The sequence below is a fragment of the Callorhinus ursinus genome, unplaced genomic scaffold (assembly GCF_003265705.2).
Source record: "Callorhinus ursinus isolate GAN/ISIS: 27379988/994484 unplaced genomic scaffold, GSC_fseal_2.0 scaffold24, whole genome shotgun sequence".
Taxonomy (NCBI): domain Eukaryota; kingdom Metazoa; phylum Chordata; class Mammalia; order Carnivora; family Otariidae; genus Callorhinus; species Callorhinus ursinus.
In genome coordinates, this window is record NW_027397086.1 from 29,734,947 (window position 1) to 29,806,873 (window position 71,927).

At 41.3% G+C, this 71,927-nt stretch overlaps 2 protein-coding genes across 13 annotated transcripts; both read left to right on the forward strand.

Moving 5' to 3' along the window:
- The first annotated feature begins 16,448 nt into the window (after positions 1-16,448).
- HEMGN (hemogen) lies at positions 16,449-35,600 on the forward strand. Of its 9 annotated transcripts, none has more exons than XM_073876680.1 (7): positions 16,449-16,645; positions 17,036-17,051; positions 17,641-17,716; positions 24,605-24,730; positions 26,474-26,567; positions 31,225-32,411; positions 35,444-35,600. In XM_073876680.1, the coding sequence occupies exons 4-7, from the start codon at positions 24,652-24,654 to the stop codon at positions 35,548-35,550; spliced, it is 1,467 nt and encodes a 488-aa protein (XP_073732781.1). In that variant the 5' UTR covers positions 16,449-16,645; positions 17,036-17,051; positions 17,641-17,716; positions 24,605-24,651; the 3' UTR covers positions 35,551-35,600. The 9 variants fall into 9 exon arrangements, with proteins under 9 accessions (XP_073732781.1, XP_025744523.1, XP_025744522.1 ...); XM_025888738.2 differs by lacking the exon at positions 17,036-17,051 and adding an exon at positions 22,948-23,028; XM_073876683.1 differs by lacking the exon at positions 16,449-16,645 and adding an exon at positions 22,948-23,028 and having other exon boundaries at positions 16,829-17,051; positions 26,474-26,572; positions 31,229-32,411.
- A 4,750-nt stretch (positions 35,601-40,350) lies between these two features.
- Positions 40,351-55,108, forward strand: TRMO (tRNA methyltransferase O). Of its 4 annotated transcripts, none has more exons than XM_025888603.2 (5): positions 40,351-40,486; positions 44,899-45,073; positions 47,625-47,782; positions 51,317-51,982; positions 54,656-55,108. In XM_025888603.2, the coding sequence occupies exons 1-5, from the start codon at positions 40,411-40,413 to the stop codon at positions 54,913-54,915; spliced, it is 1,335 nt and encodes a 444-aa protein (XP_025744388.1). In that variant the 5' UTR covers positions 40,351-40,410; the 3' UTR covers positions 54,916-55,108. The 4 variants fall into 4 exon arrangements, with proteins under 4 accessions (XP_025744388.1, XP_025744389.1, XP_073732786.1 ...); XM_025888605.2 differs by lacking the exon at positions 40,351-40,486 and adding an exon at positions 40,796-41,058; XM_025888604.2 differs by lacking the exon at positions 44,899-45,073 and having other exon boundaries at positions 40,366-40,486.
- Positions 55,109-71,927: the final 16,819 nt, after the last annotated feature.

Below are 71,927 nucleotides of genomic sequence, written 5' to 3' on the forward strand. Positions count from 1 at the left end.
AGTCAGGCTCCCTGCTCCGTGGGGAGCCTACTTCTCCCTCTGCCCCTCCCTCTGTCCCTCCCCCTGCTCGTGTTTTCTCTCCCTTTCTCAAATAAATAAAAATCTTAAAAGAAGTTTAATAAAAAAATAGTTAATGGTAACAGTTAATGTCTCAAATTTTAAAAAAAGCTAAAGAGTACTATAACCATATTAGTTATGTAAAAGGAGGCAAACACCTCAGAGGCAAGAGCTAAAAGAACCGGAATCACTGTCTGGGGAGAAGGGGGGGTGAGGTGGGAAGGGTGGCATAAGCCCCTGTCTGGGTAAGAGCTCTGTAGTCCTATCTGGCGTTAAAAACTTTGTTCATCGAACCATGAGAGACTATGGACGCTGAGAAACAAACTGAGGTTTCCGGGGGGTGGAGGGATGAGTTAGCCCGGTGATGGGTATTAAGGAGGGCACGTACTGCATGGAGCACTGGGTGTTATATGCAAACAATGCATCATGGAACACTACATCCAAAACTAATGATGTAATGTATGGTGATTAACATCACATAGTAAAATAAAATTAAAAAAAAAACCTCTGTCCATGTATTGTATTAACTCTGAAACAAATGAAAGTTAAATTAAACAGCAAGCGAGCTGGCAGAGGAGGTTCCTGGCAGTAGCTGTGGATGCTGAGCAAAGGTGTTTGGGCTGCCTCAGATCTGTTCCCAAAGGACTGGATGTCCCCCGAGTGACAGAGAGAGGACAGGTGGTGTGGGAGGGGTGAAGGGGCTTCATACCTTTTCTCAGGCATCTGCTCAGGCAATGGAAGTGGTAGGATACAAGCTCAGATTGCGTCAGATTTTCTTAATCCAGCTGCAACATGCACTTTAAAAGAGAAGAGATGATGCCAAGACTCTCGCATTGCATTCCTGTCAGATTTTGCATGGTGTTGGGAGATTCCTAATTTCCCCTGTTCTTCAGATGTTCTTTAGTGAGAAGCTGAGAGAGGGCTGGGGCCTCCTAGGAAGCCACTGTTTTTCACCGGACGTCCGGGTTCTTCTTTCCACAACAGCCTGAGCAGGTGGGTTTGTCTCGCTTGCTCGCTTAAGTTGAGAAATAATTACATACAGTAAAATGTGCAGATGTTAAGCATACAGTTGGTGAGTTTTGACAATGGTATACATGTGTATAACTGATAGCCCAATCAAGTTAAAAAGTACAGCTGTCATGTTCCCCTGTACCCCTTCCAGTACCCTATCAGAGAAAACCCTTATCCCAAATTATATTCCCAAGAGAGGATTTTGTCTGTTCTTGAACTTCATATGGATGAAATCATACCACAGGTACTCTCTTGTGTCTGACTTCTTTCACTCAACGTGGTAGTTTTGAGATTTATCTGGGTTGCTGGCTGCTCACTTCTTTTTATTAATGAGTTGTATACTAGTGTATAAATAAATATAATGCAACTTGTTTATCCATTTTCTGAGCAAGCTTCTTCTTTCTGGTGACTGGCCTTGTTCCTGAGCTGGAGCAAGTCTTTGTGTGGCACTTATTTTTCCACTACGCGGAGTTGAAGGGTAAATAGCTAGGCTTTTAAAAAGGCCAGCATAATTTACACACAAGCTATAAATGAAAACCAGGTGTCATACATGTTCATTTAAGTTACGGCTATTTCTATGCCCAGAGGAGGTCATTTAAAAGCCTGTGACAATAAACTCTGCGTGAGGTAACTCAAATCCGGATCCAGTTTTTGTTTTTTTTTTTTTTTTTTTTTTTTGCTGTGAGGGGACAGAGGGAGGGACCGGCAGGAGACATATTTCACAGGAAGATTCAGCCGGGCTTTGTGTCAGGTGAGATGTGTGGCATGGAGGAGCAGGATGAGACAAGTCCTATTTCAAGGTGGTCATCGGCCCATTGAGTCCCTCTTCTCTTTACAGCTTGGGCCAGCCGGTCCCTCTGCGGGCTCTGCCCTGTTAGGGAATTTAAGGAGCCCTGGTTCAGTGGCTCAGGCTACCCTCCAGGCCAAACATACCTTTCATCCTGCTCCTTGGGGCTAAGTTCTTACCACGAACCGTGGTATTTTTCAAGGCATAGTGAGATTGTGAAAAGAACACTGAATTTGGAACCATGTGAACATAATACTTTTAAAACAAGTCACCCCTAATCAAAGAAACTATCTCTATAAATGGTTTGGTACTCTAGGCTGCTAAAAGGAATGGGTGCCAGAGACTGGCTACCTCCTAGAACCTTGAAGTCCATTAGCCCACAAGTCCTGTCACTCTGGGATAGCTGGATGATAGGGAACTATTTCAGCCTAACGACAAAAAATAGGCTGCTTGGGTTGCAGTGGGAAGAACTCTGCTCTGAGGGTAAAGAGATCTGGATCCTGGTCCTGTCTTTACTGTGTAAGGTAGGTTCTTTCCCCTCTCCGTGTCTTCTGTTGAATGAAGGGGCAGGACGGCATGATCTTTGAGATGCTTCTGGCTCTGACATGCTAGAATATAATGCTAATTTCTAAGCAACAGAGGTTATCATGATGTGATATCTACAAAGGATTTGCTAGGGGCATCTTTGTATCTAAGACAAGATACCTTTTCCCCTTTGATACTTAAGTAGATAACCAGAAGTGATGAGTCAAGTGGAGTGTATCCCAGGAAAAGGAAACTGAGTCATGTTTCAGTAGTACTACTGGTGTAATCCCAATGCTGTTTGCTGTTAAAATCAGAATAAGGGTGTATCAGTGATATTTTGTGAAGACAGGGCACTTTATATGGATATCAATGAACAAGATCTCAAAGATCATACAGTTCAAATTCTAAGAAGACTCAAACATGAAGCTTGGTGCTAAGGAACTCACTGCCTCCTGAGATGCTTCATTCCATTTTTACATTGCTCAATTCATTAGGAAACTGTTTGCTAGGTTGAGCTAAAATCTTCTTTTCACATAGCTATCAGACCGAGCTTTGCTCTCTCGAGCTACAAACTATACCTGCGTTCTTTCTGGCTAAGGTGGCAAACTGCTGAAATGTGGGCCAGTATTGGACCAAGTCTTGATGGCTCTTCATGGCATTTAAAAATATCTCAATTAGGGGTGCCTGGGTGGCTCAGACATTAAGTGTCTGCCTTCGGCTCAGGTCTTGATCCCAGGGTCCTGGGATCGAGCCCCACATCGGGCTCTATGCTTGGCGGGAAGCCTGCTTCTCCCTCTCCCACTCCCCCTGCTTGTGTTCCCTCTCTCGCTGTCTGTCTCTGTCAAATAAATAAATAAAATCTTTAAAAAAAAAAAAAATCTCAATTAGGGGCGCCTGGGTGGCTCAGATGGTTAAGCGTCTACCTTTAGCCCAGGTCATGATCTCAGGGTCCTAGGATCGAGCCTAGCGTACGGCCTCCCTGCTCAGCCGGAAGCCCTGTTTTTCTCTCCTCACTCCTGCTCTCTCTCTCAAATAAATAAATAAAATCTTTAAAAAAATAAACTTAGAAAAAAATTAAAATATCTCAATTAGTTTCCAATGTGAAAACATCATGAGATTTTTTTTTTTTTTTAAGATTTTATTTATTTGACAGAGAGACAGCGAGAGAGGGAACACAAGCAGGGGGAGTGGGAGAGGGAGAAGCAGGCTTCCCGCGGAGCAGGGAACCCGATGTGGGACTCAATCCCAGGACCCTGGGACCATGACCTGAGCCGAAGGCAGACGCCTAATGACTGAGCCACCCAGGAGCCCCGGGATTTTTTTTTTTTTTTTTACATAAACTGCTTCTGGCTCTCTTGAAAGATCAAAAAAAAATCTGTATTGTTTCCTCCCCAATATGATTCTTCCCTTTTTTATTTATTTTATCTTATTTTAAGATTTTATTTATTTATTTGAGAAAGAGAGAGAGAGAAACAGCATGAGAGGGGAGGAGGGTCAGAGGGAGAAGCAGGCTCCACGCTGAGCGGGGAGCCTGATGTGGGACTTGATCCCAGGACTATGACCCAAGCCGAAGGCAGTCGCTTGACCAACTGAGCCACCCAGGTGCCCCTCTTCCTTTTCTTATTAACAATTCAAAGTTTTGTTCCAGTCCCCATCTTTCCTGCCTCAGCCCCATGTGCTTTGGGAGAGGCTGATCCGACCCCTGGTCCCGTAACAGGGCATGCAAATTAGTCCCAATTCATCAGCATAGTCGAACCTCTTGTCACCTTTGTTGATTCAGAAGCAAGCACTGTCTTAGATTGGGTTCCCTGGAAATGGAATCCTCGATGGAGAGTAGCATGCACAAGGTTTATTGAACAGTGTTCTTAGGACATACACCTGTGGGGCCTTGAAGACAACAGGGAGGACATGGACAGAGTGGATCAGCTAACTGCAATGTAGTTGCAACCAAGGCCTCAGCAGATCCCACCAGGGGCTTGAGAATGGGGATGGCCCTTCAGACTCGTCCAAATTGAAGTGCAGGGCCCAGGCTCCTCAGCCAGTTGCTAGCTTCAGGCTGCACCCTGGGGGAGGGTGGGGTGTAAAACCTTGGGGGAAGTGGTTTCCTGAAACCTGAGACTGACTGCAAGAATATTCCCAGGATCTGAGAGTTGGCTATATCCACCCTGAAGAGGGGAACTGAGCAGAGCTTCACAGTATCCACTACAGGCGCACGACCCAATCTAGACTAACAGAGGTTTGCTGAGGCCACTGAGAAGGAGGCTTCCAGAAATGACCCTTCACTGTCTGGATATGGGTGAGGACCCCGGGGACTGTTGGCGGCCATCTCACATGGAAATCAGCATTGATGACACAGGTGTTCTGCTAAATCAAACCAACCCTGAAGCTTGACTTACCCTGGACTGTTAGTGTGAGCTTCATGGTTAAGTCTATTTTTCAGCTGTGTTTTGGTGACTTACAAATAAACATACTTTGACACATCCTGCCAACCTGGAGCTGCATTCCTGGCGGTAACCTGCTAAGTAGCAGCTGTCTCCCTTTCAAATGGATCACTCAGTTTCCAGTTTACTCGTGCACACCCAGTTTTTCGGGGAGGTAGCAGAGAACTAAATCCTCATCTTCTAATAGTAGGAACTCAATATGTAATGTCTAAAGTGGAAAAATCAAGAAATAGCAACAGAAACATGTGTTTATAAATATGGAGGTAAACCTCAGAAGCTAAAAGAGTTGGCAGTAGCTGCCTCTGGGAAGATCTATCAGGGTGGTGTGGGACACGGGATACAGCTGGTTTTTGTGGAAAGCCTTGACATGTTCTTTGATTTGAGACTTTGTAACCCCTGGGGAGCATGCATGCTCTGGGGCATCTTGCACTGCTCAATGGCTCTCCCATGCCTTAGTTCTCCTGCCTTCCTCCTGCCTTCCTCCTGGGTAGGGGGTTTCCTTAGTGCTGGTTGAATAATCGTCTTAAGCTACCCTCTCTCTCTCTCCCTCTCTCTCTCTCTCAACTTACTCACTCTCTTCACTTCTGGGAGACCTCTTTCCTTGCTCCTGATCTCTCCCCTTAAGCCAGGGCCATGTCTCTTCCACAGGACCGCCTGGCAGCTTCCCTGTCCTATCTCTAACTTGCCTGGGGAGATAGCCAAGGTCCCTCCCAGCTCTAGCACTGTGAAGTCTAAAAGATATATGTAAACATTTAACAAGTCATAAGAATGGGACTCTTATTTACCCAATATTATTAGCCATTTCTTCTTTTGTCAGAACAGGCATTTATCGAGCACCAACCGTGTGCCAAGTTTGATAGCAGATGCTATCCTGTGGTTTTACTGTCACATGGCTTTGATGGTTTTTTTTTTTTTTTTAAGATTTTATTTGACAGAGAGAGAGCACAAACAAGGGCAGGCAGAGAGAGAGGGAGAAGCAGCCCTTGCAAAGAGGAAAACTTTCATGATGAGAAAGCTCTCAAGCTTCAAAATTCTGGATAGGAAGAATTTCTCTTGTGGTACAATGGACAAACTTCATTCTCCCTCTCTTTTTTCTTTTTGTCTTTTAAAAAAATTGTGGTAAAATTCACATAACATAAAGTTCACCATTTTAACTATTTTCAGTGACATTTAGGACATTCACCACCACCACCACTACCTATTTCCAGAACATTTTCCTCGCCCCCAAAGGAAACCCTGTACCCATTAGGCTCTCCCTTCTGACCTCCCCTGGTCTCTGGCAACTGCTTATCTGTGTTCTGTCTCTAGAGATTTGCCTGTTTGGGACATTTTATATAAATTGAATCATATAGTATATAGTTGTTCCATAGTGTGAAAAAGACAAATAACATCTTAATATTATTATACAAATAATTTGGTCTTACGGACCCCCTGAAAGAGTAGCAGGATCCCAGAGAGGTCTGCAGACCAGACTCTGAGAACTGCCCTTTTACGTTGTCCAAGACATGGGGTACTGGGTCATCATTACAGCTTCTATTCTATTCTTTTTTAAAGATTTTATTTATTCATTTGTCAGAGAGAGAAAGCGCAAGCAGGGGGGAGCGGCAGGCAGAGGGAGAAGCAGGCTCCCTGCTGAGCAAGGAGCCCGATGTGGGGTTGGATCCCAGGATCCTGGGATCATGACGTGCGCTAATGGCAGTAGCTTAACTGAGCCACCCAGGCGCCCCTTCAGCTTCTTCTATTCTAGCACAAGGTGGTTATCATGGCCCCATGTCCCACCCGAGGCCTCCCCCTCCCAGCTCCTCATCTCCCTTGTAAACTCTGCCAGCCATTTTCTGCACAGTTGAGATGAGCAGTATAGTAATGGGTTCACATCTAAACTGCTCAAAGGAACCAAACAACCAAATAGGGACACATTTTTATTAGTAATAAATCTGAATGTGGTAAACAACAACAGCAACTATACCACATGCTTCCTTCCAATAAAATTCCGATCACTTCCTGCCACCTCATTATAGTTTATAATCACAGTCATTACCTTTTACCTGTGATGAGAGCCGTCATGTATTTTTGAATATCAAGCAGCAGCCATGCTATAAATTGCTAGCCCCTTCCTCCTCTAATGATCACAGCTTATTTCATTCTTCAAGTATTCTTCTCAGAGTAATTAGCACACTTATTATACAGCTTATTCGAATGTTAATGTGCACGCTGCACTGCTGCTATTGTGAGACCCATTTTGCTCAGGAGCTAAAATTATGTTGCCATTCTGCTTGGTGCTAGAGGTTCTGTGCCTGAAACCTGTTTTCCACATGCAAGGAGCCAAGGTTATTTAATTAGAATGCTGAGCTAGACTGAGAAGAGTCTGACACTTAATATAGAACCTGCAAGCTAAACGGGGTCAGCAAGTATAGGGCCTACACATTTGAATGAGCCATCCATCACTGTAGAGACAATCAATATTTGAGCAGACTGGCTTTGGGGCATGTTTAACATCGTTCCTCCAGGGGCTCTACCAAATTCTGCCTCTGCAGGTTAAAACGCCAAAAAATCACAGTTCAATTGGGAACATTCTCCTCACACAGAGCTGAAGTTGGCTTGAATTTTCACTCTTTGTTTTTTGCTCTGCCCTCTGGAGCCCCTTAGAGCGTGTCTGCTCTCTGTTCTCTGACTGCCCTGCAGAGATAAGGACAGTGACCCTGTCCCCATGGTCTGTTCTTCCAAGGCTCAGGTGGCCCAGTTCTTATATGATAGGTTACCAATCCCTTTACCACTATGGCTAGTTAATCAATGTCCCCCCCCCCAACCTTTTTTTTAAAGTGCGATGCTCAGAACCTGAAACAATGATCCAGGTGTGGCCTGATGGGTGCGGAAATGCACAGACCTCTCTTGGATATGATTCTATAGTGCTTTCCCAGAGTATATTACCTTTCTTGTTATCCACCACTTAGTTGTTTCCTCGTGCACACCCAGCAAAACCACCAAGCTTTCTAAACCATGTATTGGCACATAGGCAATTAGCCATTTAGATCCAAATACAGGATCTGAGATTTGTCATCATTACATTTCGTCATGTTAAATTTGGCAATGCTTTGGCCTATCAAGAACATTTTCTTGAAAAAACTTTTAAGATTTTATTTATTTATTTGACAGGGAGGGATTGTGAGACAGAGAGCACAAGCAGGGGGAGCAGCAGGGAGAGGGAGAAGCAGGCTCCCCACTGAGCAAGGAACCCGACTTGGGGCTCGATCCCAGGACCCTGGGATCATGACCTGAGCCAAAGGCAGAGGCTTTAACCGACTGAGCCACCCATGCGCCCGAGCCTTCTTTTGAATTGATCCTGAATCTATCCCTTTCATCCACAAATGTAAACAATTTATCAATATTGCTATCTTTACACAAAACAAAGTTAAAAACAACTGACAGAGAAGGTCTCGGGACGGAGCCCTTCACCTGCTACCAGAGACCTCGGATCAAAGTATTCATTCAACCTGTTACAACCCTCCCTCCCCACCCTCCTTTTCTTTCAACTGTCCCATCCTCTAACGCAGGTTGTCAAGGAGGGAAAACCTCAAAGAATATTCCATGTCACTCACTGGCTGGTTAAAGTGACCTAGAAAAGAAACCAAGGAAAAGGAGTGAATAAGACCTGTTGAAGGGCCTGATGTGGCAGGAGAGGATTCTCTGAATCCTTCTTTAGGCAGGTCCACACACTGGGACAAACTGGGGAGGTATTAAGGCCTGGGTCAAATGGAAGATAGTCCAGGGTTCTGTTATGATGAGAGAGAGAGGAAATCAATAACGAGGAAACAGAACCAGTGTTGGAGGCTGGAAGACAGCCAACTGGTAATCAAACTGGAAGGACCAGGCAGAAGAGAATAGGGACAGAGGAGGGTCACGAGGAGAATGAAGCAAAGAATGAACATTTGAAACAGAATCTGGGCCTGCTAAATGCACTCCAGAGCTGTGCTATCCAATGTGGTAGCCACTAGCTACAGGTAATGATTTACATTTAAAGTAGTAAAAATTAAACTAAAAATTCACTTCCTTAGTCACATTAGTCACATTTCAAGGGTTCAGTAGCCACATGCTACCATATTGGATGTTACAGAAGAGCATTTCCATCGCTGAAGAAAGTTCTATTGGACAGTTCATCCCTAGAGCACTCTAGATGTCAAACCAGGAAAGATACCATTTTAGGGCATTTGTTTTTCCTTTGCTTTCCTTCAAGACCCAGCTCAAATATCAATTCTTCTGGAAATTCACCCCATGCTTGGTCTGTGACTGTATACTATAGGCAGCAGAGCATTCTGAGCTATGCGGTTCTTGGTGATAATGCATAGGTCTAGATGGGACTTAGCATGGAGATCCTAGCACGGGAATTTGCCAATCCTTAACCAAATGTGGCTTTTTTTCTTTTTGGGGAAGGCATCCTCCTTGACAAAGCAACTAGTTTTGGGACTAAGACGCGTGGAGCAGGAGAGAAGAAGGAAGGGAATACTGGCCCAGTTAGCCAGATCTGCTGAATGCACCTCTGCAGCTATTAAAAATCATTTGTAAAAAAGCTTTTGACCTCCTGTCCACAAACATTACATAAGCCATCTTGGCTAGGCAGTCAAGAAGTTGAAGTCAAGTTGATGCAAGATATCTTGTCATCTTACCTGTGGGCCCTCACTAAATTTTCAGTCTGCCTTCTTTCTTTTTTAATTTCCTGTGCCAGAATCTCTTAGACTTTCGCATAATCAGGTCTATCAATTCTACCTCCTAAATCTCTCTAGGATCTGTCCCTTCCTTCAATACTCTCAGTTAATTTATCTTCTCTCTCCTTTCCCACCCAGCCCCCACACTGCCACCTAAATGCTCTAAGAACCTTATCTGACCATGGCATTCTCCTCCCTAAAATCCTTCAGTGGCTCCCATGACATCATAAAGGCCTGCTCCTTGGGCCCCCACTACCCTTCTGGTTTCAGGTCTTTCCACTTCCTGCCGTGTAGCACACACTCTAGCCTCCTTGTTACCCAGAACCAAGGTGTCCCCCCAACAGCTGTGTGCCTTTGTACTTGCAGCTCCCCCTGTCCGAAATGCCCCCCTTTCCCCTGGGGAATTTCTATACCCCTGTTAAGTTTCCATTTAAATCTCATCTCCTCTAGGAAGTCGAACCAGAGCCCTCAGACAAACTCCCATCAGCTATGCCCAAACACTGTTTGGACTTTGGTCATAACGCATCCTGTGTATGACACTCATGAGTCTGTTTCTCCCACTAAACTGTGAGGTCTCAGGGGAAGGCAGCACGTCTGACTCATCTCTCATCCCCAGTGGCAAGCACAGGGCCTGACGCATCACAAACACTGACTAACCTGTTAAAGTGAACAACAGTCAGTGCCATTGGGAGGCTCCACTGTGACTGAAAACCGAGGACTAGGCGGATCCTCCGTGTGGGCTGCTACTGCTGGGCTCCTCAGGGTTCAAAAGAGGCCTGTGCACAGGTGGCCCTGGTAGTTGAGGATGTGGGGAGGAGCAAGAAGACCCAGCAGATGGGGCGCCTGTGTGGCTCAGTCAGTTGGGCATCTGAAAGCCTCCCTGCACACTGGCCCGCCCCCACCCCCACCCCACCCCAGGTGCCTGCGCTGTGACCTGCACGAATCCATTCCTTGTTTTTCATGCAAAAGCCCAGGATCCCTCGATGAATGCTCTTGTAGGGACCCATCTGTGGATAACTCTACAAAAAGAATGAGGGGCAAGGGTGAGAAGCCTCTTCATGGAAGGGGGAGGGATGGAACACTGCTCCTCTTGCCCAGCATGGAGGATGTCACTGGTGAGGGAATAGCAACCCTTGTCATGTTGTCAAAAGTGCACCATACCTTATGGTTACCAAGACACTTCTACTGCTACCATCTTCTTTAGCCTGTTCTCCATGCTGAGGGGCAGGCAAGAGAGATCTGGGGCGGTTATTTATAGATGCTGAAACGAATAGCCAGAGAGGTCACAATTTTGAGCAGAGACCCCTAAAAATGAAATGACTCTCCCAGGGTCATGAAGTTACAATGAGAGCTCTAACAAATGGGGGTTACTTAAAAAGTGTCTGCTGGGTTTCTTTTTTAAAAATTTTTAAGTTTTATTTATTATTTATTTTTTTTTAAGATTTTATTTATTTATTTGAGAGAGAAAGAATGAGAGAGAAAGCACATGAGAGGGGGGAGGGTCAGAGGGAGAAGCAGACTCCCTGCTGAGCAGGGAGCCCGATGTGGGACTCGATCCAGGGACTCCAGGATCATGACCCGAGCTGAAGGCAGTCGCTTAACCAACTGAGCCACCCAGGTACCCTAAGATTTTTTTTTAAGATTTTATTTATTTATTTGACAGAGGGAGAGAGGGAGAGAGAGCACAAGCAGGGGGAGGGGCAGAGGGAGAGGGAGAAGCAGGCTCCCCGCTGAGCAGGGAACCTGATGTGGGCTCTTGATCCCAGGACCCTGAGATCATGACCTGAGCCGAAGGAGATGCCCAACTGATTGAGCCACAGAGGCATCCCATCTGCTGGGTTTCTTTAACAAAATGCTTAAAATCAGAAACATTTTCTAGTAAACTGAGTCTGTAGAGGGCTTTCAGGCATCTCTTGGGAAATGGGACCAGATGACATTAAAGATTTCTTCCAGCTATGAGATTCTGTGAAATTTAGTGCTTACTGTGTCCCAGGTTCATGTAACTCCACTAAGTACAATTCTGAGCTCCCTCGTAATTCCCAAAATACATAGCTCTCCTTCCCAGCCTGGCATCCCTGTCTGACTTACTGAGAAGTCTCACACCCAGTACTTACTTATTTCATCACCTGGCCATCAATCTCTTCTCTTCTTTCCACTCCTACTCCTTACAACATAGCAACTCTATTACTTGATCAATGGTTCACTTCCTCTGTCAGAGATAACTACGATTTAGCGCTAGAGGCATAATTTCTATATAAGACTAGAAAGCAGAACTGTCATCATGTATTATTGAGATCTTAATTTAATTCCCATTAAAGGGGAATTAAATTGCCTGGATTAGTGTAGGTCCACTCTATTCTTTCCTCTCAGAGAGATGACTAAATCCATTTCGGTGCCATATTTGGTAGTGGGCTATGGGAATGGAGGTTTCTATAAGTCAGACTAGGTGTGTGGTTTCTAGAAAGGAAAGTCTGCCTTCATTGGATGGACAGATGAAGTTATTTACATTCTGTCTGAGAAGGTTCTCCCCAGTCTGCTTGCATGAGAACGAAGTATTGCACACCCATCTGGACTGGGTGAAAACAGAAGCTAATAGCAGTTCTGTGGAAATAGATACGCTATTTATCTTCTGATCCAAGAGTCCAGGCTCTACCCACTGCACCACATGCTGTTCAGGGTGGTAGTTTTCCTTTGAGTTAATGTTTCCTGAGAAGTAAGGTGCAATGTCTAACTTTAATGATAAAGGCTCTATCAATAATAACACATGACTCCTATTTCAGATAGAAGAATTATGGGCAATTCTGGGTGTTGCTGGCAGTCTTGGAGGATGGCTATTCTGTCTGGGTTTGTTTTAATGTCTTTCTTGATGACCAAGAACATTCTGCCTCTTACATGTAAGAATAAGATGTGCTTCTTGCTGACGGGGGTGGTTGGAGGGCTCACTACCATGGGCTGGGCCAGGCCTGTCACCCTCTTTTCCAGTGGAGTGTCACTGTTATGTGACTCCCACACAGGGGAGTCATCTCATTTCCTTAAAATGAGATGAGACTACTAACAATGAAGGGTGACAAGACAACACATAAAGAAGCACAAAGGAAGTCTTCATCCTCACGATGAACTTGCCCAGGATATGTGCTGATAAAATCAGAGCTGAGCATATCCTGAACTCCATCTGTTAAAGGCGCTCACAGCCACTTAAGAGAATGCCAGGCAAGAAAGACCTGGCAATACATTTTCTGCCTGCCAGAGTAACTCCTTCTCTTCCTTCCCCAACCTGGCTAAAAATACAACCAACGTGTCACTGAACACACACACACACACACACACACACACACACACACACACACAAAACAAAAAAGCCTAACATTTGTTGAGCAGATTGTGACAGAATATCAATTAGCTACGTGTTTGGTATGCAAACATCCCCAGTGCTAACTCACCCAGAGGAGGGGGCTTGGGGAGAGGAGGAACAGAGTGTCAGAAAATGAGGGAGCAAGGCACGCTGCCTCCAAGAGAAAGCGCTAGAGCCAAAGCTCTTAGTTGGCGGGTGAGAACGGTGCAATTGCCATATATGTCCACCTAGTGGCAGCAGTTCTAGCCAGAGCCACCTCTACCTCAATTGGTGCCGGTGATGTCTATTTACTGAAAGCCCGTTGGTGCAGGGCCTTCACGTAGGGTGGGGTGGGTGGTGGTGGTGTGTGCTGAACCATTCTGAAGGTTGCAATTTGTCAGCAGTGGTCCCTTTTGGGCAGGGACTGATCTAGGTTACTTGAACTCTAAATTCCAAGTCCAGGGGATAGAATCTGCTGGAAGCAGGGGTTGAAATTTCCAAATAAACGGAACCAAGGCATCATGTTAGTTTCTGTATATATTCTATGCCAGAATAGCTAAAACTCCAGGAGATGAAATAGCAAAAACAGGAGAGGCCAGTGTTCAACTAGAGACGCCAATGAGAGTAGCTGATATGAATAATAGTGGGACAGTAGCAGGCCAGAAGGAGTGAGGTGAGTCTTTTGTTCTGTTCCTTTTGAGTTATAAACCAAACCACTACAAAGGGCAGTTTGGCTTTAGGATAGATTTGAACATGATCTAGACGTTCTGTGAAATGAAGAGTTCACTGATTAATTACATGGGCCAGCATTTCCCAAGATGTGGTATGCATTCCACTTGGGGAAGTGCAGATAATTAGATGAAATGTCTTTTATTTTAATAGTTTGGTATTTATTTATAAAATCCATCTATGAAAAACCCACAGTGAATATCATCCTCAGTGGGGAAAAGCTGAGCCTTTCCCTTAAGACCAGGAACACGTCAAGGATGCCCACTCTTGCCATTGTTGTTCAACATAGTACTAGAAGTCCTAGCAACAGCAATCGGACAACAAAAAGAAATAAAAGGTATTCAGATTGGCAAAGAAGAAGTCAAACTCTCTCTTTTCGCAGATGACATGATACTTTATGTGGAAAACCCAAAAGACTCCACCCCCAAATTACTAGAACTCATACAGCAATTCAGTAATGTGGCAGGATACAAAATCAATGTGCACAGAAATCGGTTGCTTTCTTATACACTAACAACGGGACTATAGAAAGAGAAATTAGAGAAATGATTCCATTTCTCTATATTCCATTTCTCCATAGCACCAAAAACCATAAGATACCTCGGAATAAACCTAACCAAAGAGGTAAAGGATCTATACTCTAGGAACTACAGAACACTCATGAAAGAAATTGAAGAAGACACAAAAAGATGGAAAAATATTCCATGCTCATGGATCGGAAGAGTAAATATTATTAAAATGTCTATGCTACCCAGAGCAATCTACACCTTCAATGCCATCCCAATCAAAATTCCAATGACATTTTTCAAAGTGCTGGAACAAACAATCCTAAAATCTGTATGGAATCAGAAAAGACCCCGAATCACCAAGGAAATGTTGAAAAAGAAAAACAAAGCTGGGGGCATCACGTTGCCCGATTTCAAGCTATATTACAAAGCTGTGATCACTAAGACAGCATGGTAATGGCACAAAAACAGACATATAGACCAATGGAACAGAATAGAGAACCCACATATGGACCCTCTCAACTCTATGGTCAAATAGTCTTTGACAAAGCAGGAAAAAAGACAGTCTCTTCAATGAATGGTGCTGGGAAAATTGGACAGCCACATGCAGAAGAATGAAACTCGACCATTCTCTAACACCATACACAAAGATAAACTCAAAATGGATGAAAGACCTCAATGTGAGACAGGAATCCATCAAAATCCTAGAGGAGAACATAGGCAGTAACCTCTTTGACATTGGCCACAGCAACGTCTTTCAAGATACATCTCCAAAAGCTAGTGAAACAAAAGCAAAAATGAACTTTTGGGACTTCATCAAGATAAAAATCTTCTGCACAGCAAAGGAAACAGTCAACAAAACAAAGAGGCAATCCACAGAATGGGAGAATATATTTGCAAATGACACTACTGAAAAAGGGCTGGTATCCAAGATCTATAAAGAACTTCTCAAACTCAATACCCAAAAAAACGAATAATCAAGTCAAAAAATGTGCAAAAGATATGAAAAGACACTTCTCTGAAGAAGACATACAAATGGCTAACAGACACATGAAAAAGTGTTCATCATCATTAGCCATCAGGGAAATTCAAATCAAAACCACATGAGATACCACCTTACACCAGTTAGAATGGCAAAAATGGACAGGGAAAGAAACAACAAATGTTGGAGAGGTTGTGGAGAAAGGGGAGCCCTCTTACACTGTTGGTGGGAAATGCAAGTTGGTACAACCACTTTGGAAAACAGTGTGGAGGTTCCTCAAAAATGTAAAAATAGAGCTACCCTATGACCCAGCAATTGCACTTCTGGGTATTTACCCCAAAGACACAGATGTAGTGAAAAGAAGGGCCATATGCACCCCAATGTTCATAGCAGCAATGTCTGCAATAGCCAAACTGTGGAAAGAGCCGAGATGCCCTTCAACAGATGAATGGATAAAGACGTGGTCCATATATACAATGGAATATTACTCAGCCATCAGAAAGGATGAATACCCAACTTTTACATCAACATGGATGGGACTGGAGATTATGCTAAGTGAAATAAGTCAAGCAGAGAAAGTCAATTATCATATGGTTTCACCTATTTGTGGAACATAAGAAATAGCATGGAGGACATTAGGAGAAGGAAGGGAAAAATGAAGGGGGGGAATCGGAGGGAGAGATGAACCATGAGAGGCTATGGACTCTGAGAAACAGGGTTTTAGAGGGGAGGGGGGAGGGGGGATTGGTTAGCCCGGTGATGGGTATTAAGGAGGGCACTACTGCATGGAGCACTGGGTTATACGAAAACAATGGTTCGTGGATCACCACACCAAAAACTAGTGATGTATTGTATGGTGACTAACATAACAAAATAAAATTTAAAAAAATAGTTTGGTATTTATTTTAATGTGCCTTAGGTGAAATATAATTTATTATAGCACAAGCCTGTGATTGGTTTTCTGTTTACAATGGTGATATAAAATTTCCATTTGAAATACTTTTAGTAAAATTCCGACTCTTGATCTCAACTCAGGTCTTGATCTCGGGATGGTGAGTTCAAACCCTGTATTTGGCTCCACACTGGGCCTGGAGCCTACTTAAAAAAATGTTTGAAATACTTTCAGTAAAATAAGTTTATTTGAGGAAAAAATATTAAGTACATAATAATATAGAGGACGTTATTAGAAGAATCTGGCAAAAGTCACAAGTAGGGAATGTAAACAATTGGAAAGTTTGGGAAATACTCATTAATCGAGGGAATGAAATAGATTGACTTGTAGACAGGAGAGTTCACAATACCAGACAAGTGAAGGGAAAATGGTAGAACTCTTAAAGGATCCAGATTCCAGTTCTAACTGCCACTAAGCCTGTGTGACACTGGCCTCCATCTGGATCTCCACTTTCTTACCTAGAAAATGACTCTAATGCCTTGCTCAGCTTTCCTATTTAGTGGTTCTGTTTCACTTATTATTAGATTATGAACAATTATAATAACAGCCAGCGCATTAAGGTCGGCTGTGAGCTGGACGGTTTCCATAATTCATCATTTTAAATTTCCATAGTAGTCATGAGAGGTAGGTGTTAGTTAATTCCTATTCACCCTTCAAAACTAAGCTCAAGATCATCTATTCAAAGAAGTCCCTCTCTTTCCATCTTAGCCAGTGTCCCTCATCCGTGTTCTCTTACTGTTCTATGTATGCTGTTTTTTTTGTTGTTTTTTTTTTACTTTGTATCCCCAACACCCTGCATTGTTTTGGGTAGAATAAAGAGTCAACAAATGGCCAAAAGAGGGGAAGTTTAAGGGAGAGGAGGGACGCCAGGAGAGGGAGGGGATTGGAAAAGAAAATATATTGCTATCTTATTTTATTACATATGAAAGAAGTAGAATTAAGAGGTAAGAGAACAAAGGGATTAAGTATATGATCTTCTATATCCAAACTCTTGGATCTTCTATATCCACCCAGCTGTGCCACTTACTAGGTGGGTGATTTATGGCAAAGGGTCAATGCCTGTCCTTCAGTTTCTTCATCTATAAAACAAGGATATCAATACTTAACTTACCTTAAAGGATGTTGCAGAGACTAAATGAATTATATATAAAATGCTTAGAAGTGTGCCTGGGGTATGGTAAGCAGGTGCTCAATAAACATCTGTTATTGTTATTATTTTTGTGAAATGAATAAAAGGGGAGAAACCCTTTTATTAATTAAAATTAAAATATTATGTGATATTTATCATACAAGAAGCCCAAATTAAGTGTGATTATAGCTTGGAAGGGAGAGATCACTTCTAGATAGGAAGAGGAAGTAGAACAGAATGGTGAAATCTGGACTTTAGAGACAGACGGCCTTGGTTTTGAGCCCTAACTCTGGCACTAATGAGCTTATATGATCTTGGGATATAACCTAATCTCTTTAAACCAGTAATGTCCTTATCAGTGAAGTATGGATAATATTAGTTGGACAGACTAAATGGGATAATGTATGTATATATCAGGTACCTATTATGTGTTTGTAAAGTGGCTAATATTTCATCATCATCATCATCATCATCAACAACAACAACAAAGGCTTTGTGAGGCACTCACTATCTGGATGGGCAGATACAAGGAGAGAGCACTGAACAGCCAGGAGGTGTGAATAAAGGTACTGTGGGTGTTAGAGAGAGCCAAGGGCAAACAGGGAGGACAAATGGCACTGTTTAATTAGAATAGCGGATATTTTCAGGAAAGTAATGGGAGGGAAGATTGGGAAGTTGGCTTTAAAGGCCAGGCTGAGAAATTTAGTCTTTAGACTGCAAGTATTACTGAGACTTTATAGTATTCTACACATGGTAATGACCAGTTCAGAGTCAGCCATAAGGGCAATGTTCTAGCTGTTTGTGCAAGACAGTCTGGGGATGGTGAGGGAAGAGGGAAACAGATAAACCACCTAGGAATCTTTTCCAGTATTTCCAATGAGAAGTTGAGGTCCCTCTCTGGGCTGGTAGCATGGGGAAGGATAAGAGGGAATGAACATGTGGGACACTGGGAAGAAGAAACTCATAGAACTGTGTCCATCTGGATGTGAGAAGCAGTGAGGAGGCAGAGGCCAAGACAACTGTGAAGGTTTCCAACTAGATGACCACGAGCATGGTGCTACTGTTCTAATAGAAAGAAACCACAGAGGAGAGTGGCCTTAGGGGGCAGAGAGATTTGCTTTTTGCTATGCTAAGTTGGAGGTGCAGTGGGATATTCTGTAATGAATGATATCCAAGAGACACTTGAAAGCTTGGAACTCAGACTGATATTTATTTAGAAGATATCTGCACAGAGGTAATAACTAAATGTATACAGTGGATCAACCATCTGAGAAGGGTAGGAGTATACAGAGGAAAGATCAGGGAGTCATCCTTGGGAAATACCTCCCACATTGAGGGAAGTGAAAGAGAAGCCTGTGAGGAAGGATGAGGAAGAGGGAGAGAGGTGAAGAACATATCCCCACAGATGCCAAGAGCCAGAGCAGGCTTCAAGGGGGGTGGAAGTGCTGGGAGGGGTCATGAGTGAGTCTCTCGGAGAGAGAGAGAGAGAACTGTGGAGGGGCCACTGGACTTGGCCTCTAGGTATTGCTGATGAGAGAAGAATATGTGGAAAGAAAGACTAGACTGCAGGTGTGAAGGAAGGAAGAAGGGGTGTGGGGGAAAAGGAGGTCAACTGAGTACGGTAGGAGTTCAAGAAGTTGGGAAAAGAAAGGATAGAGATGTGGTGGCGGCTCAAGGTTGGAGCAGAATTGTTCTTCCCCAGATGAACGACCACACACAGTTCATCTGGAGATGCCTATTTGTCTATACAGTAAGAAGTAGAAAGAAACATTGGTGGAGCAGGCCAGAGGAGGACATTTGCAACAAACTAGATTGAAAGGCAGGTTGCTGCCATTCTAAAGCCGTAGACCATGTTATCACTAGGAGTCCAGCAGCATCTGCTTTAGCGGAGACAGAACTCATTTATCACGCATCCACAGACTGTGAGAGAGGGAAACGAGAAACTCTCCCTCTCCACTTAGGAAAACAAAGTTTGATACGCTCTTTGAAAAGAATTCAAAAGCTTTGGAAAAGTATTTTAGCAAGGAAGGAACACTAAGAAAAATAAGTGCATGATATCTTCCCTTTCCTGACTTTTGTGCCCAAATGCACTCTAGGAAAATGCCTCGGTGCATCATTAGACCACTCCAACAATACCTATGAACACCGCCCAAGTTTAGGACCTCCTATCCGCACAGTGCTTTTCATTCTACAAAAAGCTCTCATGATCGCTTTCATTCTCACAGAATCCCTGTGAGGTTTTACTTTTCCTGTTTTACAAGTGAAGAAGCCCAGGATTAGAAAGAACTGAGCAATTTCCCCCCAAATTACACAGCCGGGAAATGGTACAGCTACATACTCTTTGCTCTTTTTCGTACACATTCTCAAATATCACTCACATGGTCCTCCCAGTATTATGCTCTAGGTATGGCATGACAAACCACAGTGTAGCAGGACTCTGATCTCCCCCTGGTGTGGGGGCTCTATAATTATCAGTATAGCCTAAAACTACATTAGCTTTGGAGCACTTGTGTCAGATCATGTTTTTGATGGGATAAAAGTATCCTGTGTGCCCTGCTCACCCCCATCATGAGAGCCCTAGGGCAGAAGCTCTTAGCCATGTTTCCTTCCCTCCCACACCTGCCTGGTTCATTCAGCCCTCTGAAATGCATGAACAAGGCCTCAATATTTAAACTTGCTCCAGACGGGTCAGGAGGTAGAAACGCCATTTCTCCCTCAATAATGGGTTTGGTCTTGTAGGTAGAACACCAGACTGGGAAGCTGAAGGCCCAGGTTCCAGATTTACTCTAGCTCTGTGACCTGAAATCACTCGATACTTAGCACTTAGTATCTTGATCTGAAAAATGACGATAGTTATTTTATGTCTGCTGCAAGGATCCAGCGAAAGACTTGTGAAAGTAGGGAGGGCCCTGTGCTGGGTTTAATTTTCTGCTATGGTCGGCTTGAAATTCTTTTTTTTTTTTTAAGAGTTTATTTTTATTTATTTATTTATTTTTTTGAGAGAGAGTGCGCGAGCAAGAGGAGGGGCAGAGGGACAAGCAGCCTCCCCGCTGAGTGTGGAGCTTGACATGGGGCTCAATCCCAGGACCCTCAGATCATGACCTGAGCTGAAGTCAGATGCTTAACTGACTGAGCCACCCTGGTGCCCCTTAACTTGAAATTCTTAATTTTTGTAGGAGGAGCTGTGCATCTTCATTGTGCACTGGGCCCTGCAAATCATGTAGCTTCGTCCTGCCTATATGACCTCTCTGGGCTCCAATCTATAATTAATTGAATTGTTAGGAAATAGACAACCCTCAATACTTCTTCTACTTTACCTTTATATATATATATAGGTATATATATACTGTTAATCCTGCATTTCTCACAGACGGGTATATATATATATATATATACCTATAACAATATCTACTTTACTTATTAGCAAAATTTGACACAAATGATCACTCCCTTCTCCTTGAAACATATTTTCCACATGGCTTCTGGGACACTATACTTTTCCGGTTTCCCTCTGCTTCACTGGCTGTTCCTTTGCTGTTTCCTCCCTAATCTGTTAGCATGTCCCAAACTAAACTCCTCATCTCCTGCAAGCCTGCTCCTCCCAGCCTTCCTCATGTATTAATGGTAACTCCATCCTTCCAGTTGCTCAGACCAAAACCCTTGTCTTAGTCTTTGACCATCTCTCACTCCATATCCAACTTGGAAGCTGCTCCAGAATCTGACCACTTCTTTACCACTCCCATCACAGTTCAAGGCTTAATCACAGCTCACTTGGATTATTGCAAGACCCTTCTAACTGGTCTCCCTGCTTCTGCCTCCTCCTCTGTCGCTAAGAGTCTATTTTCCACACAGTAGTCGGAATAATCCTTTAAATATATGTCAGATCATATCAGTCTTCTCTTCAAAACCATCCCATGACAATCCATCTCAATCAGAGTAGAAATCCCTACAAGATGCAACAAACTTACCCCTCTGAACCTATTTCCTACCACTGCAGGCCATTTACCCATGTCTCTTTGCCTGGAATGCCCTCCCAGCTATCAGCTTGGCTGGCCTCTCCTTCCGTTCCGCTCAACGGTCACGCTATCCATCAAGCCTTCCTTGACCACCCTATTTAAATAGCAACGAGCATCGACCTTCCCCTCATTCCTTAACCTATTGTTCCCTGCTCAATTTTCTCTAACACACTCATCACCATCTGATATATTTTTTAAAAATTTGCTTAGTGTTTCTCTCTCCGCATTAGACTGTAGACTGTACAGGCAGGGTCTTTTGTCTTTTAGCTGCCGTATCTCCAGCACATAGGACAGTGCAGTGAATGACAGCAGGCAGAGTTCTGGAACAGACAATGGGATTACTTTTATTAAGTCATAGCCAGGTCGGGTCCTCTGAGTGTATGAAGTAACTTCACAGGCTGCATGCCCTGCATAGAGGAGTGTGGGCATTTATGGGGGGCTCCTGTGGCAGCCTCTCACTAGATTATACTGTGGGGATGGAAAGGTGAGTCAGGAGAGGTGACTACCCCCTAAGAGTTTGACGCTCAGAGAGAGGTTTCACGTGTGTTTATATGCAAATAACTCTAGAACCAGGCAGCATTTGTTAAAAAATATCCAGCCTTTAATGGCTAACATCTCACATTCTGGTAACGACTCCAGAGTTTTCTACAGAGAGAAGGGACAATGAACTATGGCTTTTGAACTTGCTGTGTGGCTACTTCTGCCCCAGGCAAGTTCCTGCTCTGGCCTGCTTATCACATCAAAGACACCTTGCCCGACTTCCAATCTAGTTTTCTCCAAAGTCCCTCCACTGGCTCCCTCCACCCACTATTGGCCCTACTACTGTTAACTTAAGACCCCGCCCTCTCATAGTCCCTCCACATTCTGCTTCTAGATACAAGGAACATGAGACAGGAGTGGAATCAACTTAGGAAGGCTGCAGCAGGCTAAGGAATCTATTATTTCCTTACAATAAAGATGTGTATGTCTATCTTGAGCATATGGTGCCCAGAATTCAGGGACTACACCTGTTGGTCTTTGCATCCTGACAGTCTTGGTCAACATTTGGCACAGTACGTGCCATTCCCTAAGGTTTGCCGAATCATTGAACTGAATGTAATTAGCCCTGAGTAAGGATCATTCTAATTAAGAAGTACTTCTGCGCATGGAACACTGGGTATTATATGCAAACAATGAATCATGGAACACTACATCAAAAACTAATGATGTAATGTATGGTGATTAACATAACATAAAAAAAAAGAAGTACTTCTACATCTTCTGTAAGGTACCCCAGAGATATTTTATGAGGTTATTTTATTGAGCTATCATAAGAAACAACCAGTACGAATTAAAGCATCAAATAAAGGGACCAATATTTGAAATACCAGTTTAAATGATAAACACTACTACTTTAAAATTTTTTATTTTTATTTTTTTATTCAGTTAGCCAACATATTACTTTTAAAACTTTTGAATTTGTATTTGATTTCTTTAAACCCTATATCTGAAAATCCAAAAATTGTCAAGAGACAAATTGCAAATTACACCTTCCATTCCCTCCAGGACTCCTTTGAAGAGAGAGTCTCTGAGGTTATGAGTTTTTAGACCTTTTCTTATGGGAAAGACTGGAGAACTGAGAAACTTAAAGCTAAAGCATTAGGATCTGGTGACTGAAAACCACATTAAGTCTGGGTGCTGGGTATATGGGTGTTTGTTATGTAATTCTCGATATTTTCCAGTGTGTTTGAAAAACTTGCTTCTCTCATCCATTCACACTACACATACATTTTCATACCCAGGTAAGATCAAGCCTGAAGAGATAACCTGTCTTATAATCAGTAAGAGGTGCTGTTGGCAATAAGTAAGAAAATTTGGGGCAGGTAAATCATTCCTCTCCTTGGCTCTCAGTTTATCTCTATATAAAATGGGGGGAGGGAACTAGATGGTTTTGGGGACTCTTCTACTTCCAATGCCTTACTAGTCTAGAGAAGTAGGAGGCATCTATTCACATTTTAAAGGTTTTCTCTTTATAAAGGATTCTTTTCAGATTTCCTGCATTTCTTCAGTGCATTTAAAACTATGACTTGGGGGATGCCTGGGTGGCTCAGTCAGTTAAGTGTCTGACTTCCGACTCAGGTCGAAGATCTCAGGGTCCTGGGATCGAGTCCCGCATAGGCTCCCTGCTCAGCAGGGAGTCTGCTTCTCCCTCTGACCCTCAACCCACTTGTGCTCTCTCAAATAAATAAGTAAAAAATAAAATCTAAAAAAAAACCCATGACTTGGTTTACCAAAATCTGGTTACTATATTTTTATTATTAATAAAAGCAGCTAACACTTGTTAAGCACGTTCAATATGCCAGGCACATATAAAATGTTTTATACATGTTTTATACAGATTATTTGATTTAATCTTCCCAATAACACCAGGAGATAGATACCAATATTGTCCCCATGTGTAGATAGGTCAATTGGCCCCCCTAGGCTACCTAACTTGCCTAAGCAACACTGGAATTCAAACTCTCTTCAATGCAATCTATGACTCTAGAATACTGTTAATCCTGCATTTCTCACAGACGGGCTGCTCAGATCAAGGTGTGTTCAGTGGTCCTTCCCTATTTGAACAGTCATGGTCCTCTGTGCCTCCCTGCCTTCTCAAGTGGGGTGACCAACTGGGGATGGGGTAATTCCTCTGGTTTCCACTTAATTTCTGTGGCATAATATGGTCATATTTTCATTACAAAATTCTTTCTGACCTTTCCCGGACAAATAACGGTGGATTTCACTAGTTATCTTGAGTCACTGGACAATGATCAGGTGAGCAGAAAAGGGTTCAGATTTGCTTTGAATTCTTAATTTAGTTCTTTGGGTCTATCATCTAAATTTCACAGCATCTACAGCAAAACTTTACATTATTTTGCAACAGATTAAGGTAAAAAGAATGCCATATGCAGGAAAATCATGTAAGATTAATTTCACATCTTCATAATGTTCACATTCATTATTTTCACTTTTGCACAAGAACTGTGTGAGGTGGGCATATCAGGAACTATTTACCCACCTTGCAAATGAGGAAAGAGTCACAGAAAGGGGAGGTGACTTATTCTAGGACATGGACCGATTAGGTCCTAGACCTTGGGTCTAGGAAAAAGGACCATCAGACTCAGGCACTTTTTGGCAGACAGAAATAAATGACTGTTGTACCAGAGGCTGTGCCATGCCAGGCTGTGGCCATGGGGCTCCCTCTATAACTAGCAACTATGCTACAGGATGAGGATGGTAGGACTAACCATGCCCCCTACTCATACTTGTGCAGTGTGATAAAGAAAGTAGAAGTAGCCAACAGCTGTGGTCCAACCAGATAAAACTTTTAGGCGGGAAGTTAAGTGACAAGTAAATTTGTGTGCCTGGGTGTCTGTGTGTGTTTAACCGTTAGGTGCTTTTGATATTTTTAAAAAGGTTACTTGTGGAAGTCAGACCAAAGAGCAGGAAGGTATTACAGCAAGATGGATTTGGGAAAGGACCAATCTCACTTGAAACTCCATCAGACACCTAATCCTCATCAAGAAGAGAACCATGTTCCAGGTAATGAAAGAGATCTTGAGAGGTCTCTAGTGGCCACTCAGATGTCTTAGTGACTGTTGGGAAGAACTGAGGCTGTGATTATTTTCCTAATTTTTATGAATCTGGCTCCCAAAAAGGACATAATTGAGTATGTTCACATAACCTTAGATGGGAAGAATTGGGATTGTATACCTTCTGAGGTGACTTCTAGCGCATTGATTCTAGTAAGCCAGAGAAACACAAGGAGATAGCAAGTAAATTATTAATAATATATTCAAGTGAAAGAAAATGAAAATACCCAGTACTGGATGGTTGTGGTAAAACAAGTACACACTTATACTTCTATAGTAATGTAAATTTGGTATGATTTTTGGAAAGAGATCTGGTCTACCTATTGCCACAACTGTAATAGTGCTTATTCTTTGGACTCACTAAACTTAGTCTTGAGTCTGTCCTAACGTGGCATTTCTCAAAACGTTTTTTGCAGAACCCTAGGCCTTGAGACAGTTTTTAAAACACTTTTGTGCCATGGATCCCTTTGGCATTCTGATGAACCTATAGACCCCTTTTTAAAATAAATATTTTAAATACATAAAATTGATAGGATTCCAAAGGAAACAACTCTAAGATACAGTTATCAAAATGAAAAATTGTGATACAACAATATATATGCTTATTTATGGATGTATTAAATAACAAGATTATATTAAGTGGGTCTAAAACCATTGTATCAAATCAAATATATTATCTCAAATAAATTCTATTTTAAGGTATCTGAAACAACTGTATTATAATATGAAAAAGATCTGATTTCTTTTGGTGACAAAGTCACTTACTGCACAAAAATTGCTGAGGTTTGTCACCTACGTTCATAATTGAAGGAAATGTAATTAGACATTGGTGAAAATAAAGGTATAATATTCTTCCATCTAAGTTCACTGTAAGAACTTCTGTCCTAAGAACAAAAGGTGCTGTGGTCCAAGGGCATGCTCTGGCTCTTGGGGATCTCAGTGCAAGTTTGTAATCACTTTACAGGCTCTAAAAAGACCCATTAACTTTTCACAAAAAACAGAAAAAGGCAACAGAACATTTTTTTGATAAACAGAAAAAGGCAACAGAACCTTTTTTTGATAACTTTCCAAAGAACTTGGAGAAACACCATCCTAAGGAAAAAAATTCAAAAGGAAAAAAGCTGTATGCATGAATATTCTTATTATAATTTGATCTACAATGGCAAAAAAAAAAAACCCTTAAAATTGGCAACAACCACTACAAGTGGAATGACTGGGCAAACAGGAATCCATCAACTTGATTAAAGTTATAAGGACTATCTCATAGAAAATATATCTGACATAATGTTAGATTAATAATGATATATGGTATGCTATCATTATAAATTTGTGTAATATATGGGCTAGATGGGTATGAGAAATAAAATGAAAATGGGTTATAATGTGAAGGATGGCAGAACATGGCTAATTTTTTTCTTTTATGTTCCTATAATATGTAAAATTATTTTGAAGAAATTAATGGGTTGATGGCACACTTAGGTACTGACCCTTTCATTTAAAAATGTTTACTGAATGTTTGTTCCTAGGCATTCTTTGGAGGTACAAGGGTAAATAAGATATGGTCCTTGTCCCCCCAAAGCTCGGAACAAAACAGACACCTAGTATAAGGATTCTACCACTCTGCCATAGGACTCTTGCTGATAAATGCCACAATTTATCACTGCATCCTCTAACTTCCATTTTGATCCTACAGAAGTCATTGGAACTTGGAATTTGCGAAACAGAGAGCAACTCAGAAAAAGGAAAGCTGAAGCACAAGAGAAGCAAAATTTGCAATGGCATTTTGGGTATAGTATCATTGCAAGGGAAAAGGAACTGATATTTGTCAAGTATGTGCTGTGGGTCAAGTAGCGCTGAGTGCTTTTACATACTATATTTATCTTTTCAACAATCCCATAATTCGGGAGGTGTTCTCCTTACTTTACAAAAAAAAAAAAAAAAAAAAAAGGAACCAAGTCTTCAAAGGTTAAATCTCTTGCCTAAAGTCACATAGCTAGTAAAGGGGTGGGAACAGAATTTTATTCCTATTCTTTTTATTTTTTTTAAAGATTTTATTTACTTATTTGTCAGAGAGAGAGAGCACAAACAGGGGGAGTGGCAGGCAGAGGGAGAATCAGGCTCCCTATTGAGCAAAGAGCCCTATGCGGGACTCGATCCCAGGACCCTGGGTCATGACCTGAGCTGAAGGCAGACGCTTAACTGACTGAGCCATCCAGGCGTCCCTATTCCTGTTCTTTTTAAATAAAAGCCCCAGGCAGTTGAATTATACTGTAGAGAGGTCTGGTGTTCTACTACTCTGGTGATATAAACATAGAAACATCTCGTTGGGAGCAGGAGATAACTTTGAGGAGAACTTCGTTAGTTTTCCAGGCTTTCAATTAGTAAAATCCTAATTGAATGAGTGCGTTAACTCTCCATGGAATAAACCATGGAAATAAGTGATGGAAGAGTTTAGGAGTTTTTAAATCTCCAAGCAAAGTCACCTGTATATAATCTCAGAGAGGGAGTACGAGACCATGATTATAAATGAGGCAGCTTCTAAGTGCATCTATTTAGAATAGGAGTATGAAAACAGAGGTACTTGGAGATGCTTGGAGATAGAAATGGGGAGTCCAAGGAGCCAAAGTGCAACACCCATCTAAGCCAGAGTATCTCAACCTGGGCACTATTGATGCTGTGGGCAGGATAATTCTTTGTGTGGGAGGCTGTTCTGTGCATTACAGATGTTTAGCAGCATCTCTGGCATCTAGAAAGTAATAGAACTCCCCTACCCACATTGTGACAATCAAAAATGTTTCCAGACATTGTCAAATGTCTCCTGGCATGGGACATAGGGAGGGGGGTGATGAAGGGGCAAAATTGCCTCCCAATTGAGAACCACTCATCTAAACACTCTTATATTATTACTGTTGTTGTTGTTGTTGTTAAATTAGCAGTTAGATTTGCATTTCTTCATTGCTGCAAAAATGTTTCTTTCGATGGCAAAGATAAAATAGGTATACATATTTCTAGGCATCGTTTAAAAAAAAGTACAACCTAAATGTTTTAGCACTTTTCTGGAGAAAGGGCACCTATCACCGCAGTGGACTGAATTACTGGCTATTCTGCTACAGCACCAATCAGCTCACATATGATTGGTAAATAGGAGAATGATGTCAGTATAATGTGGAAGTTGTATGGGTTCGAGATTTTTCCTAGTCAAAAGGGAATGCAATTAAAACCTTTGGTAGGAAAGGGAAAAGCTTTCAGCTGCTGCATAAGCAGGGTCCTTTTCAGCCTGCCTCTGGGGCTCCTTCCCCAGAGGACAGGACTGGCCCTGCACAGCTCTCCACATGTAGGTTGTACTTGCCCAAGCCCTGTGCCCAGCCCAAGGGCAGCCCTGCTGGCTCAGAGCACCACCAGCATTTGCACGATCTCAGCAGCTGAAAGCCTGCATTTACACTGCTGTTTTGTGTATTTTTGCTATGGCCCAGGCAGCCTCCAGCCAGGGGAAGCTGCCTGTCTGTACTACTCAATTTATCTCCCGGGTACCCGTTATTGTTTTTGTTAGTGTTAAAAAGTTGCACAGGGGGTGCCTCTATGGCTCAGTCGGTTAAGCCCCCGACTTCTAATCTGGCTCAGGTCTTGATCTCAGGGTTGAGGGTTCAAGCCCCGCATTGGGCCTACTTAATAAAAAGAAACAACAAAAAAGTTGCACAGGATTTGGGTCGTTTGCCTTAACTCTATTTCTCCCCACAAGCACTGTATTTTAGTGTATGATTTTGCAGAAAGGTTTTCCAGGAATTACGTTATATTATGTTATAGCAGAAACTTCTATACTCAAGTCCTGTGGCGGGTGACTCTATTGAAGAATATCCTATTAGCTCCCCTAATTCCATACTCTCCAAGAAACCTTCTGATCATTACTTGGCTTCTCAAATACTTGCTACAGAGAAAGAATTACATTCATGTTAGTCCAAATATCCTCTGCTATGTGACTCTGCTTTTCTCACTGTTCACTTAAAAATTGGTCTTTAGGTTTATATATTAGTCTCTCTGAGATGGTTGATAAGTTCTATCCCTGATAAATGGAGTTAGTCTCAGTGTGCTGATAGAATTGGGTTTCTGAGCTTGCTGGCTTGGGGCGGGGGCAAGGCTGAAAAAGCCACTGAAGTGACACTTCAGTGTCACTTCAAAAGTCACTGAGATGACACCTTGGTGAGCCACTTGGCAGCTGGCTGGCCATGATCTTGTGACACATCTCTATATTACTGAGGGCTGTTCTTACTACAACATACCACACACTGAAACCTTAGTGGTTCCAGAGAGAAGCAGGGGAGTATAACGGTTGAGAGCCCTGGCTATTAAAGCCAGAATGACTAGATTTGAAGCGTGCCCCCCCCCCCCTTCTAGCCAATTGGCCTGGAACAAGAAAGTGCCGCGGTTTTGTCATCTGCAAAATGGAGATAATAATAGTATCTGCCTCATAAGTGTATGATGTGAAGATTATACGAGATAACAGAATAAGTAAATTGCTCAAAACAGTGCCTGGCTCATAGGAAGTCCTGTGCTTCCTGTATTAATATGACTACTACTTTATAGTTGAATAATTCATTCATCCAAGTTGTTATATGCAATTCTTTTTTTTAAATTAATTTATTTTTAGAGAGAGAGAGAGTGCATGAGTGGGGGGAAGGGGTGAGGGGAAGCAGACTCCCTGCTGAGCTGGGAGCCCAACATGGGGCTCAATCTCAGGACCCTGAGATCATGACCTGAGCCAAAACCAAGCACTGGATGCTTAACCCACTGAGCTACCTGGGCGCCCTTATTTTATGCAATTCTTTCAACAACCACATGAAGTTGGACAGATACCATTTACTCCATTTTACCTATGAAGAAACCAAGGCATAGAGAGTTTAAATGACTTGTCCATGATCACATAGCTGATCAGTGACAGAGTCTGGATTAAATTTTAGGCCACATAGATATGTTTGCATCTTTTGAAAAACTACCATGAAGAACATGGAACATAATTCAGAATCCCTCGGATAGAGATCTACCTAACAAATTATTTAGGATTTAATATCTAGGATGAAATAAGTGTTTCCTGAAAAAGTCACATATACCATCTTCTAAAAATCTGACAATAAGGACTTTATAAATTACCTTGTGTCCTTTGTTACTTGGAATTAAACTCTAAAATGCTGAAGTGTTATCCTATCGTTTTTATGCAACATTTTCTTCTATATTATTTTAATACTTATTTTTGACTGTCTTATTACATATGTAACTTTTTAAATTGATTTCAAACTGGTTTTTGTGAGGCAACCTTTAAAAAAATTTAACTATGGAAATCTTCAAACATAAACAAAGGTAGAATAAGGTACCCATTTAAGTGTGCAAGGAATTATGAGCACTGCAGAGACATAAAAGCACTGGTTTTATCTAGTTTGCTAAAAGAAATACGAATATTTACTATAAGAATATTCCCCCAGAAGTAATGAGAATCTGAGGCAGGCTATGTTCCTCACCTAAAAGCATGACCCTCATCATAAATCCTGAATAAGGAGAGCATTTCAGCCTGTGATCTCTAAGAAAAGGCTCCACAGAGCAGGTAGCCTGGAACAGAATTTCAATAGGTTTAGAAAAATGATGAAATGTTTATTTATAGTACCTCTTCTTCCCCCAACCTCCCAGCCCATCTGCATTAGCCATCTGTTTTTGGTTATAGTGACAGTACCTAACAATTTGTCATTGGCCGCAATTTCCATGCATATCCTTTTATCTTTTAGATCCTTCATCTAGCTATTAATTTGGAGTAGGTATAATATGGCCACTCATGCCTTTCCACCAGGCTTCTTTACTTCCAGAAATGGTTTTGCAGCTTTTGACCCAGCTTACAGTACATCTCATTTGACATGTATCACGGCTATTTAGGATTCTGTACACAGGATGCTGAATTAGATAAGCAATTAGATATACATCTTCTGTCTACAGGCTGCATAGACAAGGAGCTGTGCCTGGATGGCAGATCTAGAAACACAGTTGTATCCGTTTGCCCAGGGCATAGTGGGACTAACTCACACAGACTAAACCCAAAGAGACTACTGTATAAACCAGCATGCCAGTCTATTCCTTTATAACATGAGTTATATGTTTCTTTAACCAATCTTTAAGTGTATGCTCTCAAACACACACATGCGCTCTACACTCACCAAGAAGATTCTGTGTGAGCCAGGTGTCAGAGACAAAAAGTCCCCGAGGGACATTTCATCTCCTGACAATGGAGAACATCTAGCACTACTCCTTCATTTTACAAACAAGGAGGTTGAGGCCTAGAGAGATTAAGCGGTTTGTTCATGGTCATGAAACACGGCAGGCAGCGGGAGACCTGGGGCTGTTATCGCGAAGCATTTCTTCCAGTCCTGTAGCCCCGTTGCTGACACTAATTCTGATCTTCCACAGAGAGAAAAAATGCAAGCGGCCAAGGACAGGAAAAGGAAATAAAAGAGGCAGAAAGAGACAACAAAATACAAAACTGAAGGAGGAATCTCAGTCACAATTTAAAAAGGACATGAGGGAGAAAGCACTGGCACCTATGGAGAAAGAAACTGAACCGCCTAGGAGTATAACCGAAGTGCTGTCTCTGGTAGCCTCTCCCAAAAAAGTTGTGCCTGAGAGACAATTTTCTACAGTGGATCAAGAAAGCATTATACATCAGGAAAATTCTTCTGAGTTACAAGAAACAGTGGTACAAAACCATCCTTCTGAAACATGCCAAGATGTGGCTGACCCTGGAGCCCTCTCTCCTAAAATATGCCAAGAAACAGCCGTACTTCAAGGCCATCCTTCTAAAACGTGTCCAGATATGGCTGAACCTGAAGCCCTCTCTCTTACAATGTGCCAGGAAACAGCCGTATTTCAAAACCATCCTTCCAGATTGTGCCCTGATATGGCTGAACCTGAAGCCCTCTTTCCTAAAATGTGCCAAGAAACAGCTGTAGTCAAAGTCCTTCCTTCTAAAACACCTGAAGACATAGCTGACCTGGAAGGATGCTCTCTTGAAGCATTCCCCAAACCAGATATGCCTAAAGGGTATGTTCTTGAAACATACCAAAAAAGAGCTGAACCTGAGGAATACAATTCTGAACCAGATCAAGCAATGGCTGAGGTTGAAAGCTTCTTTCCTAAAACAGAAGAAATAGCTGTACCTAAAGACCTTTCTACAAAAACACACCAAGAGTCAGTTGAACCTGAACACTTCTCTTATGAAACATATAAAGAAATTGCTGTGCCTAAAGCATCCTCTCGAAACACAGTCCAAGAAATGCCTGCTCCTGAGGAATATCCCCCTGAAATATATCAAGAAACACCTGGACCTGAGGATTGTTCACCTGAAATATACCAAGAAACACTTGGGCCTGAAGACTATTCACCTGGAATATACCAAGAGACACCTGGGCCTGAAGACTATTCACCTGAAATATACCAAGAAACACTTGGGCCTGAAGATCTTTCTACTAAGGCATATAAAAATAAGGATCTGCCTAAAGAATGCTTTTCAGAACCATACCAAGAAACAGGTGGGCCCCAAGGCCAGGATCCTAAAGCACACCAGGAGGATGCTAAGGATGTTTATACTTTTCCTCGAGGTAGGGTGTTTTACTGGGATAAGTCAGCAACACTGCCACTTAATGGGGTTTTGTTCCCCATTTATAATGAGAGCACTAACATAGATGCATGTCCCTCAGAGTGGTGATTTATAGCCTTCTTTAACAATCATAGAGTATCTCCCGTTATTGCAAAGGATATCATTAATCTCATTAGCTAGTTTCGAGTAAAAAAATGTTTTTCATCCAACCAATGTTTGTTTGGCACATTTATGAAGAATTAAAAGAAAATAATTGAAAATATAAGTGTGTATAGTAGGTATTTGAGATACTCTCCATTCTGGGAAGCTTTAGCCAGTGAAGTGAAATGAACCCAACATAAGATGAATTATGTACAAAATATTTTAAAGAACAATCAAGTATAAATTAACAAGAAAGCTTCAGGAATACAGTTTTTCTTGACAATTTAGTTTGATGAAAATTCCCCAGCAAACTAAAAGCAAGTAAATTCAGGGTACAAGGTACCAAGGGATTTATAAAGGTACAAAATATGATCCTGTTACTGAGGAACTCATTTTTGTAGGATTTATCAGGTTTGCCAAAACCCCTCTCTATTTCAGTGTCTGTTCCTGAAAAGCCTTCTCCTAAGCATAACACTTTTAAGATAATGTGACCTTTCTTCAGTTTGACTTAAGCGAGAACCTCGATTGCCTTTTACAATACCGTAGACAGTGTAAGCAATGGGCTGAATCTACCAGACCAGAGTTCTCCCCAGGGAATTGTTTTCTAAAGAAATCCCTCTGGTAGCTTATTTGTTCTCGTTCCTAAAAGATGAGTGCAACAAAAGCAGGGGGTTAGTTGGGTTCCCACAGGTACAGGTTTTGAAGAAATACCTTGAAAAAATTAGAGTAAAAAGCAGACAGGCAAGGGGTGCCTGGGGGCTCATTCATTAAGCGTCCGCCTTCGGCTCAGGTCACGGTCCCAGGGTCCTGGGATCGAGCCCCACATCAGGGTCCCTGCTAGGCGGGAAGCCTGCTTCTCCCTCTCCCACTCCCCCTGCTTGTGTTCCCTCTCTTGCTGTGTCTCTCCCTGTCAAATAAATAAAATCTTAAAAAAAAAAAAAAGCAGACAGGCGAAGCATGGGCCTATGCCAACAGGAGCCCCTGCTGGAGAAGCAGCTCTCATCCACACAGGGCACCGTTCTAAGAGGTTCATTCTTGCTAAGGTTAATGTGGGCAATTAATTCATGCTTTTCTTGTTTCGGGGTTTTGTCTGGCCAAACGAAGGGAAATATGTACCCTTTTTACTGATTAGAAAATATTCATAATAATGAATTATGAATGTTTATTATGATAAATGAGAGCAATATGTAAGTGAATATAGAGTAAGTCCACTCTAATACCATCTCCTATCTCTGATCCTCATCCGGAAGGTTGTTTTCCTTTGTTTTAACAAGTGAGATAGTAGAATACATCTATTCTGTAACCTGCATTTTTTCACATACATTATATATCATGGCCATCTTAATGACATCTTTGGTAACATTTGTATGGTATGCTGTTATCTGTGCAATAACTTGTTCAACCAATCTTTGAAATGACGAACATTTAGGGTACTGCCAAGTTTTACTATTATAACAGTATTCAATGAACATCATTGGAAGTAACATTTATTGGGCACTTTCTATGTGCCAGAAACTATTAAACCTTTTGTGTGAATTATTTTATTCAATGTTAAAAGCCCTAATAGAAAAACAATTATTAACCCCATTTCATAGATAAGGAAACTGAGGCACTGGAAGCTTCAGTTTGTCTGATTATATTCTTTGGATAAATCCCCAGAAATTGAAATGCTGAGCCAAAGTGTACCCACATTTAATGTTTGGATACATTCTGTCAGACTAGCCTCCACAAATATTGTAGCAACTCACACAAACCAAGAGTTTATATGTGTCTTTCCCCTAGGCCCTTGCCAATACTTCATCTGATTACATTTAAAAAACTTTTCTGGGGCACCTGGGTGGCTCAGTTGGTTAAATGTCTGACTCCTGATTTTGGCTCAGGTCATGATGTCAGTCAGGGTCCTAGGATAGAGTCCCATGTCAGGGTCTGCGCTCAGTAGGGAGCCTGCTTAAGGATTCTCTCTCTCCCTCTGCCATTTCCCCTGCTCTTGCCCCCACTTCTCTAAAAAAAAATAAATAAATCTTTTTAAAAAATAAAAATAAAAAACCGTCTCCTATATGTTAGGTTAAAAAAAACCAAAACCAAACAATCTAATTGTTTTAATTTCCACTTTTTAAATAACTACTGCTACTAGGCATTAGTATTATCACAATTTGAATTTCATGACTGTTATAAGTTTGAATTTTTTCTTTTGAGAATTGCCTGTTTGAATTCCTATTCCATTTTAAATTTGATTTTTTTGGATTGATTTTAAAAATCCCTATATAATAGTTATTAAGCCTTCACCTACATATGAGTTATAAATATTTTCCCTGTTGGTTTTGATTTAACTTTATTTATAGTGTTTTTTGTCATCTACATGATAAGATTTTAATTATTTATTTATTTTATTTATTTTTTTAAAGATTTTATTTATTTTTTTGACAGAGAGAGAGACAGCGAGAGAGGGAACACAAGCACGGGGAGTGGGAGAGGGAGAAGCAGGCTTCCCACTGAGCAATGAGCCCAATGTGGGGCTCGATCCCAGGACCCTGGGATCATGATGTGAGCTGAAGGCAGACGCTTAACGACTGAGCCACCCAAGCGCCCCAATTTTTAATTTTTATTTATTCAAAACTGTCACATGATTTTAATATTTAGTTATTCAAACCAGTCATTCTTTTCCCTTATGGTTTCTGGTCTGTGTTCTGCTTAGAAAGGCCTTTCTAATCCTAAGATTATAAAAAAACATTTTATTGTTCCTACAACACTTATGGTATTTTAATATTTAAATCTTTAATTCATCTGAAATTTGCTTTTGTGCGAGGTATGAGGTAGAGAGTTTTTTTTTCTCTAGGTAGTCAATTGTTTCAATACCATTTATGGAACCTATTTTCATATTTTATTTTACAGAAATGAGAGAAAAACCCAAAGCAGAAGAACCAGAGATACCAGCAATTCCAAATGTTCCTCAAGAAATTCATCCAGAAAATGATGTCTTTAGTTATGTTTTGTTTTAACAATGCTCAACCATCAATAGTTGTCCAACAAAATACACATCTTAATATATTATGTGTGTGGTTTTTTCAAAACACTGTAGATCTCTACAATACTCATTAATATTTTAAGGTTTTTTTTTTCATGTATAGACTATATCTGGGAGAACGAAGGTGTTTTTTCAGGCTCTATTACATAGATGATATCCTGCTAGTGTGTGCATGTGCGTGTGTGTGTGTGTGTGTGTGTGTGTATACGTATATCGGGGTGAGGATAGTGGGGGGAGAGACAGAAATGGGGAAGGGATGGCTGAATAACTGATCCCCCCCTTAAGAACAAACCTTTCTTTGGTTAATTCCTTTATTTTAATTTATTTTTTCCTTGGTTAATTCTTTTTTTTTTTTTAATTCCTTGGTTAATTCTTAAAAGTAGAGAAAGTATTGTCTGAACACTTAAAATCCGGGGGAGTAATAGTTTTCTTGTAAACTTTGTTCACTTATCAATGTAACAACAGCTTCAACATTTTATTCAGACTTGGTAGGCTTTTAAAGTTAATTTTGACAATTACTCTGGGACTCCTTCAAAGATATTTTGAGGTGATGAGTGATGAATACAGTTTCCTGGAGTGTTTGAATTTTGACTTTCTCTTTTTCCTTTTTAAATATTGTATTTGTGCAGAATGTACATTAAATCTTTATTACATGTTTCACCATTACCAGGGGTTTAATCTAGTCTTGTGGGGGGGGGAATAAAACAGAATATAAATAATAGTAAATGCTAGTGTCATTTGAAGGGTAGATACAATAGAGGAAACACTCACTTTTTTTTTTTTTTTTTTTGCTGGAGTGACCTAAAAAAATTACATCTTCAAGGAGCCTTGAAATATGGAAAAGATTTGTACTGTAGGTGAGGATTGTGGCTTTATTGTATTGTATGTGACACAGAGAAGGATGAATTCAGGACATAGTCAAGAGAACTATATGCAAACTACAGGTGATGCACGGTCCATGTGGAATAGCAGGCTAATAGGCTAAAGATCTCATATTATTAGAGTGGACAGAATTTTGCATCCCTAAGAAGTATGTGTTAGGTAATGTGGAACTAAGTAAGGCTTTTGAACAATGCAGTTTTAGTATTTTAAGAATATCTATCTGGTGATAATGGTCAGGGTTAGCTGAAAACGAAAGATACTGAGGGCAGGGATAGGAGTTATTCTGGGTGGGAAGATATCTGAAAACTGCAGTTCTCCATCTATTAGTACAGAAGACTCAAAGTGAAGGCTATTTTTACAAGTAAAGGTTTAGTTCAGCAAGGACACAATGGTACAAGCTCTCCATATAGGTACAGAGGCACTGTGCCAGGTACTAGGCTAGACAGTGAAGAACAAGACAGAATCCCAGTTCTCACAAGTGTTCACAGGGTAGAAAGAGGTTCTCAACCCTCAGGATCCATTAGAACCACTGGGGAAGATTTCAAAATTACAGCTGTCCAGACACCTCCCCAGAGATTCTGATTTACCTCTCTAGGATGGCATCCAAGCAATTTTTTAAGTTGCTTTTTTGTTTTAAATAATATTTTTGAGAAATAATTTTAGAAATTATAGAACACTTTTAACGACAGTACAGAAGTTTCTGTATACCTCTCACCCTCTTTATCCTAATGTTAACATGTTCTGTAACCATGGTCCATTCATAAAAACTTATGAAATTAAGACAGTGACATTACCATTATTTGGATTTCCTTAGTTTTCTACTAATGCCATTTTTCTGCTTCAGGATCCAATCTAGGATACAACATTATATTTAGGGTATTTGAAAAGGTCCCCAGGTGATTCTAATGTGCAGCTACAGTTGAGCGCCACTGGTATAGTAGGAGGTTACAATGCTTTTCCCTCCTGTTGGCACACACTCCCCCCACCAGCATTACATTTTTTTTCCCTCCTGGGATATATTTATCATACAGGGATTACTCACACCCCGTTATATTAGTCCAGTGACATATTGAGGGCAGCATTACCATATAATAGTCACTTACATCTGGATGGCACTTCAGAATTTATATTTTCATATACACTTATTTGATTTGCACAGGACTCTGTGAAATGGGCGGGTCAATGATTATCATTCCAGTTTTATAGATGAGGGAATAGTCTCAGAGAGGCTGGGTACTCACCTAAAGTCACATCTAACTTCTTCAATGCTTTTCTATGCTGGGTCTAATCTTAAGAAATCTTGTCTCAATTCACCTGCCAGAGTGGGTCAACATTAGAAGAAAAAGAGTAAATGGAAGTTTCATGTTCTAAGAGGGTTGCATTAAGATGAACCATAAGATACTTGCGTATGTACAATGCACAGGGGCATGAAGGTGAAAGAGATGAGCAAGTAGATGGAATGAGGCATATAGTACATTAGGAGGAGAGGGATCTTCTCTTTTTACCTCTTAGGACCCTTTCTGCTTGTCCTCTTACCCCACTCCCTGTATACACACAACCTCTGCTTTCTCACTATTCTCATTCAAACACCAGTGTGCATCTAAACATTTTCCAGTTTTCTTCTTTGGCTTTGAACCTTGAAGTCACAGAATCAAAAGTTTTGCTACCATTTACCCCTACTTTGTGCTACTTTCCTCTCATGGTAGGTACAATACTGGTTCTTAAAAATCCATGAATCCGGGGCGCCTGGGTGGCTCAGTCATTAAGCATCTGCCTTCAGCTCAGGTCATGATCCCAGGGTCTGGGATCGAGCCCCGCATCGAGCCCCGCATCGAGCCCCGCATCGAGCCCCGCATCGAGCCCCGCATCGGGCTCCCGGCTCAGTGGGAAGCCTGCTTCTCCCTCTCCCACTCTCCCCGCCTTGTGTTGTCTCTCTCTGTCAAATAAATAAAATCTTAAAAAAAAAAATCCATGAATCCTATGCTTTTAAATCTAATATTATGCATGAGAAGTCCCAAAGCTTTAATTGCTTTTCAAAGGGATCCTTCATCCAAATGGAAGATTAAGAACTATTATAAGGAGAAGTGTTTATCTAAGTGTAGGCTGATGACCACCTATATTAGATTATTTAGGTTTTTTTTAAAGGCAGATTCCTAGGTCTCACCTCCAAAGAAACAGTTGCCTTATAAACTACAAATAATCAGATATAACTCCAGAAAGGATAATAAAAAGCCTCGATCACATAATAAAAGTGCTACATATTTAAGTTCCTGTTTTCCATAAAAAGAAAATTTACCTTTGAAATTTAGATGTAGCAAGCTGCTTCATCAGAGTCTCCAAATCGGCTTTGCATCGCAGTCCTTGTCACACTCAGTAATGCGTTATTTTACATGATTATCATTAGATAATGGTATCTAGGGTCAGGAGGGCAAATACCTCTCATTTTCCGCATTAGTCTGTCCACAAATTAAGCGAGACATCACTTTCAACACCACCATCTAGTGGCAAACGCAGCTATTACGGCCCCAGTTTTATAAAGTGTATATAGCTCAATGGTTCTCAAACTTGTTTTTGCAGGAGCACAGATTAATGGCATTCCTCCTGGAAACAGATTAATAGCATTCTTTTCCAAATGTTCATGGACAGAGGACGGAGAACAGATATATGAATTTGATCACTTTTAAAGTGTTTTAGTTTTATTATTTTTAAAAGATTTTATTTATTGGAGGGAGACGGAGATAGCGAGAGAGAGCCGGAGCAGGGAGGGGAGGAGAAGCCGAGTTCCCGCTGAGTGCAGAGCCCTTACATGGGACTAGATCCCAGCACCCTGGGATCATGACCTGAGCCGAAGGCGGACGCTTAACTGACTGAGACACCCAGGCGCCCCAAAGTGTATGTGTTTTAAACCACAACCCACTCTTTATATCTTCAGCTGTTGCTGGTTGTTTTCTACTAGTGATCTATAACTCCATGACAAATGAAAAGGTTTAGCAACAGATTTTCATGGCTGAGCTTTTAAAATCTGTGGACTTCCACGCTTTTGAATATTTCATATTGCAAGCCATATGTTCCCCCACCCCAAACAGGATTAAAAAAAACCCAGAAACAGAATTATATGTACAGAGAAACTTGATATAGGGGAGAGATGAGGTTACAAGTAAGTAGGTGAAGGGATAGTATCGCTGCAAATTTAACTGGTCATCGCATGGGATGAAAACAGGATTCTTGTTGGCTCTCAACATTTCATAGCTGCCCAGAAACAAAGCTCACAATCTCTCCCATGTACATGGCATATTGACTCTCAATTTCATTCTTGCTTCAGTTCCCGGGTGGTATGGAACACAAAAAAGCCCCCACTTCTTAACCTCTATTCCAGTGTGACGCTCCCCATCCATTAGACGTGAAATAAGGCTTACTTAGGGTTCCTTGCTGACAAAACATCGTTTTTATTGTGGAAAAATTGGGAGTACACATAAGTACAAAATAATCATGTGCATTCCCACCACTCAAGAATTTCTAATTTCCTAATATCCGATCGTTATGGTATGTGGTAACTGCATATACACATCCTTTTTCTTTAAAAATCTGAGTCATTCATTGGACACGTAGGTTTAATGTTTGAGAGAGACATCACAGTGCGTAAATCTTCATCGAAGTGTCCCCCTTCTCAAGCGCGGGAATTCGGAGTTGCTGACTGGCAGGGAATCGCAGCGGGTCAGCGGCAGGGAACAGAGAGCCAGGTCCGGGAGAGGAACCAAGGCCGGGAAATGGAAATCCAAACCCTAAAGGAGCCACCAGCAGCTCCGGCCAAGAGCGCGTCCCACTCCCGGCGCATGCGCCAGGCCCTGGCCCCACACTACCCCGCCAGGGCGGCTACTGCGCAGGCACCAAGCTCGGAGACCGGAAGCGGAAGGCCTGTCGCGTCGAGTCGACACCTCAGTGAGTAGCAGCCATGCGCGTCTTGGAGGAGCCGGGGCCTCAGCCCACAGCGACCCCATGCGGGTGCGTGAAGCCGGCTCTGGAAACAGGTAACTTCTGAGAAACCCGCGGTTCCGCACTCAGAAGAGGCCTAGGCTCAGGCCGCTGACGTGACTGTAGAGAGGGACGTAAAATGCAAGAACTTGAACCGGAGTGCGTCATTCTATTTATTGCAAAGCACGGATCACGTGCACCTGCGACCACGTGATTGTGCTGAGGCGAGCGGAATGATGTCATCTCCTGTTCTGTTCTTGGTAGCAGCGGTTGGATTGGGCCTGGCACGGTGGCTGGAACAACCACGTGCAGCGTAACAGCCTTTCTCGCAGAATTCTTGCTTATGTAGGAGAGATAGGATGTGAACGCTGGTGTTAGGCCGGTTAGGAGTTAATAAATACCCCCAAGAGGGAGGCATCCTGTGCTGTAGGAAGTGAGGCGGGAGATGTGGAAAAGTTCTGGGGCGAAAGGAAGAGACAGGAAATCTTTTTAAAGTGGGCCTGGAAAGATGGGCATGAGTTTATTTTCACCTCATTATATAGAGCGGAATATTAACTTTAGAAATTAGAAGACCCAAATGGAAGAAAAAGTCTGCCATCACCCAGAGAAAACCACTGCTAATATCCTGGTGCCTACCTTCCATACTTGTTTCAGTGCATAAACGCTAGAAAAGTGGATTATGTGACCCCACTGTTTCATAACTTCTTTCTAAAACTTGTTTCTTATAAATCTATGGTCGTTAATAGTTTTAAGGGATTGCACATTATTTTGCTTTAGAGATGTGTTCTAACCAGCTCCCTATTTTATGGAGTTCAAAGACAAGGCATTTAAGTTACTGCCAGTTTTCACTGTTGTGAAGAAAATTCTTAAGACTAAAATGTTTGTGCGTGTTGTGTTTAACTTAGATTAAATTTACTGAAATTGCTGTTACTTGTCAAAGGTTGGGCTCATTTAAAAATTGTTGCACGGTGCTAGATTACAGGCCTAATAGTTTGACAGGCAGGAAGGAGCAGGGCTCAGAGGTCTATTACATAGCACCAGATTGGGGAGCTATAAATTTGAAATACTGGATGGTACAAGGGGGTTGAGTGGATTCAGATTGTAGAGAACCTTGAATACCAGGTGGCTCAGTTGGTTAAGCGGCTGCCTTCCGCAGGGGTCATGACCCCAGGGTCCTTGGATCGAGCCCCACATAGGGCTCGTTGCTCAGTGGGGAGCCTGCTTCTCCCCTGCCTGCTGTTACCCCTGCTTGTACTTGCTCTCTGCCTCTCTCTCTCTCTCTCTCTGTGTGTGTCAAATAAATAAATAAAATCTTAAAAAAGAAAAGAAATATAATGTCTGTTAACAGTGTGGGAAACATGGAAAATTTAGTTAGTGGGTAGCATAAGATTAAGGAGCGCAGAATCTGGAGTATTGGTGTAGTGTATTTTAACGAAGGGAGGGACCTGTGCTGGGGACATGAATTATAACAAGGGTAATTTTACAGTCCAGGCAGGAGGGTCAAAAGGACCTGAACTTTCTGTCAGCACTAAGACATACAGATAAACTTTCTGTACAAAAACTCAGCATTAATAACTTGTTGGCTTTTCTCTTATTACACAGTTAGTACAATTGTAATATTGTTAAAATGAGGGAAAAGCCTAAGTAAGAGCTTGGAAAACCACTTTTTGCTGAGCACTTTGTGTGGTAGTAGGTACTTTACGTCTTTTTCCCATGATACTGAAACATATTGTGAGACTCTCCCCAACCAACTGTTAATTCCACTGTGATAAGAGTTCTTGTTGTTTTATTCAAACTTAGCTCAATGTCTGGCAATTGTATGATATTGGAGTGTTTGTTAAACAAATGAAAACAAGACATAGGGATCCCATCTTATTAGGTTAGGGGTTCTTTTTTGGCCATTTTTCTTTTTGGCATTTTAATGAACACCAGAATTGTTTGGCCTCAGTTTCCTCATCTTTAAGGTATTTACTATCTTTATTCCACAGGACCATGGATGAGGATAAACAGAATGCCTGTAAACATATTTGGAAAAAATTTAAAGTCATCAAAAATATACACAGTATGGAAGGGTCTTAGAATCGTAACACTGAGAGAAAAAGCAAGTCTGAGAAGATAACATGCAGTTTGATACCAGTTTTTATGGAGTTCAAAGACAAAATAAATGAAGTATTATATAGGCATGCATATGCATGTGATAAAATTATATTGAAGTGAGTGATTAAGATCCCATTCAGGCACCTGTTTATCTCAGGGGGAAAGGATGGGTTTGCCATAGGAGAGAAGCAACATAAAAAGATACATTTTGTTGGTAAAGCTCTAGTTCTTGGAATGGGTGGTGGGTACACAGGATTTCGTAGTATTATGCTCTATTATACATTTATTACATGTAATATTTTATATGTAGCCAATAATACAGTTTTAATAAGTGAAGAGTAACTAAAGGTGCTGTGAGGGACACCACCAGGCCTATAATCTTACCACTTGTGCTGGTAGGAGAGACTTAATTAATGGAAGCTGGAAATAAAATGATGGTCTAGAGTGTCTGTATATCATCTCTTAAAAGAAGTAAAGTTTTCATGAGATGTGAAAAAAAAAGTTATTTGTAAATTCAAAATGCTAGTTGTGGATACCTTGGACTTTAAACCTATATTGGTGCTGCTTGGCTTTTCTTCTTTTGAAAGGAGTTACTACTTAGGAAGAAAAAAAAAGGATTTCTGATTATTGTAAAAATTTCAAATATTATACAAATTACAAAGTTAAATATAAAAATAATCCAAAAATCTCTTTGTCTGTTTTTACCATATTACCACATCCGTTTTACCAAAATGTTAACATTTTGGTGAATATCCTTCCAAATAGCTTTCTAAACATATACAGGTACATATTTAAATAGGTAAATGTATAAGCAAACTTTCATAAATGGGATTATATTCTTTCAATTTTTCACTTTCCATTTTAATCAGTTTAAACAATCCTTTTTTTCCATGTAACATGAATTTTTTGAGTACCTACCCCCTTGCATGCAATGTACTAGACCGAACATAGCAGGAAACAAGATAGAAAAACTACCCACATGGAGCCTACATTCTAGGGGCAGAGAGCTACTAGACCAAGCCTAACCTGAAATCTCTTCTGTCTCTAGATATTTTAGTAGTATGATTACAATCCTGTGCACTCCCTTTATTGCTTAAACTACTTTGTTTCATATGTTCTGTTTTTAATTGAATGCATCCTTATTTGGACATGTTTTCCGCACTATCTGAAAGTAGATCATTCCTATGAAATTTTTCATAAGCTTAAATGGCATAATGTGGAGAAGCAATTACCATGAATTTATGTGGAAAAATTGTTGAGTGTTCCCAGGCCCAAAAAATAACCTCTCTTAGGCTTTTCTGTTACTTCAGGACACATATTGCTAGTAGATGCACAAAATAAGTAAAAGTGAAGCACAGATGCTCACAGACACAGTTCAAAGCTCTGATGGCTTGATGCTCAGATGCTGAGTGTAGTTCCTGGGGAAGGACCTGGGTGGGGCTGATCTCATGGTTTGGGGTGCACCTTGCATCTATAACAGCTTGCTGCAGAACAAATGCTGAACACTTTTCACTTTTGCCTTTTTTTTTTGGTAAAAGCAAACATTCTCTTTGGATTTCTTTTGATTAGCAAAAACAGATACTGATGTAGGTCTTTCGCAAACACACAGTGGCTTAATGCAAACTTTTGAAAAGCATGAGGATGTCTGTATACAACCTCTGTCTCCTTATCTTTCACTGTGCTTTGCCTTATCTTTCACACTCCAGCCAATCAAAATAGCTTGTTCCCTGCATGTGCTGTGACACTTCTCATTTAATTTTGCGCATGTTATTTTATTTTAAATAAAATAAAATTTTATTTTTATTTTATTTGTTTTATTTTAAAATATTTTTTAAAGAATTCATTTATTCTTTAGAGAGAGAGCGCGTGTGCACAAGCGTGAGCAGGGGGAGGGGCAGAGGGAGAGAATCTCAGGCAGACTCCATGCTTGGCACAGAGACCAGTTTGGGGCTTTATCTCACAACCCTGAGATCATGACCTCAGCAGAAAGCAAGAGTTGAGACACTTAACCAACTTAGCCACCCAGGTGCCCCAATTCCCTCTATTTTAAATATCCTTTTAGCCCTGACCAAAGTCACATACCTTGGTAATGGTAACATAGAATTTGAATTATGGTCATAGTAGAACTTCTGAGAATGTCCCCTGTTTTTCTTAGACCTGCACTCTTTCTGGCTATCTAAAGGGATATAATAATGTGTGTGTAGTGTTGAAGATATTTATATGTATTCATGATATGTGAATCATTTTTAATAGTTGCATAACACTTGGTAGATGTTAAAACTATGAAATCAGTGCATTAAAGAAAACATGTTTTCCTACATCTTTATTTGACATTTTGACTAATGATTTCTTACCTACTTTTCTTCTGTAGGGAATCTTTTAACTGAGCCGATTGGCTACTTGGAATCCTGTTTCTCAGCCAAGAATGGTACTCCAAGGCAGCCATCTATTTGTACCCATTCGAGGGCTTGTTTGAGAATTAGAAAGAGCATCTTTAATAATCCTGAACATTCCTTGATGGGCTTAGAGCAGTTTTCTCATGTTTGGTAAGTTGTTTTATAGTTAGAAGTGGTTCTTTGGGTCAGAACTTGCCCTTGAGTAAAGTACTCCAGTTGAAGGCAGCCTTGGAGTCTGCCATCCAGCCCACACTTACCTATTGCATGGAGTTCCTGTACCATATTCACAAGCATGACTCTATGCATAACTTGGACGCCCTTATGGAAGCTTGGGATCCACTGAGGGTGCACGTTCCATTTGCAGTTGGTTCTTTTTTTTTTTAAATATTTTATTTATTTATTTGCTAGAGACACAGCAAGAGAGGGAACACAAGCAGGGGGAGTGGGAGAGGGAGAAGCAGGCTTCCTGCTGAGCAGGGAGCCTCATGCAGGGCTTGATCCCAGGATCCTGGGATCATGACCTGAGCCGAAGGCAGACGCTTAATGACTGAGCCACCCAGGCGCCCCATTTACAGTTGGTTCTTATTGTGATGAATGCCTTCTGTTGAGCTGAAATCTATAGATCTCAATTCTGCCTGTGGGTCATTATTCTACCTTCTGGACCAGGAGTCAGGAAGCTACAGTCCGTGGACCAAATCCATCTACCTCCCATCTTTGTAAATAAGTTTATGGGAACACAGCCACTCCCGTTCATCTGTGTATTGTGTATGGCTGCTTTTGTGGTACAGTGGCAGAACTGAGTAGTTACAACAGAGACTGGTTGGCCTGCAAACCCTCAAATATTTACTGTATGACCCTTTACAGAAAAAGTTTGCAGACTCTGTTCTAGACCCATGAACAATTAAGTCTGTTCTCCCTAAGAGACAAAAGAGACTTTAGAAATCTGGATACTCTAAATAAAGTGTTACCTATATTAGCACCTGTGTTATATTAGTGTTATTGTCACTTGCAATTCTGTCTCTGTCCATTCTTCCTCACTCCAGTATCACCAGGATGACTTGGTCTAATTTTACTGGTGAAGACCTAAAATTAAGTATTTATTCTGAAATAGCTTATGTTTTTGTTAATTTGGAGATGTGGGTAGAGTCAAAACAACATGTGTCTGACCTAGTTTGTATGATCTTGGTTAAATTAATTAAATTAAAAACGTTGCTGATAAAAAAAAATGGGTCCAGATCTATATAAAGAGATTTTTGTATCCTTCCTATTTTTCTTCTTGCTCATTCTCACCCCCTAACACTCTTCAGAGATTTTTATTGTTAATGGCTTGGTGTATATCCTACCTTGCCTTTTCTGTTTCTTTTTTAATAGACATAGAGGCATAAACATACACATTGGGAGTAGGTGTTTTTTTTAAACAATGGAATATGTTTTCTTCATTTAACAGTGTATATCATGACAGTACATACAGATTTATCCTTTTTGCTTTAATGGCTGTCTCTTATTGCAAAATACAGATAATAGCATGATTTGACTACTCTCTTGTTAATGGATTTTGCTATTACAGTAATGCTGTAGCAAACCTTCTTAGACACGATTCTTGGCACTTGTACATTTTTACAAATTGGTATCAGAAATGGTTATATTGAGCTAAAGGGTGTGCATATTTATAACTTTGGAGAGCTGCTGCCAAATTGCGCTCTAAAAAGCTTAATTTATATATCATAAGGGTATGAAAATGACCTTTTTCCTACGTTCTTGCTAACATTATATGTTCAAGTTTTTCTGCATTTTTGTCAGATGGAAAAACAATATATTTAAAAAAATTTTTTTTATTTACTTATTTGAGAGAGAGAGTGAGCATGCACACACATGGGCAGAGGGAGAGAATCCCAAGCAGGGATTGATCTCACCACCCTGAGATCATGACCTGAGCTGAAATCAGGAGTCAGATGCTCAACCGACTAAGCCACCCAGGTGCCCCAAGAAAAACAAGATTTTATTTTTCAGTTAAATTTCTTTATTAGTGAGGTTCAACATCTTTTCATTTGGTTGCTACTATTTCTTACTCTTTTGTCAATTCATGTTCTTTGCTTAATTTCTTATAATGAGTTGCTCTTTACTTTGTGATTTGTAGGAACAGTCCATTGTACATGTAGCAAACATTTTCTCCTGGGATGACATTTTGTAGTCATAAATTTAATGATTTAATGAGTTCAAATCTGTTACTGTTTCTCTTCATGGCTTTCTCTCTGTCTTATTTAGGAAGACCCAGTCAAGTGATTTAACATTTCTGAGCCTGGATTTCCTCATTCTTAAAATGGGGGATAAATTACAAATCTTAAGCCTTGTTAAGAGGGTTAAATAAGTATAAAAATGTCTGGTAGACTGCCTGGTAAATAGCAGCCCCAGCTCTTACTTCGTAAATATTGCTTATTCAGGCACTTGACAAACATTTGTAAAGTTCCTACCACGTGCCAGTAATTGTGTTAGGGGCAAAGGATATAGAGATAAGACTCTGCCTTCCTTCAAGGAATGAGAATGACATTATTTTTTTCCCCACTGATTACACTGTAATACAAAGCATTCTTTCAGCTTTAATTTGTGGGATTGAAGATTAAAGTTTTTTTCCCCATCAGATCATTATGATAAATTAACTAGTGTTCTTTTCTTACTTGGTGGTTTGGTTTATTTTCAATAGGATTTTGTTTGTTTTTCACAAAAATGGTCATTTGAGCTGTAAGGCAAAAGTGCAGCCTCCTAGGCTGAATGGTGCAAAGACTGGAGTTTTCTCCACAAGGAGCCCACATCGTCCCAATGCAATAGGACTGACCCTGGCCAAGCTGGAAAAGATAGAAGGTAACAAATTTCATTTCTACTTTTATCTTTTTTTTCCCTTATCTAAAAGAAGCCTTATAAAACAAAGATAGTATTCACTGGCTGTTATTCAGACGAGTACTAATGGTGTTAACCCCTGAGAACTACCAGGCATGGAAGAACCTGAAATGACTAAAAGAATGTTACCCTTTGAAATCAGCTCTCATAGGATGCTCAGAGTTTAATTATATTATCACATATATTAGAAACTATTACATTATTTAAAAATAATGTATAATTTCGTAATCATTAAATTAGTAACCAAATTTTCTCTGACTTGGAATACAATAAATACAAAATTATTCAAAAATAATTGGACACTTTCAGAATTAACACACAGTAACTGGTTGTATGTGTAGATACGGTAAACACGTAGGGTGGTGTTGTATTCTTTCTTCCTTGCACTTTTGAGGAAATGGACACGCACTGTGGCTGTAGTACAGCTGTCAGCTCTGATGTGTCAGAGGGTCTACAGTGAATCTCACTAAAATAACATTTAAACACCTGTCAGATTGTGGAAGTACCTGTGTAGAATACCAGGTTAGTTTTACGTGTGTATTCAGATATAGCCTACTTACTGAGCCATAGATTCTTTTTTCTTTAAGATTTTTATTTATTATTATTATTTTTTATTTGAGACAGAGAGAGAGAGACAGAGCACAAGCAGAGGGAGCGGCAGGCAGAGGGAGAAGCAGGCTCCTTGCTGAGCAAGGACCCTCGCAGGGCCCTGGGATCATGACCTGAGCCGAAGGCAGACACTTAACCGACTGAGCCACCCAGGCATCCCACTCTTTGGAAGCATCCCATTCTTTTTTTTTTTTTTTTTTAAGTATAATTGACATATTAGTTTTAAGTGTACAGTATGATTTAGTATTTATATACATTGTGAAATGATCACCATAATAAGTCTAGATATCCTTTGTCACCATATAGTTAAAAATTTTTTTTCTTACGGTATGAACTTTCAAGATGTACTCTCAACAACTTTCAAATGTACAATATAGTATTATTGACTGTAGTCACTGTGGTGTACATTACATCACCATGACTTTCTTATTTTATAATTGGGAGTTTGTACCTCTTGATCCCCTCTACCCATTTCTCCTATCTCCCTACTCTGTTCCCTCTGGCAACCACTGATCTGTTCTCTGTATCTTTGAGTTTTGGTTTGTTTTGTTTGTTAGTAAGGCATCCTGTTCTTGAATCACTCTGACCTAATAAGCACATTTGTTGGAGAGACAGAAGACTGCGAGTCAGGAGACCATTCCAGGCTTTAGCTTGCTTGTTTGTAAAGTGGACAAAGGAGTAGAACCTGCCCTCTCTGGGACACCATAGGATTTTTTTAAGGATCTTATGAGACAAAAGCTCTAAGAGTACTTTTCAGGTTACTTAGTGCTAAATAGGTAAGACCAGTTATTTTGCTTGTTTTTTGCCAGAACTTGAACTATCTCCCCTGGGTTGTATTCAACCCAGCCTTGGGTAGGTTTTCCAGGAAAATTCTGTAGCCAGTCCAACTTGAGCTTTATCAGTTTGTGATGGCCAACCAGCTTGGGTAATAGTACTGAACATTTTATGATTATTTGTGCAACCCACATATATTTTCTGAGCACTGTATATGTGCCAGGCATTGTTCTAGGTGCTGAGGGTACAGTGGTAAACAAATTAGAAATGTAAGAGGCAAACACAATAACACTATAGACATTCTTAACAAATAAGTGTTATGGTGACTACTAGTGTTTGTGTGGTGCTTTACAGTTTATAAAAAGCATTTATGTATGTTATCTGTCAGTGGCTCTCTGGGTTTGATAGGGTAGCAGCCCTCCTTTTATGGATGAGGGAGCTGAGGCTCTTTGATGTTTGATTATATTACCTAATAGCATCCAGCCAGGTGGTTGTATAACTCTAAATCCCATGAACTTTTACATATGCTACAATACTTTCTTCCTTATGCAGACGTTGTTAGGCATATCCATTAGTTAGGAAGTCCAAAGTCATTCCAAAGTTCCAGGCTCATTCACAGTGAACATATTTTAGAAATCAGAGTCCTTTGTTAGTCTTGTTTTCTAAAATGGAGACAGAGAATGTGATCACATGCAATTTTTTGATTCTCATTTGGCCAATTTCCCAAGAATCAAGTTAGTAGACTCTGCACCAGCAGCAGGAACTGGACATGCAGCTGTGTAAGTGAGACAAAAGACCTGTCCTTAATATTTGGCAATGGTGACTTATGTTCTGCTTAATTGTTTGAGTCTTGATGGATGTGTTAGATTTCCATTGCTATGTAACAAATTACCACACACTTAATCAGTTTATTTATTTATTTATTTATTTTTAAAGATTTTATTTGAGAGAAAGTGAGAGACAAGAGCACGAGTGGAAGGGGAGGGGCAAAGGGAGAGGGAGAAGCAGACTCCCCACTGAGCAGGGAGCTTGATGATGCAGGGCTCGATCCCAGGACCCTGGGATCATGACCTGAGCCAAAGGCAGACGCTTAACTGACTAAGCCACCCAGGTGCCCCTACTTAATCAGTTTAAACAATCCCATTTATTATCTCTTTGAAATATTATGTTTCATAATAATTAGTTTACAAGTATGGGAACAGCTTTGCCAGTCCTCTGCTTAGGATCTTACCAGGCTGCAAATTAGGTGTCATCTGGGATGAGTTCTTATGTGGAAGCTCAACTGTGGAAGAATTTGCTTCCAGGCTCCCTCGGGTTGTTGGCAGAATTCACTTCCAGTAGTTGTGGGACTGAGAGCCACAATTGCTTGCTGGGTGTTGGCTGGTGGCTGCCCTCAGCTCCTAGAGGCTACTGCAGTGCCTTGCCACATGGGCTTTCCCAGTGTGGTTGCTTACTTCATCAAGCCCACAAGGAGAATCTCTCGAGTGAATCTGCCTGCAGCTACAGGAGTCTCAGATAATGTAACATAGTCACTGGAGTGATACCATGTCATACTCAAAAGATGGAGATTGTCGAAGGGTGTGAACACCAGCAAGTGGGCATTCTGGGGGCCACCTTAGTATCTTTTTGCCACAGTGGAAATCCTCATTGATCCCACAGAGATATATTGAGGACTCTGATGTGCCTGGAACAGAGTTAGAAGTCCCAGTGATGCAAAGATGAGTCAGTGCTCAAGGGCCTACTCACTGTCTGGGGAGAAAGACCAACTGGGTCATTGCCAGACCATGTGAAAAGGGCTGTAGTAGAGGTTTGTACATAGGTTTCTCTGTGGAACCCAGAGGAAAGAATGCTTATGTGTGGAAGAGCCAGAAAGGCTCTGTAGAAGAGGTAGTATAGAAGAGCCTTAAAGAGCACGTAGGAATTCAACTGGTGAAGAAGAGGATGGGTTTCCAGGTAGAATGAAAAGGGTGTGTTGGCAGCAGGTATACGAGAGCCTGGTGTGTAAGAATTGTGAGTTAAGCTTGGTGAGGCATAGGCAGATGGTGTTGGTTCTTAATTGTTCGCACTGTTCTTCATTGTTAAGATTTCTAAGAGGATGTGTTTTTCACATTATAGGTGGAGCTATATATCTTTCTGGAATTGACATGATTCATGGCACACCTGTCCTAGACATAAAACCCTACATAGCTGAGTATGACTCGCCACAAAATTTGATTGAGCCCCTACAGGACTTTAATTTACAGAATAACCAATATAAACCCCAAAACACATCCCGGTCTAATGGCAAGACTGACAGCTGTGACCGGCAACAGCTCTCAAGGTATGATAAACCACAAGGCTATAGTCACACTAAGGAGAAACCTAAATGTCCTGAAGACAGAACTTCAGGAGAAAACTATATGAAACATGATGACTCAGCAAAAATCCAGCAAAACTCCCCTCAGCACAGGGACATAGCAGCAGATTTGGGTTTAGAATCAAGAAGTGATCAGAGTCTGAATGTGGCAGAAGAACAAATTGGCTCATATTGCCTTGAGAAGAGCTTTTCAGAAGAAGGTACAGAAAAGAGGCTAAAGAGAGGGAAAGAAGCAGTGATCACACAAGGAAATAGTGCAGAGATGCCGCCCGTGACTCCTCACTGCCCTTCCAGCTTGGCTGGTGCAGCCCGCCGCAGCGTGGTCCCTGCCTGGGTGAGAGAGGCCCCTGTGGCCACCTTGGAAGTCCGCTTCACCCCTCATGCAGAGACGGACCTTGAGTGCCTCAGTTCAGAAGGTGGACCAGGTACTTTCTGTCTCTTGTTTCAGAATGAGAGCTTTAGCCAAATTTGGTATTTCTGAGGGCAATTATATGGAGTGTTTGTCAGTATGACTGGTGGTAAGAAACGTAGGAGTATAAAATTATATTTGGGCAGCAGCACCATCTGACGATGTTCCTTGTTCAGCACAGTGAGTCCCAGACACTCAGTAAAGTGTTTGCTGAGAATGGTTGCTGCCTCACGAGGTGGCTCATGATTTAGGGCCTCTTGTCAATCTGTTACAGTAGTTCCTGGAGTTTTTAAACAGCTTCAGAAGCTAAATTGTGCTTGTTCTATACTTAAGTTTTTTCATCTGTTTCACTATCTGACTAGAGAAGTATCCCATCTTAGTCTAACTATCAGGTGGCTAATAGCTCTCCCTATGGCACAGAGTCTAGGGGTAAAAGGTAAGAGTCTCTTAGCACAGTAACTGTCCCCATAACAAGTCTTAGCACTAGAGACCTGCCCTTCGCTGTAGAAGAGAGGCCACCAGACTTTTACTTAGAGCTTGTATACTTTAACACATGGTTTTTATTTTTATTTATTTTTTATTTTTATTTTTTTTAAAGATTTTTATTTATTTATTCGAGAGAGAGAGAATGAGAGATAGAGAACACGAGAGGGAAGAGGGTCAGAGGGAGAAGAAGACTCCCTGCCGAGCAGGGAGCCCGATGTGGGACTTGATCCTGGGACTCCAGGATCATGACCTGAGCCGAAGGCAGTCGCTTAACCAACTGAGCCACCCAGGTGCCCTAACACATGGTTTTTAACAGACACTGTAACCTGGTTTCCCCAGCCCATAGCTGATCCGAGGCAGCAATCTAGAATGAAGGAAGGTGGCTGCAGTGAGTCTAGTAAGAAGTAGCCAGTTGTTGCCAGGGATATGTCTTATTTCATCTGCCACTCCACGGTGTTTCTCATTCTTTCCAAAGGCTTTATGTTTAAACAAAGCATTTGATTTTTAAATTGACCTCTTTATTTAAAGTTTTGTTTATGAAAGTTGTTTCGTCCTTGTATACAGTTGATGGGAGGAGGAAGGTCAGTTTTAAAAGGTTTTTGTGATAGAACAAAGAAAGCAGTGCTGCCTAGAAGATACTTTATATTTATACTTACACTTTGGCCTGCAGTTACCAGTGAATGCTTCCTACTTTGGAAAGATTTATCTTTTTCAAACTATAGTGCTGTGTGTCTGAGAGGTTATAATGTGCCTTGCTGATTCGAAAAAATCGTTAAAAAGAGAAATTATAAAATGTAACTATAAAACAGGGACTGATTGAGACCAGCAGAATTTGGAGTTTATATAGAAATAAGAAATGACCTCAGGAGGTTTAGAGTCTAGAAAAGATAAAAGATACTGAAATGGTGGCGGTGTGTTGGTGTAGGGGTGGGGGGCTTGGTGCTGGAATGAAGTGCTTGTGGGCACATGAAGGGGAGAAGGATTATGACTTGGGGAGCAGGGAGGAAATCTGGGAAGGCTTCCTGGAGGAAAAAGTATTTGAGCTGAGTCTGGAAGAATAAGTAGGCAGAGAAATGAGGGAAGGGCACCTATTACAAATGAACAGCCACACAAAGGCCTGGAACTTTTACCAATTACACTGTTACTGAAGAGTGTGATGTTTTTGGAATTCCTCTTTTTTGAGTGGCCTTGGAGTCATTTCATGAGCCATGCAATAAAAGAATCTTAGCACTGCATAATTGGTCCTTGGTGGGGAATTTTTTTTTTTTTTTTTTTTAAGGATTCCATGTGATCAACACTTGAATTAGTCCTTGGTTTTTGACTAAAGATTGAACTTCATGGCTTTATTTACAAACTTGCTGGATATAACCCAAGTGATTTTTGGCTGTTTTCTAAAAATTGAATTTACTTTCAGAAGAATAAAGATCCACCACTACTGTAGATGCTATTTTGAACAACATTATTAAAAGCACATACCTGGCTTTCATTTGGATGTATGTGATATTGTAGCTACTAAAAATTAAGTCACAGTTAATTTTTTATTTAAGTTTTGTACATACTGTATTTTTAAAAATTAAAATACATTCATGATGATATAGATGTAGGAAGCTTTGCCACTTAACAGGGTGTACATCTGTTTACCTGAAATACGCACCTTGGTGGTTTGGGGTGGCCTGTTCCCTAGTCATGGTATTTAACTTTCTCATAGTACCTATTTTACTTTTTCAGAAGGACTCTCCCATTTCCTTGTGCCTTAGGGAATGTGGTGTTACTTTTAAGTAGGGCTGTGATACCAGCTCTCTGAGACACCGTGCCTTGCCTACAGCTGGTGCTTTGGGCATATGGTGGGTTTAGTCTTCTTTCTTGTGGCTTTCTGAGAGTGCTGGGACTGTCATGCATTTCCCTGACCCTGTACAGACTTAATTACTGCTCCATTCTGAGAAGAAAATGACAAGGAATCAAATTAAAGTCGACATTGAACATAGAAGATTTTGTTCAGCAAATAAAATTTGGGGCACGCATAAGTTTAACGATAGTAAATACCACTTGAAAGTGATATGCTCTGTGACAACTGAGTAGATTGCCAAACCCAGTTCATTTCAAGTGATCATCAAGGAACCAACCAAACTCCACATTGAAGTTCACTGTAATGAAATTTGACCTGCATGATTTTCAGCATTAAGTTGTATTCTTCTCATTGCAGATGGCAGTCAGCCTTCATTTAAATATTTTCAATCAGCAGAGGAAGCAAGGCATGCCATTGAGGCTGTGCTGTCAGCTGACCCTCGGTCTGTATATCGACGGAAGCTCTGCCAGGACCGCCTTTTCTTCTTTACTGTAGACATAGCGCACATCACTTGCTGGTTTGGCGATGGCTTTGCAGAGGTTCTAAGAATCAAGCCGGCTTTGGAGCCTGTTCAGATGACTGACTTTGAGGAGTCCTTGGTATCTCTGGGATTGTAAGTAGCCTCCGTCATGTGTTTAAAACAGCCTAATTGACTTTGGATGTGGTTGTTGTATTAACTATACAAGCTAATGATGTGCCTTCTTTGCGGAAAGAAGCAACACTTTGTGATCTCACTGTTTTGATTGATTGTGGTTGTTCAAAATATTTATTTGAAAAACATGTTTTAATAAACATTTAGAGAAATTTGGAGACATTTCCGTATGCTTTTCATTTGGTTAATATTGAAAAATCTAAAGGTGATGATATCTCAGTGATTTTTGAAAGAAGTGGATTGTTTTTGGCACTTGGTAAAACTGGGCAAAGATCATTCTAGCAGGAACTTACAAGCTCAGGGGATCTGTTCAACAGTTCATATTGGTTTTCCTGTCTGGAAAAGCTTGACCTCTCTATTTTATTATAAATCAAACTGAGTTGGGGCACCTGGGTGGCTCAGTTGGTTAAACATATGCCTTCAGCTCAGGTCATGATCCCAGGATCCTGGGATTGAGTGCCACTTCGGGCTCCCTGGAGGGAGCCTGCTTCTCCCATTCTGTCTGCCTGCCACTCCCCCTGCTTGTGCTCTCTCTGTCAAATAAATAAATAAAATCTTAAAAAAAAGAAATCAAACTGAATTAACAATGTCTTAGGAATTTAACAGATCAAAAACAAGTGGTTATAAAGATCTTTAGAGATTAAATCCCTGTGTTTTATAGACTTTGTAATACACACATATGTATGTATATAGTATACATATATTTAATTCTGATTTCAGAGTAGGGACTCTGATGTTTCTTTGGATGTCTTTGTATCAGAAAAGAAAGTCAAAGAAAGTCCCAGAAGTCCAAGAAAATAACTTAATTATTGGTTTATTTCTTATTTATTCTATGAGTATTTACTGAAAACCTACTATGGGTTAGGTTTTGGTGATAAAATGAGATAAAAACAAGATGCAGTTCTTGTTGTAAGTCATAGGGGAGGAGGAAGATATGAGCGCATTATTGTGTTACAGTTAGATAAATATAGTAATTAAATCTGTACGTGGTTCCTGTGTAGTATGATGTAGGAAGCAGTTTTAAGAATGTATTGCCTATAGGTGATTTTGATGATGTGATCTGAGATAACTGAAGATTTATGATCAGCATAACCAAATTAGACACCTGTCAACATGACAGGCTTTCCTAATCACAATTGTAAATCTTAATAGCTGATTGATCATGGTTTTGAAATGAGCCCTGCTGCTTGTAGATACTTGCACAGAGTCATTTGTGGCTGATGACACTGCACTCTTGAACCAAACTGGATTGTCTTTGAGGTTACTTAGAACCTCTCGGGGGAAGTATCTTTAATTTGATTTTTAAAAGATCTTTATTTTGAGATAATTATAGATTCACAGGAAGGTGCAAAAAATAGTGTAGAGGCCGTCTATACCCTTCACATAGCTTCTTCATATGGTAACTTATATAAATTGTAGTATAACGTTAAAACTAGGAAGTTGACATTGGTATGATCTACCCTTTATTTTGATTTTGATGTCTTTTCTCTTAAAATTATTTTGAGACTAAATCAGGGCTTGAAGCACAAAATGTTGATATTTAATATTAAAAAAATAGTCTGAGGATGATACCATCCAGCCTTCTAGCAACAGGACTATTCAGTTGTTTGGAGTTTTAACATACTTTCTCAGGATTTTAGAACTAAAATCCTAAATATAATCCAGTTTAGTTCTCTGCCCACTCACAGTCCGTGATGATCCTTCACCCCTGCCCTTTGTAGTTCCTTATGTATGATAGTGCTCATTATTAAAATGTTCTTCATTTCTATGAGATAAAATCTGTTCTCTGATAACTCCACCCTCTAGTGGGGCCACATGGCATAAGGCTGATCATGCTCCCATGCTAGCCTGTCAGATACCATTCCAGCTCCCTACCCCTCGGTCCTGTCTCTGCTGAGCCACCCTCATTTCCTTCAGCTCTTTCCCATTTAACATGATGTTAAGCCTCTTCCCCAATCTTTGAATCCCCTGTGTGAGCTTTTATCTCTACGCATGTATTTTCAGTGTCCCATTGTGAGGAAATTTGGATCTCTAAGTCATGAACTTCCATCCCCCAGAAAGAGAAATAGTTTGAAGTAAGTCTTATATTCCTTTTCGTTGTGGGAGCTTTTCCAGAAGAAGAAGAAAGGGACACAATACTCTACTATGCATAAATGTTATCTACCTTAAATTTTTGCTTTTGTTTTTTGGTGCCAGTAGGGGGAGCCCTTGATAACTGATTATTTTCACTAGCTTGGAAATAAATTCCAGGACTTCAAGCTGTTCAGGTAGTTTTGGCTTTCAGCCCACTTACCCCAGCTTTCCAAAACAGTAACCTCCACAAGATGCTTCCACTGATGCTTGTCAGTCACATATAGGAAGAGATTAGAGGATGAGTGCCATTTATTAAATTTTTAAATTGTAGCTTGGCTTAAGGGCTAGGATGGATTATTTCAGCATGTGGAGGCTGTGCACACCCAGATAGACTCATTAGCCAGACCCATGAGCATGTATATACAAGGTGTTCACTCTGTTTATGTATTTGTGACTTTTTTTTTTTGGAAAAAAGAGAGTGGAATTGAAGATACCAATCAGCCTCTTATCGGTAGTTTTCGTTTTATGATAATAGTCCCAAAGAAGGTAGGTGAAGACTCAATAAGAGTGAAATATGTATCAGTTACTGAACTTCTATCATATCCTTGGCACCGGGCTACATGCTTCTCATACACTGATCAGAGGTTAGGTAACATACTGAAGCTCACACAGCTGATCAGCCATGCACTGAGGATTTCAACCCACCCAGTTTGGCCCCAGAGTTGGCTCCCTTCCCAGCGTGGCTCTGCTGTCTCCCCCATGCAGATGCAGATGTGCAGCAAACCATGCTGGTTTATTTGAGGATCAGCAGCTTCATGTGCTTAATAAGCGCAGGACACTTAGAGTGACGTTCATGGGAATCCAAGCACTAAATAAAGAACAGGGGGAGGAGTACAAGTAGAAATGCCTTTTCCTACCAGATCTCTGTGGAACCTCCTGGGAAGCAGTGTGGGAGATGTGGAGAATACTGAATTTAGCCTCAGAAACTTCAAATGCCATTTTCTGCTCTGCCCTGTGCTAGCTATGTGACCTTGGGCAAGTCACTGCACCCATCTCCAAATCCCTGCCCTCACAGAGTTCTTACAAGGATAATACTTGGGAAAGTATTTTCTAACTCTTCAGTGGTCTACAAATGTAGATAACATTTTTATTGTGCCCGTCATCACTGATACCCTTTCTTTGCCACTGTGCTCTGGCTCACCTGCCTGGATGAGCAGACTCAGGGGAACCAAGGGGTCCTTCAAATACAAGGTATGGATAGCCTCTGTTTTCTTTTTTTATTACAGAATTATTTTTAAAGGACTCCTTTTAGCAAGTTATAGGATGCTTTGCTAGGGGAGATATCACAGAGTGCTCCTACCTTAAGGACCCAGTTGACATGAAGCCACATGCCCAGGGCAGCATCTTCCTTCCACCCAGCCTTCCCTTCTAGGGTTGCACATACATCACAAACTGCCGTCCTTGCCTGTGTGTACAATCAGCAGGTCAACCCCTTTCTTACACTTTTTGACCTTCTTTCCTGATTCAGCCCAGATGCTTCAGGAAAATCTCTGCATTTCTTTTTTATAAGAAGATAAAAGTGTAGTCATGCTATGAAATTATTCTCTATGACAGAGAACAGGCAGGTAGGTCATAAAGGTTAAAGCTCAATATGACAGGGATTTTCTGTTACTGTTAAAATAAGGCTCCTAATATAGGTAGTCATCAAATGACTCTCCAGCATTCTCTCTAGTCTACTCCCTGCCCCTTCTCCACCTTTGTAGGTTGCAGCAGGTGCAGCTCACAGAGGATTCAAGATTTAGATCGGTGCATGTGACTGTGAACAGGCATAAGAAAAGCCTTTTCAGTGTCCACAGGAGGTAAAAATTCAGTGATTCACTCTATTTTTTTTGTTTATGCTATATTATATATTTTATTCTTACAATAAAGGAAGCTAGAGAAAAGAAAAATGTTATTTAGAAAATCATAAGGAAGTAGAAAATGCATTTACAGTACTATATTTATAAAAAGAAAAAATTGCACATCAGTGGACCAATGCAGTACAACCCATGTTGTTTGAGGGTCAACTGTATTTTTGTGGATGGAGTAGTCACAGAGCAGTGATTTGAGTCAGTGGGCATGCCAGTAATCCAAGTGAGAGGTGATGATGACTTAGATGTAGGTTGAAGTAATGTAAGTGGCAGGGATGGTCAAAATTTACTTATATATGATGAATTTGGATTTAGAAGGTATTTATGTGGTAGAGTCAAGAGAATTTGAGAACGGTTTAGATGTGGGATATAAGAAAAAGAGTTATGGAGAATGACTCCAAGGTTTTTATCCTGAACAAAGGGGAGAATGAAATTGTCGTTCACTGAGATCATAGATAATTTTCTCTATCTGCAAGTTTTCTTCTTAACGTATATTGCATTATTTGTTTCAAAGGTACAGATCTGTGATTCAACAGTCTTGCACAATTCACAGCGCTCACCATAGCACATACCCTCCCCACTGTCTGTCACCCAGCCACCCCATCCCTCCCACCCCCCCACCACTCCAGCAACCCTCAGTTTGTTTCCTGAGATTAAGAATTCCTCATATCAGTGAGGTCATATGATACATGTCTTTCTCTGATTGACTTCACTCAGCATAACACCCTCCAGTTCCATCCAAGTCATTGCAAATGGCAAGATCTCATTCCTTTTGATGGCTGCATAATATTCCATTGTGTATATATACCACATCTTCTTTATCCATTCATCTGTCAGTGGACATCTTGGCTCTTTCCACAGTTTGGCTATTGTGGATGATCCATTCTATTTTTTGATGGAGGGAGCCACTTGCCCAGTGAACTCCCACCACGCTAACCAATCAGATTTGAGTCAAGGTGTGTTATGGATAAAATCTTCTAAATAAATAAATAAATAAAAAAATAAATAAATAAATAAAGTTATCTCTTTTGGTGTCTTAGCAACCCATTGCTCTGAGAGCTAAGCTTGGCGCCTAACTGCTATTTAGAACAGGGGTCAGCAAGCTACAATCCGAAGGCCAACTTTGGCCTACACCCTGTTTTTGTATAGCCTAAGAGCTAAGATTGGTTTTTACATTTTAAAAAGATTGTAAACAAAAACAACCAAGAGAAGAACTTGTGACAGAGGCTGGCCTGGAGAGCTGAAAATACTTATTATCTGGCCCTTTGTAGAAAACGTTTGTTGATCCTAATTTAAAATATTATTCCTCTGAAAAGGTGTTTTGAGTTTCAGAAAGGTTTTTTATAAATTAAATTTTTGGGTTATCACATGCTTCTAAATCAGGGACTATCTGTGTTTTTGAAAGGATCTAGTCATAGAACCATGTGGAAAAACTTAAAAATGACATAAATACTAAATATGTTTTAAAATATCCTATTCATTTGTGTAAAATGAGGTTATACAAATTGATGTTCACACACATGTAGAAAATTTCTGGAAGGATAAATAATATGGTTAACAATGGTTGCCTCTGGGGGTTGGTCTCTGGGGGCTCACTGAGGAAGGGAAATTTATTCTCTTCAGTATGTTGTGAATTTTTTCTAATCATGAACACATTATTTTTATATGTGGAGCATAAGGAGAGTAAAAGATCCTAACTTAAGTTAGATTGATATATTTAAATACATAACTATATGTCCTCTCCTCCCCCCCCCGCCCCAAATCTGATAAATAGAGTTAGAGACATTTTTACTTTTTTCCGGAGCATCACATGTGGATCACAAAACCAGAAACCACCCAGGTCACACATCAGCTATAGAGCTGAGCCAGTTTGAGGCAGGTAAACTGGCTGAGCCTGGACGGCTTGTCCCCGAGGGTGCACTGGTGTTTTCTGTTCTTCCAGAGAGAGGGTTTTGGATAAGACATAGTCCCTCCAGGCCGAAAACAGGCACCTACTCAGATGGTGTTGCTGGCACAGGGCTGAGCCATGGAGAGCACCTTAGCCCTGTGCATTTCATCCAATCTGGACTAAGGGATGGGTCTCTGCTTGTAGGATCCGTTCACTCATCAGCTCCACCCACTGAATCCTCTGTCTACTTGCATTATTTAGTAAGCTCACAGACTATGTGACTGGTGGGAATTGCTGTTCCTGCATCTCCAGAGCTGGCCCTTACCCCCCAGAGGAATGGAAGCTCAGTCAGCAAGAAAGGAGAAGCTTGGAGCTGGGGATCAGCTGTGCCCACGGGGTAAGGGGGCTGTGCTGAGATGGAGGTGGGGCAGACTTGGAGGAAGGGTAGGTTGGCATGTTGGCAGGTGGCAGAGCAGAGCCTATGTAGTGGGTGGAGTGGGGCTATCAAATGATTTGGAGGCTCAGGTTCTTGTCTAGGTTGGGGGAGGAGTTGAGGTCTGAGAGAACTGGCAGAGCCAAGGAAGACCGAGTCCCAGAGGGGTTAGGCAGGTTATCTAGGGACCCCCTCGTGTCAGAACTGGAGATTTTTCTTTCTTAATTCTTTGCCTAATATCCTATCTTGGCCAAGGTAAAACGTCACATTCAAAGGTACCTTTCATATATAGTCAGCATGAGTATAGAGTATTTGCAAATGACTATAAGGGGAAAACTATTGGCATAAAATTAGGGAAGCCAAGCACAAAATGTCCACTGGTTCATAAGGTGGGAGAAGCTTTGTCATCAGAGCTTGCCTTCTCCTCCTCTTGAGAATCCTTCTACTACCACATGAACAAGCCTGGGTTAGCCTACTGGATAATTAGAGATAAATGGCTGAGTCTCAGCTGACATTGAACCAGTCATCATGCATACAAATGAAGGTATCCTACATCATCTAGCTCTGAGTGTTCCTAGACCAGAAAAACTGCCCAGCCAATACATAGAAACAGAAGGGGGAAAAATGTTATTTCAAGCACTAATTTTAGAGTGATTTGTTGCAAAGCAAAAGCTAGCTTTTAGTATTTAGCTACCACACTCTTGAGGGGAGCAGTAGAAATCTGGTTTAACTAATGGGGGGGGGGTTAACATGAAAAAAAAATCCTTAAATGATGAAGTGGTCTTTAGGGTAGGATAGATTTTTTTTTTAAGATTTTATTTATTTATTCATGAGAGACAGAGAGAGAGAGAGAGAGAGAGAGAAGCAGAGGGAGAAGCAGGCTCCCAAGGAGTAGGGAGCCCGATGCGGGACTCGATCCCAGGACCCTGGGATCATGACCTGAGCTGAAGGCAGACGCTTAACCATCTGAGCCACCCAGGCGCCCAGGGTAGGATAGATTTTTGTGATAAAAAGTAATGGAAGAATAAATAATAGCTAATGTTTGTCAAGCTCTATGGGTCAGGTATGGAGCTTTACATGGTTAACTCATTATAAGGAAAGATGATATTTCCATTGTACATATGAGCAAACTGAGGCTCAGGGACATTCAGTTACTTTATAGCTAGGAAGGGACATAAATCCCTTAGGATATAAATCCAGAGTCTGTCAAACTTCAGAACCAACATTCTTAAATACTAACTTCAAAGTTTCTAGTTAGGAGAATCTACAAATGGCAGTTCCATTAAAAAAAAAGAAGAAAAAGCCAGAAAACCAGACTAAAATGAGTTCATCACCTCTTTCTCTCAAATCACATCTCTGATTTCTGGATAAACATAGCATGAATCCATGCATTTGTTTCTGCTACCTGCTAAAATCCTGATAAATGACAGCAAAAAGGAGCAAATCAAACCCAAAGTAAGCAGGAGGAGGAAAATAATAAAGATCAAAGCAGAAATCAATGAAATAGAAAACAAAAAAGAGAGGAAATCACTAAAACCAAAAGCTGGTTCTTTCAGATCAATAAAATTGATAAACTTCTGGCCAGACTGATTAGAAAAAGACCCCAATTAAAGTATCAGGAATGAGAGATGACACCTCTATAGATTCTACAGATGGTTCAAGGGAATATTATAAACAACTATGCCAATAAATTTTAAAACTTAGATGAAATGAATGAATAAAAAAATATGAAAGATACCAATTATCAAAATCTAGTTAAATAACCTGAATAGCCCTTGTATCAAATTCAAATTGTATTTAAAAACCTTTTCACACAGAAAACTTCAGATGCAGATGGCTGCACTGGGGAATTCTATCAACTGTTTCTTCTAGGAAGAAAAAAAAATTCTGAACAAACTCTTTGAAAATATGAAAAGGAATACTTTTCAACTCATTTTGTGATCCCAAAATTACCTTGATACCTAAACCAAACAAAACTATTACAGGAAAGAAAACTACAGACCAATATCTCTTGTGTGTGTATAGTTGCAAAAGTTTTAAACAGAATTTTAAGAAATGTAATCCAACAAAATATTAAGGGATAATACATCATGACCGAGTAAGATTTATCCCAGGAATGTGTGGTTGGTTTAACATTTTAAAAAAATCAATGTAAGTCATCATATTTATAAACTAAGAAAGAAAAAAACTGGGGCCCCTGTGTGGCTCAGTCAGTTAATCATCTGCCCTTGGCTCAGGTCATGATCCCAGAGTCCTGGAATCCAGCCCCTCTTCAGGTACCCCACTCAGTGGGGAGTCTGCTTCTCCTTCTTCCTCTCCCTCTGCCCCTCTCCCCACTTGTGCACACTCTGTCTCTTTCTCAAATAAATAAATAAAATCTTAAAAAAAAAACATTTCAGTAGATGCAGAAAAAGCGCTTGACCAAATCTAATATCCATTCCTGGTTTAAAAGAACCCTCAAAACTAGGAATGGAAGGGAACATCCTCAGTCTGATAAAGGGCAATCTCAAAACACCTACACCCAGAATCATACTTAATGGTGAAAGACTGAATGCTTTCCACCCTGAGATCAAGAACAAGACAAGGATGTCTACACACACTACTTCTGTTCAGTATTGTACTGGAGGTACTAGCTAATGCAGTAAGGCAAGAAAAATAAAGAAAAGGCATATAGATTGAAAAGAAAGAAATAGAATTTTCCTATTTACAGATAACAGATCTATGAAGAAAATTTGAAATTGACAAAAGCCACCAGAACTAATAAGTGAGTTTAACAAAGAAATGGAATATAAGGTCAAAAAACAACAATAAAATTTATCTCTATATATTAGTAATAAACTGGAAGTTTAAATAAGAATACCATTTACATAAAGTTATGAAATACATAGGAATAAAATTTATCAAAATATGTATGATGTCTGTACACAAAATTACAGGACATTGCTGAGGGAAATTGAAAAAATGGAGATATTTACAATGTTTGTGAATCAGAGGACATAGTATCATTAACATACCAACTCTCCTCAAATTGATTTATAGATTCAAGGGAATTAAGTAGGCAGGCTATCTAAGGCAAGGGGCACTTCAGTGGGAAAACCCTGATGCTGGCTCTGCATCTCTACCTCCAATATGAACCTCAATCCATCAGCAAGCTGCTCTTTAAGACTTGGCTGTTCCAGATCTTGGGCAACCAACACTTGGGGTGGAGGCAATACTTGGCCACTGGAGCCCCTTGGCCACTCAGACATTCAATTTCTTTTTTTTTTAAGAATTTTTATTTATTTATTTATTTGAGAGAGAGAGAGCATGAGAGAGGGGAGGGTCAGAGGGAGAAGCAGACTCCCCGCTGAGCAGGGAGCCCGATGCGGGACTCGACCCCGGGACTCCAGGATCATGACCTGAGCCAAAGGCAGTTGCTTAACCAACTGAGCCACCCAGGCACCCTCAGACATTCAATTTCTGAGCATCTCTCAGCTCACTGACTCTCAGAACATCTTCCAGTTATGATTTAGCAGCTGGAGTCTTCTTGGACTTCACTGTCTCCCTGGATTATTTGACCCTTGAGGGAATCCCTAAATTAATCTCCCAATATCCTTTTCCTGAAGTGGAAACTCCAAGGAGATGCTCCCCTCTATGGGGCTCCCCTCTAGATATTCTTTCTGTTCTCTGCCTCTGGGGCACTTCTTCTCCTTGACTGGAGTCTGTGGGTACACAATTCCACTCTTATCCCTTGGGTCATGTCCTGCCATCATTTGCCTGGGAGTGACTCTGGACTGCCTCTCTTGTCCCCCATATAGTCACATTGTGCCATGATTTGTCCATGACGATGGGCAAAAGTTTGTCTCCTCTTCTCCTTGGACTGAGGGTCCTGTGTGAACCATAACCAACATCTCAGGGCCCTCTGGTTTCCTTGCTCACACTGGAAAGCCAGGCAAAGGACTATCCAGGGTAAGAACTGCATTTTTTGTGATCAGCTTGTCTCCAGACCTGTGCAATGAATGGTTTCTTTCAAAGAGCTAATAAGTAACCTTGGCTTAGCCATCCCTGAAACATGGGTGGCTGGGAGAGAAAAGCGGACTGGGAAGAAATCATGATTGGGTCTCTATCAACGTAACAATTTTATGGATTCAAGGACCTTGAGAGGTAAGTTCTACCTCGGCTGTACCCCAAACCATATAACCTGGACTTCTACTACTTACCTAATGCCTGGATCAAGGAAGGCAATCTTCCAAGAGGTATTCAGACAGTGTTCCTGATTCATGAAGGTGCCAAATTTCCAGTTTTCTATTAACTGTAGTACTTCGAGGAGGGGGCAGTTGACAACAAGCCATGAACTACACACACCTATGAGGGCTCCTGCTGGAGTTAGGTACCCAGCCTTTTGTCCAAGTGAATCTTTAGGGTGTTTTCCAATTGTATCTGGTCTAGGTTCTCCCTTGAGCCCTTTGCTGAGTCATTCCCTGAGTGGCATACAAGTCACTTTCTCTTTCCCCAGAATCAGACCCTAGGCTCCTCATGGGGTAGCTTTCTAAATACTAGATTGTTGGGGGTGGGAGGGCACTTCCTTGGGCTATGCTCCATGCTCTTTGTAGGTCATTCCCTAGCTGGCACTTTGCCAGGCCCCTCACGTGGAAACTTCCTGGATGCCTCTGTGTCATCTGGTCTAGATCTTCCCTGCTGCTTTGGCACTTATGACAGAGGATTGTGAAGATCCACGTTTGCCCTTTGGCCAAGAAGTCTCTGCTGGTTTGCTGTGAGGCTGTATCTGTGCCAGATGGGCTCAGTGCTGGATGAAGCTTTGAAGGTGGTGCTCCAGCTGCCGCCAGATCTCCTTGCTAGGAAATTCTTCATCAAGGATGGAGCCTGATACATGAGACAGAGAGTCTCCTGTACTGTTATACTGTGGACTGTTGGGAGCCAGGGAATTAAAGATTTCCTGAGATCTTTGGAACAAAAGAGGGCAAACATCACAAATGTTCCAGCTGCTTCTACAATAAGTGCCAATCCAGGGATTGAATTTCCCTTGGGTGAGAGTCTGTACTTCATCCTGGGGTCTAGGAAAGGACACTCCATGGGCCCTAACTGGGGCTGAGATAGTGGGAGAGAAATTGAAGGGGGCACCTGGGGTAAAGGTTGAGGCCAGTGGGGATTCTTTAGCCTGGATATGAACTGGACCCATTAGGGAATCCACTGAGTAAGACAAAGGAAGACACTAGTGGGGATCAACGCTGTCCAGAGACCAGGATAGTAGCCCCTAAGGGCTCTGTACAGAGAAGGGAGACCCTAGGAGAGCTGGTTCCATTTCTGCTGCAAAGAGCCTCCCGCGCCCCATCCAGTGTGTGGGGTTTGGGAACTGAGGACTGTGCATTTATCTATGTTACTCCATAAGGGTTGGGAGCCTTCAGTGTCCCATGTGTCAGCAAGAGACTAAAGTAGTTCCAGAAGATTTCACTGATGTGCTTCAATTGTTTGGGAAGTCCTCCTCCTCCTATTCTTTCTCCTCCATAATCTGGAAATTCACTCCTTTTCTGACTTGTGTATTCAAGAGCTCTTAGATACCCGGACTGAGGGAGAGGCTACCACCTCAATGCACCTGCTAGCAGAGCCCCCAGAGACAGGCCTCTGAGAGAGGGGAGGACTCAGGCAGAGGAGATGTGGAAGACAAAGGGGACACAGAGGGGCCGGCATCTTCCCCAGCCTCTCTAAACATCAGAAGATCAGCTTCTACAGTCACTCTGTCACGACTCTCCCAGCAGGGATCTTGCTGCCCTCATTAAGAAGTTAGCCCAGGTGGCCGCACAAGACAAGAGGTACAAGCTACAGCCAGGAGCAGAGTGGGGATGGGGGACCCAGCAGGCCTGGCAGGAGTCACATTCCCCTACATCACTGACTTCATGACACTTCTTTAATTTCTCATGCAGAAATTTCTTTCTTTCACATTCCCTCCCTATAAGTTTGCCCTCGCATGTCAAGTTCAGCTGCAATGGGGCCCTGGAATCACATAGGCCATGCTAGGAATAGAGGTACAGAAAACAAAAAGAGACATCAATACCTGCTTTTCCAAAGAGCTGGCAGGTCCCATGTCACATGAGCTCCTTTCTGGCAAACTCTCCAACCTGGGACACCAGGAGACTCGGTCACATGTGGTGAAGGGAACAGCAAAGGGATCTTCTAGGAGGCTGAGTAAAATGGTCCTTTGGGACACTACAGACTCTTGAGATCCCCAAGCATTCGTGTACAAGATCAGTCAGTGACGACAACTGACAGGCTCAAGTATGGAATAGCGCTTTTTACTTTATCCCATCAGATCCTCATAACCACGTTGTGAGGGATGCAGGCCAATCTCAACAAGGAATATGAGCCTTAGGAAAATTAAACAATTTGTCCCAAATCAGGACCCAAAAGGCGGGTCTCCAGATAGTCCTACCACTGCACCTCACACCGCCACCTAGTGGGTAACACCCACTGGCCGGCTCCATCATTTTTCATTCCCGTGGACAGGCCTAGCAGGGAACCCCAAAACATCCTAGGTTCTGACTCCTTCCTATAAGTCTCCTTGCTGAGAGCTTTGTTTTTAGAGAGGAGTGGGCTCTAGCAGCTGACATCCTCAGAGACTGTAGACCTGGGTCTCATGGAAAGGAGAGACTACGCTTAACTCTTTTTTAATTATTTTTATTTAAATTCAATTAACATATATTAGTGGTTTCGGAGGTAGAGGTCAGTGATTTATCAGTCTTATACCCAGTGCTCATTACATCACGTGTCCTCCTTAATGTCCATCACCCAGTTACCCCATCCCCCCCTCCCCCCAGCAAACCTCAGTTTGTTTCCTATGATTAAGAGTCTCTTATGGTTTGTCTCCCTCTCTGATCTTGTTTTATTTTTTCCTCTCTTCCCCTGTGATAAGCTTAACTCTTGAGAGCTCTGGACTGAACAGGCAAATGCTCTCTCTCTGTTCCTCTTCTTCCCTCTGCATTGATGCTGAAAGAAAAGAAATGAATGAGGGGCTTGGACTCAGTTCTTACTCTTTCCTTGCTAGGCATTATTCATGGATAGATCATTATTCATGGATAATTTTTCTATAATGTATTAATGAAGCTCTACATTCCTTCCCTTTTACTCATTTGTAAAGTGGGTAAAAGTATTTTCTGTTTTCTTTTTCTTTGCTTTTTTTTTTTTTTTTTTTAGAAAACCTCAGAGAAGGGTTTTCTGTGTAGGGTCCTCAGTTGATTTTCTTCAATTAGCAGACCTCTCCTGAGGAAGGGCACAAAATCTCAGATGGCATTTGCTCCAGAAGGTAGGATTCTCCATGAGGACAGCGCTAGGACTCTAGCAGAGTTTCGATTAGAAACTCTCAGAGGTTCAGCATTGCTGTTCAGATTAGCCCTAGCACATAGGAAAGGCCAGGCCAACACACCTAGATGGGAGGGTGACTGGTGAACAAATGTTGAGGACTCTGTTCTCCAGGTTTTCTGAACTCTCAGAATAATTCAATCCATGGCCCCTAAACTGCATGACTGGGTTTTCCCCAGAACCCCTGTACAGCACCCAGACAGGTGGTCTGTGGGTATGGGATAGAAGCTCTCATCTCTATGCTAGCCCTGCCCTGCACATGAGGGTGATTCTCTCTTCTTTCCTGAGAGTTTCCATCTCACTTCTCTCTCTGGGCAAACATAATTGATTTAGAAAAGTGGGAGGAGGGAAAGGAAAAAAAAAAAGACTCAATCCATGCTGGGGGCTGGTTGTCAGTTTCTCTAGGATAGTGGTTTGGCGGGGGACAAAGAGTTTAAGGTGAACTCCTAGCCTCTCAGCCCAGCGGGCCCCTTAACCCTCCAGCCCTTTCTAATCCCATCTCCCCCTGTGCTGTCCTCTTTTCCAGCCCCATCTTTATCATCATGTCAGATGTATACCTCCTCATGCTGTTCCCTATTCTTCCCACCCAGAATCTAGATATTAACAGTCCTTTGGAGAGCTCAGCTTGGACCCCACCAGTTCCACAGCTTTTGAAGGCCTAGGATTGTCCTGGAGATTTTTGCTCATTTCCAGGGATTCATACTGGAGTCTTCAACTCCAGCTTCTCTGCATGATCTGTTTTTGTCTTGCATCAACACAGGCATACACCTCATCCCACCCCCTTCAGTATTCCCAGAAGAATCCACTTTCATATAAAAGACCTAGTGAGTAATGCAGCCTTTGCTAAAGATAGTGCAGGAGTGAACCGAGCGAAAGAGGCCCATGGCACACACCATGGCAAACAACTTCAGAATCCTCTCTGATTAATTCTTTTCCTCCCAAAGTCCCTTTTGTGTTGCTGTGCCCCTAAAAGGGCTCTCAACTCTCCCTCCTCCACCCACACAGCATCCCACCCTGCTGTCCCTTTCCCCCTCTCTCCCAGGTGCCCTCCCTTGGCCCAGCATGGTCATCCTTCTCCCTGATTGGACAGAGCAATCCCCTCTCCCAAGGCCCTGCCCCAGCCTGCACACCCAAGCCCATCCCGACTTGAGGACTGGGAGAGGCCTTTAAGATATTCCAACTTTTAAAGAGAGTAGTTGGAGTTATGAAAATATATTTGGTTAATTTTGAATCATGCCTATACTTACTGCTATGAAGTTTTCTTGATTTTTCTTATCTACTTTCTATATTTTTACCAAAATCCCTATTGAAACCTTAATATTTTTAAGGTCATGTATTTCACATCACTATTCCTTTTTTCTTTTTACAGATCTTTTGAGGTAAATTATTTAAAATGTACAACTTTATGAGTTATGACACATACATATACCAGTGAAACCATCACCACAATCAAGAAGATGGGAAAATCAGCTAATTTTCTTTTGTGAAGTGATATTTTATTTTATGATTTTTAAAGATTTTATTTATTTGAGAGAGAGCCTGAGCAGAAAGAGGAGCAGAGGGACAAGCAGACTCTCCACTGAGCAAGGAGCCTGAAGTAGGGCTCGATCCCAGGACCCTGAGATCATGACCTGAGCCAAAATCAGACGCTTAACTGACTGAACCACCCAGGCGCCCCTATTTTACTTTTTTTAAGATTTTATTTCATTTTTTAAAAAGATTTTATTTGTCAGATTGAGAGAGAGAGAGAGAGAGAGAGAACCCAAGCAGGGGGAGAAGCAGGCTCCCTACTGAGCAGGGAGCCCGATGTGGGACTCGATCCTAGGACCCTGGGATCCTGACCTGAGCCAAAGGCAGACGCTTAACCGAATGAGCCACCCAGGTGTCCCGAAGATTTTGTTTTTAAGTAACCTCTACACCCAGTGTGGGGCTCAAACTCACAAGCCTGAGATCAAGAGCCACACACTGTTCTGACTGAGATCGCCGGGTGCCCCTCAACTAATTTTCTAATAAAACAGGAAGTTTTTAGGTGCCCGGGGTGGGTTGTGTGGGATGGGTGTCTTTATGATAATCACCTGTGACCAACAAAGAATAACCAGCTCCTAAAAAGGAAGTAAGCCATTGAAGGTGTTATCAATAGAGATGTTAAAAGGATTTAAGTTCCCTGGTTAGCTTTCTATAAAAGACCAACCCTAAAGGCCCTCATTGGCAACTCTGTCACAACCCTGTCTCACTCTTGAGAGCTTTTTCTGTATCTTCGCTTAATAAATAAACTTCTAATGCTTTACTCACACACACAAAAAAACAAACAACCCACGAAACAACAATAATAAGTTCCAGTCAAGTCCAACTGGGGAAAAAAAAAAAAAAGTCCAACTGAAGGCTTATAATAAACTGACCAGATTCATATGAGATTGAGGAAGTGTGACCCTGCAGGCCCCAAAGGTGTGGGGATGGGATGCACAGAGTCTTACAGTAGGTCATTGGGACTGATGGTTAGTGGAGCCACTGCTGCTTCCACCACTTGGTTCCCAGGGCATCTGTCCTCCTTACTGGGGGCATACCACCATAGAGCGGTCTCTGATTTAATGAATACACTATGTCCTGAAGGATGACACTCTTCCTTTCAGGGTATTGCCTTAGAGATGGTACCTTTTGCCTTTAGAAGGGTTTCAGCATTCTATGAGGCTTCCTCCTCCGGGTGCAATATGTGATATCAAGCAGTGCATCCCATGGCCCTGGGCTCATTCCCATTCCTCCTTTACTATGAAGTTAATCCCCTGTTCATATGCTATGCTCAGTGGGACTCCATGCCTGTAGGTCAGGCAGTCCTTATGATCAGAGGGGGGTCAAAAGTAACAGGATGAAGGTAATGGAAATCATACAGAGAAAAGAGAGGGTTTCAATGTATAATAATAGGCAAAGGGAAAGGAAAAGGATTTTGTAGAATCAGAAAGTTAATCTTATTCTGTCATCTTGGACAGAAGCTATCTACTTCCAAAGTCAGTACGTTCCGGAAAAATTTCTAAGAATTCTCAGTCTGAGGTCTCCTAGTGGAATGGACGTCTTGTAGTCAGGAGAGAGTGATGTGTGTTTTTTTAGTTGGCAAGCATATATTGGAGTTTTATGCTATGTCAGGTGTTTTAACAGACCCTTTCCATTGAGGCTCAAGGGCAGTTTTCCTTGATGTCTTTTCCAGAATATAAATCTCCATATTTCAGATCATACAGAGGCTGCTTAGGTGGGTGTTTGGCAACTTATAAAAATAAAGCAAAAGCAAAAAAAAAAAAAAAGTTCATCCACCTTTCCCTCTTGCATGT

Bases quoted from the DNA above. Each gene is read 5' to 3' on its own strand.
- TRMO (XM_025888603.2), top strand. From the start codon at position 40,411: ATGCGCGTCTTGGAGGAGCCGGGGCCTCAGCCCACAGCGACCCCATGC. The intron at 40,487-44,898 runs GTAACTTCTGAG...TTTCTTCTGTAG, and splicing joins GAAGCCGGCTCTGGAAACAG to GGAATCTTTTAACTGAGCCG. The intron at 51,983-54,655 runs GTACTTTCTGTC...TTCTCATTGCAG, and splicing joins CAGTTCAGAAGGTGGACCAG to ATGGCAGTCAGCCTTCATTT.
- HEMGN (XM_025888734.2), top strand. The intron at 24,731-26,473 runs GTAATGAAAGAG...TTGATCCTACAG, and splicing joins AGAAGAGAACCATGTTCCAG to AAGTCATTGGAACTTGGAAT. The intron at 26,568-31,224 runs GTATAGTATCAT...GATCTTCCACAG, and splicing joins AATTTGCAATGGCATTTTGG to AGAGAAAAAATGCAAGCGGC.